The sequence below is a fragment of the Pinus tabuliformis genome, chromosome 2_2 (assembly GCF_031772625.1).
Source record: "Pinus tabuliformis cultivar Carrire ecotype Pingquan chromosome 2_2, CPIR1, whole genome shotgun sequence".
Classification (NCBI taxonomy): Eukaryota; Viridiplantae; Streptophyta; class Pinopsida; order Pinales; family Pinaceae; genus Pinus; species Pinus tabuliformis.
In genome coordinates this window covers 46,818,476-46,890,564 of record NC_142300.1, presented here as the reverse complement: position 1 = coordinate 46,890,564, position 72,089 = coordinate 46,818,476, and the positions used below count along the sequence as shown (strand labels likewise).

At 39.0% G+C, this 72,089-nt stretch overlaps 1 pseudogene; it reads right to left on the bottom strand.

The window, feature by feature from the left end:
• Nucleotides 1–12,153: 12,153 nt before the first annotated feature.
• Nucleotides 12,154–49,657, bottom strand: LOC149191414 (eukaryotic translation initiation factor 6-2 pseudogene; annotated as a pseudogene).
• Between the last annotated feature and the right edge of the window lie 22,432 nt (nt 49,658–72,089).

The following is a 72,089-nucleotide window of genomic DNA, read 5'->3' as shown; positions in this document are numbered from 1 at the left end:
CCACCGCTCCTCTTGAGGACTTCTCCTTGGCCTCCTTGAGTGGACAATTTGTAGAAAAGTGTCTCATCTTATGACAATGAAAGCATTTAACTTTCGTCATATCTTTCTTCTTACCTCCATGATAAGAATCTAATTTGGAATGGAAAGCTTTACCTTTCCCCTTCCTCGCCTTAATTTCTAAGGCAAAATGCTCTTCATCATTAGTGTTTGATGAAGAGCCATCCCTGGTGTTCCCCCTGATCTCTTCCTGCATCAAATCCGACCACAGTCATTCCCAATCTGGCAGTTTCTCCCGACAATTGATAGAGTCGTGATAACTATGCCAACTCTTTGGGAGTCGTAGAAGAGAAAGACTCACCATATCCTCCTTGGAAACCATGATTCCAACACTTCCAATTTGATCACGATATTGAGTGAACATTGTCAAGTATTTGGAAATAGTCTCGCCTTTCTACATTTTGATTTTTTGAAGTTTTTCCTTCATTGCCAATTTCCTTTGGTCGCTACTGTTTTGATACAAATATGTTAATGTTTTCCACATAGCATGCAGATTTTCCTTTCCATGGAGAATCGAGACAATGTGGTCTTGAACTCACTCAAGGATTATCCGCCTTTCTTTCACCACACACTTCATCCACTCATCCAAGTTTTGTGCATCCGTATCTACTGGATTGGGGACACCTTGATCAATGAATTTCTTCAAGCCACTATATTCTAGCGCAGTCTCCATCCTATCCCTCTAGGCTATAAAATTTGAGTTGCCTTCAAAGGCATACTTGAGCCACAAACCGTAGAACGCCATCTGCTGATCCTAAAGTATGAAATGCAAATTCGAATTTCACTTGTAACCCTGAACTCAAAAACTTCGAAATCTCCTCTATTATATTGTTCTCAGCTCTAATACCATGTAGAAAATCCTGTAGATTCACAAGCTCATGCAATGTACTAAAGCAAGAGACATGTATCTACTTCTACTCTTTACAACGGAAGCACATAAAGATCGATCAAAACAATAATTGATAGAGGAAGAAAATCAAATACACATAACATAATAAATATTCAGGGAAAGCCACAAATCAAAACCCCACTATCTGTATTGTATATATCGAAAAATCAAGATGAGATTACAATTCTTGTTCTCTCAAGAACAATCCCAGCACTCAGTAAAATCAATCTCCAACTCACAAGCAAGCACTAGGCCAATACTTAGCCAATTCACCATCTCTCCAAGTCCCTATTTCCTTGCACAATTCCTATGGCTGATTAACCCATCTTAAAGGGAAATCAATGCACTCAAAAATGTGCAATCCCTTAAAGGATTAGTTCTTGATTGCATGCACTATCAGTGCAACTTAGAAAAATCTAAAACAAATAGTACACTATCCCTGCACTCTAGTCTCAACCGGGTCTTTCTCAAAATCGTCATGCATGAGTGTCTGATGAGGGACTCTTCAGTTAACTGGAGTAGCACTAGTTGAGTGCACTAATGCATCAACTGACCATTAACTCACTATTAGTTCCTTAAACAGTTTGGAACTAATTTAATTGGACTTAAGTCAATAAAACGAGTTAACTAATTACCACTCATACTTAACTCACCATAGATCCATATAATATAGGGAGAACATATACATGACTTTAGAAAGACTTCCAACTCAAAATTCCTTAGCTAATTAAGTTTAATAAACTTAATAAACTATTTACATGTTGCTACGAGAATAAAATTTGATTTTAATTCACAGTTTAATTCAAGGACAAAGTAAACTGGAATTTCTTGTTGCCATTTCTCAACATTTTATGTGCTTGATGAATAGTGTGTTGCTTCCTTATCTAGACAAGTTTGTTATTGTATTAAATGGTGACATACTAGTATATTCCAAGAATGGGGAAGAACATGACAAACACTTAGCAACAATATTGAGATTGCTAAGAGAGCATTAGTTGTATGCCAAGCTTAGAAAATGTAGTTTCTTTCAGACATAGGTACACTTTTTGGGGCATGTGGTTTCCAAGGAAGGCATAACAATGGATACAAAATGGTAGATTACAGTTCAGGAGACTCTCCTTATGGATCAGATGAGTAGCATGGTGTTGGGAACTCTTCTAACATAGCAAACACATTGAGAAGTTTGAAGGTAGAAATAAGGAGTTGCAAAGTAGATAATGATAGCATCAGGTAGGCATAGGAGAAGAAAGCATAAGTTAATGGAGTTATCCTTCAGAGTTTGTCAGACTTACAAAGATAGGGACCACTTCGGATTAGGCATGGCTAGGAGGATAGCACTAATGGGGCATATGGTAGTAGGTCAGATAGTGGGCACAGGTCAGATAGAGATGACACGGTCAGAGATGACATATTATTGAATACATCTGATAGATGAGACCATGGACATGGGAATTATTCTAGTTTTGGTTCAGACAGGTATCATGGTCATCATCGTTATCATCCTTACAGGAGGAGTGACGAGATATTTTTCGAATGAGTTCAAGAAAGAAAATCCACCTACATTTGATGGGGAAATGAGGAAGTCATAAGATGCTGAAGCATGGTTTCTTGGGGTGATTAAGTTCTTCAGGTTGCATGACTACTCAACAAACATGAAGGCTAGAATATATACATTCAACCTTAAAGGTAAAGCATATATTTGGTGGGAAGATGTAAATAATATTAGAGGTATTCTTGAAGAGGAGTTGTCTTGGAGTGAGTTTGAGAGACTATTAAGGAAGAATTATCTATCAGAGAGATACTATGATGATAGGGAAAAATAATTATATGAGCAAAAGATGGGATCTATGGTCGACGAGGAGTACACTAATAGATTTTTGGAGTATTGAGGTATGTGCCTTATCTGAAGGAGGAGAAAGTGATGATTCAGAGATTCATTAGTGGGTTGCAAGTAGAATTCAAAGAAAGGATGGAGTTTGATGAGCCTATATCATTGGAGGAGGCCATTCGGAAGCGAAAGTATTGTTATGAGCAATAAAAGCACAGATCTGAGACTAAGAAGGATCAGAGAGGTAATGTAAAGAAAAAAAGGAAAATGGGATAAGAAGTGAACAAGGCCTGAGGATACAAGTAACAAAGAAAATGTAGCATCGCGTAAGAAGTTTAGTGCATCTGACATAGGAAAGGAATTTCATTATGAGGAGCAGAACAAGGGTGCAGGCTCAAAGCCTTTAAAGTGTTGGACTTGTGGCAAGGATCATCGTTGGAGAGATTGTACACAACATCAGGGTGGTAGAATGCATATTTACAGTGCTTAGGAAGCATAGATAGTGGGGGATGTTGCACAGAGTGTTTATGAGATTTATGCAGCGTTGGATAATAGGCAGGCATATCACCAAGAGGTTATTATTGAGATGGACGGTAAGCTTTGTGATTAAGCTGTTTCTATTTTGATTGACCCTAGATCTAATTATAGTTATGTTAATCCTGACATGGTGGATAAGTGTGGTTTGAATAAAGAAGCGCATGTTGAATCTTGGTTAGTGCAGTTGGCTACAGGTACAAATAAGAGAGTTCATCATAGGGTAAGATCTTATGCAATTGAGTTGAATGGTATGTCTACATCAACACATTTGAATGTATTGTCATTGGGATCATATAATATGATTTTGGGTATGGATTGATTGTACCTTCATAGAACCAAGGTGGATTATTATGACAAGGCTATTTAGTGCCTGGATGACAACGAGGAACAAAGAGTCTTGCAGTGTAAGAAGAAGGCAACATCAGTTAGAATGGTGACAACTATGCAGGCCAAGCGTAGTTGCAGAAAATGGTGTGTGTTATTTGCAGTGCATATTTCCAGTGACAAAGATGAGGAAGTTGAGGATGTGGATGTATTGAGAAGGTACCCGATTTACAACAGTTTTAGGATGTGTTTCCAGTACAGATTTCAAAGTTAATGCCTCATAGAGAAGTGGAATTTTCCATTGAGTTGGTACCAGGGGTAACACCAGCTTCAAAGGCACCATACAGGATGAGCACACCAGAGTTAGTATAGTTGAAGTTGCAGTTGAAGGAAATGCTAGACAAGTGATACATTAGGCAAAGTGTGTCACCTTGGGGTGCACCAATATTGTTTGCTAAGAAGAAGGATGGTACTCTTAGGTTATGCATTGATTACAAGCAGTTTAACAAGGTGACCATCAAGAACATGTATCTGTTACCGAGGATTGATGACTTGTTCGATTAGTTGAAGGGAGCAGTCTTGTTATTGAAGATTGATATAAGATGAGGATACCATCAGATACGCATTAAAGAAGAGGACATCTACAAGACTTCTTTCCAGACTAGGTATGGGCATTATGAGTTTGTTGTAGTTCCTTTTGGTCTAACTAATGCTCTAGCTATTTTTATGTAGAAAATTCTGTAGATTCACAAGCTCATGTTATGTACTAAAGAAAGAGACAAGAATCTACTTCTACTCTTTACAACAGAAGAACATAAAGATCGAACAAAACAATAATTGTTGTAGTGTTTTCTTCTCAAATATGTACGAAAAGAACCCACTTAAGACTGTGAATGACAAACAGTCTCAACAATATAAATGGTTGCTAAACATTGTAGATATGCAACAATTGATAGAAACAAAACCCGCCAAAGCCCTGATCTATGCCACAACCATATTTAAACAGCAAGAATAAATAGTAATAACTCCAATCATCCAATGGAAACCAAATATACAAAGAATATTTTTTATTATAACACCTGTGAAGGGAAAAAATAAATGTTACCGTCCCCCTCTATGGGAAGGGTTCTTGGCTATCCTCAAATGTCTTCAGCTTGTGTAGAGTCTCTCTCCTCTATAATGTGTAAACCTAACAAAAATATGGTGTGTGGCAATGAAAATAATCAGAGTTACAATAGTGAGTGCAACAATGAAAATAATCAAAAGTGAATAATGAATGGAAAATCCTTCTATTTATAAAAAAAATTGAGTTATCCTCGAATAATGAGCAATAATAAAATATTATTAACCCCATTCTTGGAATAACCACTTGGAATATTTTATTATATTTGGTTAGGAGGGAAAAAATATTTAAACTTTTATTTAGAAATAATAAATAAATAATTGATTTATTTATCATCTCAAGAAATTGGTTAAGGAATAATAAACAAATAATGATTTATTTAATTATTCCCAAGGGATTTAGTCAAATTTGACAAAGAAAAATAATTAATTATTCTTAGAGAAAAATAAGAAAATTAATGATTTATCTATTGATTTTTCATAATTGGGTCAAATATGACAAGGAATAATAATTGAACAATGGTTTAATTAATTATTCTTAGAATAAAATCAAATAAGTTGTGATTTATTTAATTATTCTTCATGGGTTTAACTATAAATTACTTAACAAAGGTGGTTTATTAAGTAATTTCTCATAGTGAAAGCAATTTTACTATGGTAAAATTGGCTTTACATGGTGTACTTCGATCCATCTAGTAAATTAGGCTAGATGATCAATTTTTTGGTGATAACAGATTGGCCCCCAACATACGAGTGTTAGGAGAAAAACGTATGACCAAAGTACGTTGTAAAGACACAATCACTAGACAACACATGGGAGTCAGAGAGAGAGAGAGAGAGAGAGAGAGAGAGAGACCAATAAAGCTGAAGTGAAAGAGGATAGGGACAGAGGGGGCGAGACTAATGCAAGTCTCCTTTTATGTTGTGGTACCAGACCTCAATGAGGTGGGGGAGGCATACCCATACCCGCCGAGATAACTTAGTACAAAAATAATGGTGCGCCCAGAAACATAAAACTGAGCAATGAAGTACATGCTAAATGATACATGACATGATGGCATAACAGAGCCATAAAATAATACAATGTGTCCCATATACATAATGCACCTGGAAAAACATGAGCAAGGACTGAATACAATATTATCTGAGTACATGAGATATAATGGCCCTTCCCCCAAAAAAATGTGTGGGAGGGAGGGTAAAACAACCGAAGAAACCCTGCTAAATAGGGAAGGGCTCTGCAAAACTAAATGGATCATTTGAAGGAGACGTGCATGCTATGAACCCTGCAATTGGTAGGAACCAAACCCATCAAATCTGTAGAACTGCATTTGAGGCTGTAGCATAATAGGAATGAATCTGTGCATGTGGGGGGCTACCTAAGGGGCCACCCCCTCATGAGGTCTGAAACATCTCACACACACCTGGGAATTACTGGTACAATCTGTTGTGTGACTAGACCATCAAGTGTATGGATCATGAACATGAAACAATCAAGTCAAAGGGAAATAATGAGTCCCTTTGCTTGATCCGAGGTGCTGAACAAGAATGGAAGTTGGAACCAAGATACGCTGTCCTCTAGGCCGTTTTTCTGGAATAAATGAGCTAATGTCGACAGAATAAGACCCGCTATAGGTGAGGCAATGAGGATCCTCAACTAAGGCATGAGGGAAAATAGTAATGTGACTGATGGACTGATATCAAGGATAATGGGAAAAGTGGTATTGAGGGACAAACAAATGACTTCCCTTGTCAGAGCATAAAGTGCATGGTTGAACTGACAGTGACTGACTCAACTCCGGAGGGGATGGGGACAATATGACTGGAGGTCAAAATGGGTAACACATGATGAATGATATGAAAATATGGATGGAATACTCTGACATGATAGAATGGGATGTGAAACAGACTCCATGGATGCAAGGGAGACTCATCATGGATGCTTTGAATAAGGGTGAGTCAATGACATTGCCACACAGAATAGGCCCGGTGGGGACCATGAAAAGATGAGTAAAATATGGTTAATCATGACGAAAATTGACACATGAGATGACAAGTGCCAAGGGAAGGTGGTCACAAAAGTACAAGTGTCACATATGAAGAATTTCGATTTCGAGAGGCGATGAAGTGACCCTTCTTGGAAAAATGATTTCCTGGTGAAGTATCAAATCATCAAAAACTGAGAAATACCCATTATAGTACTCAAGGAGAGATTTCCAATAGTGCTGATGGTTCATCAAATTGAGCTCCGATTTGGTCAAATGTGCGATAGAAAAACTGTGGGTTTTCCTATAAAAGGGTGTTTTCCCTACAATTTTAGGGGAGGAGAATGCCCAAAATCTTGTGGAGATCATAACGGAAAAACTGACCATCAGAATTAGGATCTGCGACTTTCAGGCAAGTGGCCTTACTTGTCTAAAGATGGCCTTAATGCTTCTTGGAACGATGGTTCCTGGTGAAGAATTAAGGGAAGAGGAAAACAAGAATGAACTACTAGAGGAGGTCTAGAATCATCCTCACCCACTAAGTCAAACATGGGGACTATGTGGACATAGAGTATAATATTTGAAGATATGGTATCAAACGTCTATGATATGCGATGTGCATATGGCTCGCCGGAGAGGTCGGTAGGACAAACTATCCAAGGAATGGGAGGATAATCGACCATACCTAGATCCAGTGGGATCTAGGCCGAGACTTATGTTAATCAATTGAGAAGATGGCCAGGGGAAAACCATCATGCCCCTAAGCATGGGATACTACCCACAAACATATGTGATGGAGGGGACTGATCTAGTATGCAAAGGTGGGAATGATGCCCCCTAGCAAGAGGAGTTTGTGGAGCACCATTGTGTTCTGAGTGCTCGAAAAAGGGATTCAAGCATCTCAGCCCAACTTGGCACGAGATCCTCCAAAGGATGATAAGGAGATGTAGGGGCCTATGTGACCCCCCAGTATGCTATGGGCGTACTGGATGTATTTAGAGCTATGGGCTCCAAACACTTGTATGTTTTATGTGATACATAATATGATTATGCATTTTTATATGATGATGATGGTTCGCCATGTGTTGTGTTTTATGGTTGTCTTCTATGGTATACATGTGATAAATGAAAATAGAGGATGTTATTTGCAATGGTATCTACATAGTTATTTTGGGCTCTAGGAACATGACTGAAAGTAATGGTTTCAAATTCACGTACTAACAACTTAACTCATAGATATTTTCTAAATAGGACTTATTTATGCACATGATACACACCATTCAATTGCATGACAAGTAGCAAGGAATCTAAACGAACATGAAGATGAAGGATGCGATGAGCAAGGGAATCATCTAACAAACCTATCACTCCATCATATTCAGCTTGATTATTGGTGGCAAATCCAATTCACAAGTCGTTCAAAAGGACTAACGTATGTAAGGGGGTAAAATTGACCTAGGCTACCGAGGCTAGGTTCCAGAAGAAGTGACTCGCACCGTCGGTGTGACCGATATAAGGCGTGGATCATGGATCCATTTGAAAGGTGCAAAAGACAATGAATGAGATGATGCAATCTACCTAACTTCATAGCAGAAATAAAGACATGCTATTGAAAAAAGAAATTAACTCAAAGAGATTACAGGAAAACACATATAAAAACCAGAGACAAAATATTGGCAGAAAAAGGCTGAAGCCTCATGCTTCTCTCTCACTACACATTTTAAAATAATTGAATATAGTGTTACAAATAAATAGATGAGAGACAATGTTCTCAAGATAGTGCGTGCTATCTTAGACACTTTTGGTTGAGATAATTTCTCCTTTGGTTGAGATAATTTCTCACCAGACACACACCAATATAGGAGTTACCTAAACTAACTCCTATCTTAGAGGAACAACCCAAGAGTTAGGCACAAATTCCTAACTTGGAATATTTAATTAATTAATTTATTTTTGGATTTATTATTGTTTTATGAGAGAGGCTAACATTCCCCCCTTCAATGATAAATCCAAAATAAGAACGAGGAACCATCTTCCAAGTTCTCATGTTGATCCTCAAAAACATTGTCTGAAAAAACCGCTAAATCTGGATGCTGAAGAAATTACAATATGAAGAGACTGAGTCAGCTGCATGACTGATTCATCTTGGAAGGACACTTGACAATTCCATCATGTGCCAAGCCACAAAAGGATCCAACTGTCCTTTGCTTGAAAACAGCATCTAGTGTCCACTGACACAATGCCCACTGGCGTATTTGCTGATGATGATCGCCCATTGGCTGAAGATGTCGAAAAACAACTCAATGTTTCTTTTGCTATGATGAAAGCTGCTCACTGCTGCTTTCGCTGTCGATCGCCCATTGGCGAATTTGCTGATGCTCACTGCTGATGACAAATGCCCACTGGCTAATGAAGATGCCCACTGGCTGCTTCGCTGATGTTGTCGAGACTTTCAATCTGACAACCACTTGTCAATTTCATTGACATTTTCCCCCCTTTGTCAGTTTAAAGGAGAGACAATCTTCTCCAAAAGATATTTGAACTCCCCCCCTTCAAGTGTAGGAGAGTTTCACTGTTGTACTCCCTCATTCAACTGCATGAGAGTACCATCATCTATCCACTGCTGGCTGCACTATGTGTGATTGTAGTCGGTTGTAGAACTAAGACAATCGTTTGACTGTGGATGACCATTCCCAAGGATCAATCCATTCATAATGTATCTTCAATCTGGCTGATTTTTGTTGGTTGCGACATTTTTCTGAGGAATGATTGGGCTTGCCACAATGGCAACACGGATGGAGATCAAAACATTGATCTTCCATATGACCGGCTCTTTGACAATGAGAGCATTTCGGTTGGACATGAACTTCAGGTTGCATGCAATTCTGTTTGTCTGCAATTTTCTCAGAACCTTCTGAGATGAGTTGTTCAAGAAATCCTACACTCACAAACTTAATTGGCTTGGAATAATATGGGATATGTAAGTTGGTGCCATTAGTGACATATCTTAAGCCTTGTCGATTCTTGTTATTTTGAATTTCTTCCCAGGGCTTGATGATGGATTTGGAAGAAATTTGAATTTGATCATGAACAACTTCGACACTTGAAGTTGTTTGGATGAGTGATTTGGAATCAACATCTTTATCTTCATCTGTATGGTTGAATGACCTAGAAGAAGCACTTTTCTGTTGCAACTCATCTCTTTGTAGTTGCGATTCTAGTTGAAGAAACTCAATGGTTTCATGTGTTTGTTGTAGATGCCGTGAAATATCAGCAAGAGTTTCTTTGCTGATGTGCACCATGTCTTCATCACTGGAGATGATCAAATTGTGAAGAATGTTTAACAACTGAATATGTTGCGCCATCTGAACTTGCTCACTTGAAATCAGGCTCTCTTGTCGTAGATGTCGTGCTTTGAACTGTTTCACTTGATTTTGTTACTTGAATGACAAGCTCGTTTGTTATGGGACTTGAATGGCATGCTCGCTTGATTTGTTGCTTATTGTACTTGCTGAGAACACTTGCTAGAGTTGTAGAACTTTCTTGCTTAAACTCTGGAATTCACACTCGCTTGATGACGATTGTGTTTGTGTGAATGCTCACTTGCCTTACTTGATGACTTCACGCTCACTTGAAGGAATAGCTACGCTCGCTTGATGTCGATCTCAACTTGCTTGATTGGTGTTAGAGTGGAACTTGCTTGGTTGCTTTGATGATCTTCACTCTGGCTCGGTTGAAGGTTTGAACTTTGTACTATTTTGACACAAATTGCTTGAATGAATACTCATGCTCGCTTGCAGGAGATGTGAACTTGTTGCTTGTTTGCGTTAGAGTTAAAACTCATGGACTCATTTGATTGTGCTTTAAAAGAAGGGTGTCGAACACTGTCGAAAATGCACCCAAAAAAGCTTACAATAATTTCAATGACTCACTACAATGAATTCAATTTGACTCAATTCAAGGCTTGGGTGTCGTTTTCAACCGAGAATGCACCCTTACAATTCAATGTAATTTGAGTTTGATTACAAGTTCAACAATGTTGATGTAGACTGTGCTTTGAAACGTTGAAGTTTACAGATTCATTAACTTGATTGTAGTGATGTAGACATTGCTTTGAAATGCTGGAGTCTGCAGATTCATGAACTTGATTGTATTGAGTGAATTTGTTTGTTGAGGTAGAATGCCGATGTTGAAAACTTTGATTATTTGTTGTAGTGATGCAATGCATATGTTGAGCTTAATTATCCTTCCTTGAAGCTATTTTGTTACAAGTGTTGTGCTTGCTTGCATTGAACATTATGTGTGTTAAATGAGATCATTTATGTGTCAAAACTAGACACAAATCATAAGCAACAACATGAAGCCATAAAAACACTCGCCATCACAAATACACATGGTGTACCTAAGATCCCCTTATTCAATTTCGGGCGGATCTTGGACACAATCACCACAAATAATATGTCTTTATTGAGTATTGAGATCATCAACCTTTCATCTTTTACAACATTGCCATGAAAGCTTTCTCAAACAATGAGAATTTGACACTCACAAATTTGGAAGAAAATGCGTTCAAAAACCTGACTCAACCTCCTATATCAATGAGCTTTCTTTTGAAAAACCGATCACTTCAAACTTACAGAGAAAGAAAACTCAATCCTTATCACTCCATTACAGGGAAATAATCCCTTACTTTATAAAAGAATCTCACTTGTCACTCCACACTTAAAAAAATGCACACTTATTGCTCCAAAATTACAAAATAAGATTTACCTTATCTCTCCATTAAAAATAAATAATTTTATTCACTCCTTATTTCTCCTAAAAATCATACATTATCACCTTATTACTCCCAAACATAAAAAATAATTTATCACATGTTGAAATATCACTTAACCATATTCCACGCTGGCTAAATGCACAAACAAACGCTCAGGACACTACAATAGCCACACCAAGAGCAGAACTCGGCCAAGAAACTTACCCATAAATATGTCAAGCTCAACCTTCAGTTATAAAGAGAAGAATCAGGCGTATAAATGATAAACTTGCCTTCTTCAGAAAAGGAATTCGGTCCTCCAAAGATGAAGATCTCAACTGTTAACCAACAGGTGTAATATTCAGCCACCAAAATAATCAATTGCTGGTCCAGAATTAACAATTTCTGTCTTTAAACTTGTGAGAATAATCCAGGTTTGTAGATGATGAAATTTTCCCCTTTAAGAATAATTCAGTCCTCATAGAATTGCATGGATGGAATGTGTAACAAACACAAACCGAATTCAAATAATAGGAATTGCAATAGCGATGAGGGATGAGAGAAGAGGATGAAATATTGTTACTGTATATTTTAAGAGTCGCAACCATAATCCAAAATATAATAAAGTGCTAAACAAGCTTCAAAGCCGTATCAGTCACCAGTCCAATGTGATAGATCTAGAACATAAATATTTAAAGCACCAAGCTTTACCGCTAGAGTTATCGGCTTTACCAAATTTGACTGGACAATCACCAATTAACCCAGAATATAAACTAGGTTGTGATTCTCTCAACTTGAAAACACTTTCGATAACAGACAATTCAATTGCAGTTGTGTCCAGACCACAAAAAATTGTCCAATCATTTACAATCATTCCAGCGCCTATTACTTCACTTCCACGATTGACAGTGCCTGCCACAAGAGGTACTTGAAGAAGAGTTGATAATTCATCCAGATCTTCTATTGAAGTGTGTGGATGGACCAGACCACCCTTATTGGAGAAAACACTATAACTCCCAACAAGAATATTTCCCGCAATAGTTTTCCTGAAAACCTCAACTCCTAGAACGTCTGCTATTAATTCTTCTGTCTCCCTGTCCAGGTCGGTATGAATGAGAGCAACATGATCATTGCACACCACACAATTGCCAAGCACAGATAGTCGTTCTTCAACACGTTGCACCACAACTTCATCAGGCAAACTATTCCTCAGGTGTTGAAGCTCTTGGTCGGTAGTTGTATTTGGCAGCAAAAGACCATTTTTGTTCCCAGCACAAAGACGGCCAACAATCCTGGTGCCTCCTATAGATGTCTTCACAACAGGAATAACATCTGCCAACTCTGCCTCAAATGTGCTGTAAAAATGCTCTGATACCACATATTGAAAAAAGAAATTAACTCAAAGAGATTACAGGAAAACACATATAAAAACCAGAGACAAAATATTGGCGGAAAAAGGCTGAAGCCTCATGCTTCTCTCTCACTACACATTTTAAAATAATTGAATATAGTGTTACAAATAAATAGATGAGAGACAGTGTTCTCAAGATAGTGCGTGCTATCTTAGACACTTTTGGTTGAGATAATTTCTCCTTTGGTTGAGATAATTTCTCACTAGACACACACCAATATAGGAGTTACCTAAACTAACTCCTATCTTAGAGGAACAACCCAAGAGTTAGGCACAAATTCCTAACTTGGAATATTTAATTAATTAATTTATTTTTGGATTTATTATTGTTTTATGAGAGAGGCTAACACATGCAAATCAAAGGGATGTGCTATGAGTGACATTTCTTGAGATAGAGTGCATTGGGAGAATTAGGAAGGAAATGGCCTTTAGAATTACCTAGAAATATGCCCTCTTGCCTAAGTGCAAGGGTAATAAGGGGTAGACATAGCTTCGATGATGTCTTCATCAGAATGGAAGATGGGAGGACGGGAGGAAGACTGACTACATGGTGCAACGACGGTACCTGGTGCATCAACCTGAGAAATAAGGTTCACATACACATATTCTTGAATGGTAGATGACGAGCTAGTAGATGGAGGATCTACGGATATTGAGACCTGGGATTATGTCGAAATAGGTTTGAGAGAAGCGTGTACAGAAACCTCATAAAGGTTTGGCTTCAAGGAACTGAAGGATGACGATAGGTAAAGGATATGGCCCGTGGTGTCCATCATCTCAACATCGGGGGGGGGGATCATGATGGTGGGACTAGAGTCCCCCTATTCAAGTTGACTAGTGGTACCAGAATTCACGGGTAGAGGAGTAGATGGTCCACTACGAGTGTCCTTGTATTTGCAAAGTGCCTCAAGGGAATCGCGAAATTCATCGAGACGAGGGAAACAATGGGAATAGTGACCATGATGATCACATAGGGCACAAGGTTGATTTGTGCGCAACATTCTGAGTTTCTTGAGTGGACTCAGTAAGTTAACCTAGACCTTAGGGATATTTGACTTAGGGAACGTTTCATGAACCAAAGGTTTGAGATGGGGAAGCTCGGGACATTTATTGGTGGCATGCCAAACAACTTTACACAAAGCACACGGAGGTGATGACTTTAGGCCTTAGGGGCTGGAGGAGCTTGGGGAGCCTTGTCCTTAGGTTCTTTCCTCTTAGATTTTCCCTCCTATTTGGATGATTTCACAATAGGAGTGGGTTCATGTTGAGGTTGTGATGGAACTGAAGCATCGACATGGGCCGTAGGGACTGGTTGAATCAGGGTCAATGCATGATAAGGTCTTAGTTGACTAGGCAGAATTCTTGTAGGGGGATCGATGTACCATATTGGGATCCCCAAAGTCATGTTAGGAAGGACCAGCAAAGCCATGATAGGGACATAAAATAATCCCATAGGGGGAAATTAAAAAGGTATCTGACCTGCAGGGTAATGTCCCTACGGAATAGCTCTTGGATGGTTGAGACCTGGAGGAACAGTGCCTGGTGGAAACATAGGAGAGGCACCCACAAACAGAGGAGGTCCTGGTGGGGTGGATCCGGAGGGCTCAGCTGGGATGGAAACTGTAGGGTACTGAGGAGTTGGCTGTTAATCAGATGTACCAGACTACTTGAGAGCAGCTCGCGATGCTTGTAACATGCAAACACTCAAGGAGTTAGGCTCTGAGATGAGAGGGGGAGGACTAGGGAAAGCACCCAACAATGAGCAATCTTTATAGACTCCAGGTGAAACACCGATGAGAGGAGTTGAGGATTGCTATCTGACATTGACGAGATAATGGACTCGGGGGAGGTCACGTATGCTGGCTAGTAGTAAGTCGACTAATCAATACTAACGATCTTCCCTTCATGGGGGAAGCACATCTTGTGGAAAACCACATATGTTATGGTTGAAATGGCATATGTGTAACTACGACCCAAGAGAATGTTGTAATCCAAAAGGGCATCAAGAACCTCAATGTCAACATGAACAGTCTTTCCCACAAGGGTCACTAGACAGTTGTGGTACATGCTAAGGGGTTGGGAGGAGTGTCTGTCCCAAGCACGCAAAAGTGATGGTGGATTGGACAACTTAGGTGACTTAAGTTGTTTCCAAACGACAAAGGACATCACACAGGTGGATGCACCTTTGTCAATAATGCATTGGGAGATGATGGCATTACAGGCTCTAACTGGTATCTGGAAAGCAACAGATGAAGGCAATGGCAGATGTTCTGATGTATCAATAGCGAAGACAATCAAACGATCGTTAGAAGGATCTGCTGCACCCAAGGCAGTTAATAGAGCTTTCTTTTGAGACAGGCACGATTGGAGTACTTCCAGTGTCGACATGGCGGCAGGTGATTGCACCAAGTTGTCTACTATACTTTATGTATGGGCAACTCGGTTGGAAGTCATGTTACGACGTAATGGTCCCTTTCGGATCTTGGGAATGGCCTCAATTTTAGGTTGAGGGATTTGTAACGGACCATTTTGTGTCGTAAGAGGCTCAACAGATGCTTTGGTTTTGGACTCAGTGGCATACGAAGTCGATGTCTTGTCATATTGACGCGATCAAGTTTGCAGGTTGATATTAGAGGGGTTAACCTCATCAGAATTCATCATAAGGATCTGGTAGTCACCAAGACCAAAAGGTTGGGGGGGATGGGATGCTTGACCTGGCTGAGGTTGAGCAGTGACAAATCCTTGCTGAGGGAAAGGATTTGTAAGCACTGCTGGTTGAGATGACGTAGGATTCTGAGGCTATTGTTGACCTTTAGAAACTGCTTGAGCTTCCCACATTTGGCGCATCTGGGGTAAGAGATGACACTCATGTGTATAATGGCCATGTACACCACAACATGCGCAAGGCTTGTTCGTATGAATAACCTTGTTCTGCTTGGGCTGATTGCCCTATTGCTGGTTTTTGGTGTTAGGCTGGTTCCCCTGGGGTTCACTAGGTTGGTTACCTTGATTACCCTGGTTACCCTTGTTACCTTTTCCCTTATTATTTTTCTTTGAATTTTTGGGATTGATCGTAGTCTACTATGCAAACACTTGACCCTGAGGGGGCGGTGGGTTTTGGGGCAGAGGATGCATGGGAGGCTACAATGTTAATGCTTGAGGGGTTGGAGCGATCGAATGTGCATAAGGAGGAGAAACCATTTGGTAGACAGGTTGGGGTCCTGAAAACATGTTGCTAGCAGGTGGGGCATTAGTGTTAGAGGAACTGGTGCCCCCCTGCAAATAGTCATAACTTTGTTGAGTATATGGTGAAGGATGTGAAAGGGTTCCAAAGATACCTCAACGGCGTGAGATGTCCCAGGTGCATTGGCACTTCTAGGACGAGGGAGGTCTAGAATGACAATATAGACATAACCAGATTGCACTTAAATCATGTCATATCTTAGAGCGGTTTGGAGAGATTCTTCATTGGTCCGAGGAAAATGGGACACGACATCTTTTCGAATGGGTGCTAAAAGAATCCTAAGAAACCAATCTAGATAGACATAGTCTTTGAAGGGTGGCGCATGACATGTGCTCCTCCTTTGACGCCACTCTTGAATATGGTTGGAAAGGCGAGTGGCGGAGGACTGACGGAATGAGGTCAATAGCTCCATACTAGTGTCGTACTGGAGAGGTAACTGGAAATATGAAAGAAACGCTTTAGCAAGCGTCATGAAAATGGAATGAGATGTGACAGGATGGTCTACATACCATTTTGCAGTGTCTCCAGTGAGCATTTGTTGGAAAAGCCGAAGATGAATGGAGTCATCGGTAATGGAGTTGGATGAACACCACATGTGGAAGGATCAGACATGGTTGGTAGGATCTTCTCCAGCATTACCCTCAAACTTTGGGATGTCTGAGGGAAGCTTAGTCGGCATAGAAGGTGATCTGGATTTAAATAGGAATGCAACAAATTACATATATGACCATAAATATAGAGATGCAATAGAAATAGTACTTCATTTCATTGATGTAAAATATTGAAATACGCTTACAAACAAAAATGGAAATAAACTAGATTGGGCAATGGTAGCTTATCTCTAAGAAGAGATGTGGCAGCTACATGCCTCTTAACTATCTTAGAATGAGGCTCAAAGGCCTATTTATTGTTGAGAAACAATGGAAAACCCTAAACATCCAAAAACCTAACCCTAGGAGATGAAGCGCCAAACTATGTGCCCCGTCTTGGGTAAATTGGTACATCAACTTCCCGGGGTCGTAACTTTGGCATACGATCTCCGTTTGACGCGCAAAATACCTCGTTAGAAAGATCTATCTGAGAACTACAACTTTGGGATGAGAAGAATTGGACTATGGACCAATGTTTCTCCTATATTTACCCAAAAAATGTCGTTTAGGGCCTCAAAACGGCTCCGGAAGTTCAAGACCCGAAAAACTACCAAAAATAGTAAATTGTTCTACAAATAAGGAAACTGAAAAAATGAAAGAAACAATGGTGGAGGTCCAAGTGGAATAGGTGCGTTGCCACCAATATCTACCTGGATCATTCCTCACCCCTTAGGAAGCAATGGTCCCCATTGTGTTGAGTTCCTCCATGAGATGAGGAAACTTCTGCTGAACTTGGACCCTGGTAAGCCACTTGCCTTGGTGAAGGAGTTGGCTGGCTTGGACAACTCGATATAGTTGGATCCTTTGCTGTCGGGTGTTCTTGCTCTGTGTGTCCATGATCTGATTAGTTGTGGCCTGTTCCATGCAATCTGGATTTAACTCTGTAAGTGTGAGTTGTTCTGCAATGTCTGATGTGTCTAGCAATGGTGGGAAGTATGGTTGAAGGTGGTCCACATTGAACACTAGGTGTAGGCCAAGGAATGGGGGAATGCTGAGCTCAAATGCATTGTCTCCCACAACCTTGGTGATGGTGTACGGACCATATCAGAGTGGTATAAGTTTCCGATAGGCTCCGGTAAGGCGTTCCTTTTGCAAATGCAACCAGACTTTGTCGCCCACCTGAAACTTGTGTGGCAACCGATGTTGATCATGTCGTTGATTTTATTTGGCATTTGATTTCTCCAAAATGTCATGTACCTACTGGTGAATATGTTGGATGTGCTCAATAAAATTGTTTGCCTTATTGGTTTCAGACTGGACATGAGCCGAATCTACCTCAGTAGCTGCAAATGGCATGGCCACATCAATGGGACATAGTGGCTGGAATCCCAAGCCCACCTAAAAGGAGCTAGGGCCAGTCAGGCTGTGGAGAGCCCGGTCATAGCTGTGCTAGAAATAGGGGAGGTTCTCATCCCATGTGCATGGATTATTTGAGTTGTACATGTGCAAAATGTGTACGATCATCCTATTGACGACCTTTGTCTGGCGATCAGTTTGGGGATGGAAAGTTGTGGACTTAATAAGATTGGCGTCCAGCATTGACCAGAGACTGGACCAAAATGCACTAAGAAACCTGTTGTCTCGATCGGAGATGATAGGTTGTGGGATCCCAAAGTGTACCCACACTCATTCAAAGAAGAGTTTAGCAGTGGCTTCTGCTGTGATATTCTTCTTGCAGGTTGCCATAATGGCCATCTTCGAGAATCTATCGACGACCACAAAAACACAGTCATTGCCATGTTTAGTAGAAGGAAGGACCGACATGTAATCCATGGAGATGGATTCCCAAGGTCGACTAGATGTAGGCAACAGAGTATAGAGGCCTTGCTTCTTGATAGTTGGTTTTGAAATGGTGTAGGCAGTGCAGGATCTGATTTACTTCCCGATGTCCCATCGAAGATTCGACTAATAGAAATACTTCTATAGTACAGCCACCATTTTCTCGACCCTGAAATGCCCAGCAACCTGACTATAGTGTGCTTCCCAAATCATCTTGGCACACTCACTTGAAGGAACACAAAGGTGACCCAGGTGGCATAACAGGGCATCCTGGAGGTGAAAATCTAGAACATGCTGACCTTCCAAGAGCGTCTGGTATGTGTGGCCGAATTCTGGGTTGCTTTTGTAGATAAGTGGCCAATCAGAAGTCTCATGACCATAAGAGTTGAGCACGGTGGTTAATGCCATGATCGGTGGTCGGTTGAGGTAATCTACAACATTATTGGTGCTTCCCTTCTTACACTTGATATTCAAATGGAACTGTTGCAGGTATGTGGACCACTTCTGATGGTGATCATTCTGCAACTTCCCTTGCATCTGTATGAATTGTAGGGACCAGTGGTTTGTGTGGATGACCGTTTCCTTCCCCAAAATGTAATGCTTCCATTGTCGGTAGGCCTGGACAATGGAATACATCTCTTTGTCATAAGTGGGATACTTTCGGATTGTGTCTGAAAGTGTCTGACTATAATATGCCACTGGATGCTCATGTTGAGTAAGGACTGCCCCAATAGCATAGTCAGAGGCATTTGTCTCGACCTCAAATGGCTATTGCAAGTCTCGTAATGCGAGCATTGGTGGCGACAAAGGCAATGTTTAAACTCTGTGAATGCCTTCTGTTGAGATTCAGACCAAAAGAAATTTTCTTTTGCTCCTCCCTTGGTGACTTGACTCAAGGGCCAAGTGATATGAGAGAATCCAAACACAAACCTGCGGTAGAAATTGGTAAGACCCAAAAAGCTGTGGAGCTCTGTCAGAGTGGTTGGAGCTGGCCAATCCCAAATGACTTGGATCTTGGCTAGATCCACATGCACCCCCCTTTCATCAATAATGTATCCCAGATACTGAACTTGGGTCATGCCAAAAGTGCATTTCTCCAAATTGGCAGATAGGTTGTGTTGCCGTAGTGTTTGGAGAACCTATCAGGTGTGATGGAGGTGCTCTTCCCAACTTTGGATGAAGATCAGGATGTCATCCAAGTATACCCCTACAAATGAGTTGGTGAATGGCCACAAGATTTCATCCATCAAACTCATGAATGTTGTAGGAGCATTCGTCAACCCGAAAGGCATAACCAACCATTCGAAAAGGCCTTCCTTGGCTTTGAAGGCAGTATTCCACACATTGGAGGGTTCGATTGGTACCTGGTGATATCCTGAATTCAAGTCGATCTTGCTGAAATATTTTGCCCCCTTCATTTGGTCCAAAATGTCATAAATTCATGGGATCGGGCACCTATTCTGGATAGTGATCTTGTTTAGCGCCCGATAGTCAATACAGAGTCTCCAACTTCCATCCTTCTTCTGTACCAACATGATCGGGTTGCCACAGGGTGATGAACTATGTCGGATGTGAGTTTTCTGCAGTAATTCCTAAATCTACCTCTTGATTTTGTCATTCTCCAGAACAGAGCACCGATAGATTGGTCCATTAGGCAGTGGTGCACCTGGGGTCAGATCGATGGAGTGCTTGACCTAGCAGTGGAGAGGCACCCCTGCGGGGGAGGTGAAGATGTCCTCATACTCCTCATGACCTTGTTCATCTGTTGTTGTTGTGTAGAGGGGCCCTGTCCGGAGGTCGTGGCCACTATATTCTTCTTTTCTTGAGGGCGTATCATCAGGAAAACAAATTTTCCGGTTATGGAAATGAGCTTACTGCATTGTTTTGCAGTAACCAAAGAGATGGCAGTAGGCAGTGCTACCTTCAGTATCCTGTATAACTTATTTCCCAAAGTAACAATAACAACATGAGCCCTTGACTCATACATAACATGTTGCTTTGATCTAGGTGGATATTGGTGGCCACTCACCTATTCCACTTGGACCTCCACCATTGTTTCTTTTAGTTTTTCAGTTTCCTTATTTGTAGCACAATTTACTATTTTTGGCAGTCTTTTGGGGCCTGAACTTTCAAAGCCGTTTTGAGGCCCTAAACAACATTTTTTTTGGAAAACTGGGAGCAACATGGTTCCATGGATTGATGTTGTTCATCCCAAAGTTGTATTCCCCAGATAGATCTTTCTAATGCGGTATTTTGTGTGTCAAACAAAGATCGTATGCCAAAGTTAAGACCCCGGGAAGTTGATGTACCAATTTACCCAAAACGGGGCCCATAGTTTGGCGCTTCAGCTCCTAGGGTTAGGTTTTTGGATGTTTAGGGTTTTCCATTGTTTATCAATAATAAATAGGCATTTGAGCCTCATTGTAAGACAGTTCAGAGGCATGTAGCCACCACATCTCTTCTCAGAGATAAGCTACCATCGCCCGAGCTAGTTTATTTCCACTTCTGTTTGTAAGCGTATTTCAATATTTTACATCAATGAAATAAAGTATTATTTTTGTTGCATCTTTGTATTTATGGTCATATCTATAATTTGTTGCATTCTTGTTTAAATCTGGATCAGAAGGCCAACCAACATCGTGGTGTATGGGGTCGTTTATCAATTGGCTAAAATCCGGTAGACTTAACCCAACCATAAAAGGGAGCATGAGGGTTGCCAGAAAGGTTCTTGAGACTATTCCGCTTGATGTGACCACCGAGATAGAACCAGAGCCAACACCAGGTTGGGTTCCTGCACCAGCTGTGGGTTCAGACATGGTGACGATATGCGGGGAAGGAGGCTCGGAATCAGATGAACCAGGAGAAGAGTTGGTATGGGGACTCAGAGGGCTATGAAATCGAACTCGATGGGGAGAGGTAATATGCCCAAGTAGGAACGAGGGGTGAAGGCCTAATAGTCTCTGTGGTAAACACCTTGGTGGCACAATGGTGGTAAGACACACGTGACACATAAATGATGAAGGGAGATCAACAATATGCCTTTGTCTCGATGAGGGGAGATAAATTTATTATGTTAGGTCTTGGCTTGGTGGTTTAAACCGAGTGCCCTTCGCTTAAGGTGTGCTTGTGTGTGCAAGTGTATTTATTGACTAAGCCCAGATCATGTTTGTAAAAAAATAACAAATCTTACTGAAAATAAACTGAAATTAACAAACATAAAATGAACAGAAAAACAATTAACTAAACCCCACCCAAACTGGGTTTGAAAACACTGTGCTGGTTGGTGGCTAAATCAATGGAAAACACACTAAAAATGTTAAGTGATCTAATTGTCAGTGTGACTAGGATCAAATGGAACTAGGCTACTAGAAAGTGGTGCAGCAACAACAAAAAATCAGAGAGGAAGATCACAGCAAAAAGATAGGGAGATGGGTGAAATACCTAGGGCAACTGATGGGAACCTAAGGCCAATGAACAAACAAGGTTTAATATGAAACTTTGGAGGTGACAACATATCTTTATAGATCTGAAACAAAAGGGTAGAAATTCCGAAAATATGGCTGAAAGTGTTACAAAAACTCAGACTACTCACTCAGCGAAACTCCTCCTATAAAGGTGGAAGCATACTAGAAGCCCTAGGGGGGCCTAAATTCCACTCCGACGAGTAAACCAGAGTAGATCAAGGCCTAAGAGGGACGAGACTGAGGTTAAACAACCCAGCAGACAACGCTCAACAAAACCGAGAAACAGATTTGATAAAAACCCGGAAACCTTAAAATCGCAGGTACTGACCTGTTTTCAGGTGAGAGCACAATTTTTAGGCTGAAACATGCGCTTTGGACTCCAAATCGCACTTTTTGGGCTAAAAAGTGTGATTTATGCTCCTTGATTCTTGGTCGAAAAATATTGAAAAAAATGTTGTCTCTGTCGCAGCTCGTCCCTGTGAATTGCAAAAAAGACCAGAAAGCTTGTGGAAGTCAGAAATTTAATAGATCTAGGGTTAAAAAGCTAGTAAAAAACATTAAGAGACTGAAAAAAGAAGAAACACTAAGCTGAAAACTGAAGGTCACCCAGGTTTCTAGATTTGAAGTAAAAAACTAGCGGAGTTGCCAATTTTGTTGTAGTGTTTTCTTCTCAAAGATGTATGAAAAGAACCCACTTAAGGTTGTGGATGACAAACAATCTCAACAATATAAATGGCTGCTAAACATTGTATATCTGTAGCAACTAATAGAAATAAAACTTGCCAAAGCCCTGATCTATGCCACAATCATAGCTAAACAAGAAAATAAAATAGTAATAACTCCAATCATCCAATGAAAACCAGATATACAAAGAATAGTTTTTATTATAACACTTGTGAAGGGAAAAAATAAATGTTACTAGTCCCCCTCTGTAGGATGGGTTCTTGGCTATCCTCAAACGTCTTCATCTTGTGTAGAGTCTCTCTCCTCTATAATGTGTAAACCCATCAAAAATATAGTGTGCGACAATGAAAATAATCAGAGTTACAACAGTGAATGCAACAATGAAAATAATCAAAAGTGAATAATGAATGGAAAACCCTTCTATTTATAACAAAATATTGAGTTATCCTCTAATAATAAGCAATAATAAAATATTATTAACCCCATTCTTGGAATAACCCCTTGGAATATTTTATTATATTTGGTTAGGAGGGAAAAATTATTTAAACTTTTATTTAGAAATAATAAATAAATAAATGATTTATTTATCATCTCAAGGAACTGGTTAAGGAATAATAAACAAATAATGATTTATTTAATTATTCCTAAGGGATTTAGTCAAATTTGACAAAAAATAATAATTAATTAGTGATTAATTAATTATTCTTAGAGAAAAATAAGATAATTAATGATTTGTTTGTTGATTTTTCATAATTGGGTCAAATATGACAAGGAATAATAATTGAATAATGGTTTAAATAATTATTCCTAGAAGAAAATAAAATGAATAGTGATTTATTTAATTATTCTTCATGGGTTTAACTATAAATTACTTAACAAAGGTGGTTTATTAAGTAATTTCTCACAGTGAAAGCAATTTTACTATGGTAAAATTGACTTTACATGGTGTACTTCGATCCATCTAGTAAATTAGCTAGATGATCAATTTTTTAGTGATAACAATAATAGATAGAGGAAGAGAATAAAATACACATAGCACAATAAATATATGGGGAAATCCACAGCTCAAAACTCCACTATCTGTATTGTATATATTGGAAAATCAAGATGAGATTAAAATTCTTGTTCTCTCAAGAACAATCCCAACACTTAGTAAAATAAATCTCCAACTCACAAGCAAGCACTAGGCCAATACTTAGCCAATTCACCACCTCTCCAAGTCCCTATTTCCTTGCGTAATTCCTATGGTTGATTAACCCATCTTAAAGGGAAATCAATGCACTCAAAATGATGCAGGAGTATCAATGACCCAAGTTAAAATCGAATTCTGGAACCTTCCAAAGGAGAATGAGTGGCACGAGGAAGAGATTTCCTCCAAATCTGATTGAGTTTGTTTGTAATTTGTTATTTTACGTAGATTTTGAGGGATGTGAGCGAAGATAGGGATTGATTGGATCTCACTTGATCAGATCCATTATGTTACTCTATTTAACTGAAAGTGTGAGTGTGTAAAAGAGGAGACGCAGGATTGATGTAAGACTTGGTAGAGGGCCACCACTCCATGGGGCATATGTAATAGTTTTTTGTAATTTCCATTTTGTTGAATAATTGATTGAAGTGTGGTGTGGACGCATTGTTTTGGTGTAGAAATTCATTTGTATCTATTTATCAGCGTTCTAGACCCTAATCAGGTATTAATTTCTGTTTATGTGTTTTATAGATAATCACAGTTGATTAAGGTTGAAGGCTTAAATCGAGATTAAGCGCTAACACTTTATTAAGCCAAGTTTCTTTAAGTTCCGTATTGAGCATGTGGGTGGTATTCAACAAGTGGTAAGCGGTATCTCGCGTGCCCTAAAGGCTGGAAATGGTATTTCTAAAATTCATGCGATTAACCTTAGCGGTCGACATTTAGCATGAGAAAACCACTTTTCTCGCGTGCTCTTGACTTGTTATTTATCATTTTTAATTTCACACGAGATTGCGCGATAGCCGTTGGATCGAGCGGGACAGATCGATGGTGGGGATCAGCCAAGCTAGTTGGCGAGTGGACGACACGATAACCATTCGATGGAAGAAGATCCATGGTGATCGCGTGGGAACTTGCAAGCACGTTACCTTGGCTAGCGGACTCGATAAATTCATTAAATAGAGTTTAAGGTTCAGGGTGATCGGACCTTCCATGTACTGGTAATTGGAGACATATCGCTTCTGAAAGTATGCGCAGGTTAATTTAATTTTTGGACGCGATAAGGTTTTATACAACGGGATTAAAACTTCGTTGAGTTCTGGACATCAATACCGTTGGTTGGTTGATTGATCGGATGATAATCGCGCATGAACATGTGCATGGGTAACGGACCTGTCGGACCTGATATTTTATTAAGGAGGATTAAATTTTATTTGGGTTCCAGTCATAAATGTCAAAGAAATCGTGCTCATTTTGGTTGTGATAAATAAATAATAAAATGTTGTGGGCCCATAACCCACAGGTCCGCGAATTGTGTAAAGATGCAGCTTTGCTGTCATCATTTTGGTATCAGAGCAGAAGAAGATTTTGCGTGCAATTGAAAGAGGTGCAAATATGTTGAGGATTGGAGGGTTTGTGGTCTTTATATTGTCATACAGATAGTGACAGAAGAAAGTGAGAAGATTTGCAACAACCTAGAGCCAAGAGTGCTCAAATGGTTCCAAAGAAGAGAGAACCAGAGAGATGCTGAAAGACTGAGCTCAAAGGAGATAAGCTTTGTGAGGTATCGTGTAGAAGGGAGGACTTGTTACTGCAAAGGTTTTGTTGTAGCTCACGGAAAGATCATAAAGGCAATTCCACAGAGGATGTGGGTAGAATTGCTAAGGGATGAAGAAGGCATATGACCAGGATGTCATAAATTTTTTGTACCTCGGGAGTTTGATGCAGGAGCATCAACGACCCAAGTTAAAATCGAATTTTGGAACCTTCCAAAGGAGAAAGCGTGGCATGAGGACGAGATTTCCTTCAAACCTGATTGAGTTTGTTTGAAATTTTTTATTTTACGTAGATTTCGAGGGATGTGAGCAAAGATAGGGATTAATCAGATCTCACTTGATCTGATCCGTATTGTGTTACTCTATTTAACTGTAAGTGTGAGTGCATAGAAGAGGAGGCCCAGGATCGATGTAAGACCTGGTAGAGGGCTGCCACTCCATGGGGCATATGTAATAGTTTTCTGTAATTTCAATTTTGTTGAATAATTGATTGAAGTGTGGTGTGGACGCACTATTTTGGTGCAGAAATTCATTTTTATCTATGTATTGGTGTTCTGGACCCTAATCGGGTATTAATTTTTATTTATGTGTTTTATTGATAATCACAGTCGATTAGCGTTGAAGGCTTAATTGAGATTAAGCGCTAACCCTTTATTAAGCCAAGTTTCTTTAAGTTCTGTATTGAGCATGTGGGTGGTATTCGGCAAGTGGTAAGCAGTATCTCGTGCACCCTAAAGGCTGGAAATGGTATTTCTAAAATTCACGCAATTAACCTTAGCGGTCGACACGTAGCATGAGAAAACCACTTTTCTCGAGCGCTCTTGACTTGTTATGCATCGTGATTAATTTCATGCGAGATTGTGCGATAGCCGTTGGATCAAGTGGGACAGATCGACGTTGGGGATCGGCCAAGCTAGTTGGCGAGCAGATGATGGGATAACCGTCCGATGGAAGCAGATCCAAGATGATCGCGTGGGAACTTGCAAGCAAGTTACATCGGCTAGCGGACCCGATAAATTCATTAAAAATAGTTTTAATTTCAGAGTGATTGGACCGTACGTTTAATGGTGATTGGACGCATATTGCTTCTGAAAGTATGCATAGGTTAATTTAAGTTTTGGATGCGATAAGGTTTTATACAATGGGATTAAAACCTTGTTGAGTTCCGACCATCAAGACCGTTCATTGGTTGATTGATCGGAAAATAATCGCGCATGAACATGTGCGTGGGTTAATGGACCTATCAGACTTGATATGTTATTAAAGAGGATTAAATTTTATTTGGGTTCCGGTCATAAACGTCAAAGAAATCGTGCTCATTCAGGCTGTGATATATAAATAATAAAATGTTGTGGGACCATAATCCACAGGTCCACGAATTGTGTAAAGATGCAGCTTTGCTGTCATCACAAAACTACGCAATCCCTTCAAGGACTAGTTCTTGATTGCATGTACTATCAGTGAAACTTAGAAAAATATAAAACAAATACTACACTATCGCTGCACTCTAGTATCAACTGGGTCTTTCTCAGAATCGACATGCATGAGTTTCTGATGAGGGAATCTTCAGTTAACTATAATAACACTAGTTGAGTGCACTAATGCATCAACTGACTGTTAGCTCACTATTAGTTCCTCAAATAGTTTGGAACTAATTTAACTGGACTTAACTCAATAAACTGAGTTAACTAATTACCACTCATCCTGGACCCCTATAATATAGGGAGAACATATACATGACTTCAGAAAGACTTCAAACTCGAAATTCCTAAGCTAATTAAGTTTAATAAACTTAATTAACTATTTACAAGTTGCTATGAGAATATAATTTGATTTTAATTCACAGTTTAATTCAAGGACAAATTAAACTGGAATTTCTTGTTGCCATTTCTCAAAATTTTATGTGCTTGATGAATAGTGTGTCGCATCCTTATCTGGACAAGTTTTTTATTATATTAATTGATGACATACTAGTATATTCCGAGAATGGGGAAGAACATGCCAAACACTTAGCAACAATATTGAGATTGTTAAGAGAGAATTAGTTATATTCTAAGATTAGAAAATGCAGTTTCTTTCAGATAGAGGTACACTTCTTGGGGCATGTGGTTTCCAAGGAAGGCATAACACTGGATACAAAATAGATAAGGGCTATCATGGAATGGGCAGCTCTTAGAAATGTGGATGAGGTAAGATCATTCATGGGGTTAGCAGGTTATTATAGGAGGTTCACCAAGAACTTCTCTCGGATTGCCTGTCCCATTACATCATTGCAAAGGAAAGGTAAGAAGTTTGAATGGGCAGAAGAATGTGACACAAGTTTTGAACAATTTAAGTAGTTGTTGACGAATGCTCCAGTTTTAAAGATTGCGAATCTGGAAAAAGAGTTTGTGGTATGTACACATGCTTGCAAAAGAGGACTTGGTGGAGTCTTGATGTAGGAAGGACAAGTGGTATGTTATGAATCAAGGAAATTGAATGTGCATGAGCAAAATTATCTGATACATGATCTTGATTTGGTAGCGATCATTCATGCATTGAAGATGTGGAGGAACTACCTTCTTGGCAGGAGGTTTGTATTGATGAGCAATCACAGTGGATTGAGATACCTATTTGACCAATCGAACCTGAATGTCAGGAAAGCTAGATGGTTAGCTGCGATCAATGAGTTTGAATTTGAGATCAGGTGAATCATATAGCGACTATGAGTTTGTACGAGACAAATTTACACGATCAGATCTTATGGGGAGGAAAACAAGATGACAGGTACATGGAGCTTATGCATAGGTTAGAGGAGGGTACATGTGATCAGGATGAGGATTATCGTCTCACAACATATGGTTTGGTCATATTTAGGGATAGGATATATGTATGGACAACAATGAGCTCAAGAAGATTATCATGAGGGAATTTTAGCTAAGCCATATTCAAGTCACTCAAGATATCAGAAGACATTGACAGTGGTGAAGAAATTCCACTATTATCTGAACTTGAAGAAAGAAGTGCCAAAGTTTGTGGCTAGATGTTTGGATTGTTAGTAGGTGAAATTAGAATGTAAGCATCGATGTGGACTACTACAGCCAATTCCAATTTGAGAATGAAAATGGGAGGTCATTTCCATGGATTTCCTTACATGCTTTTTGAGGACATCTAAACAACATCATTCTATTATGGTTTTGGTGGACAAGTTGAAAAAGGTAACACACTTCTTTCTAGTGAAGTCTACTTATTCAACTAATGATGTAGCACATGTATTCATCAGAGATGTAGTGAGGTTTCATGGTGTACCGAGGAATATTGTGTCAAACAGGGATGCTAAGTTCACTTCCAAGTTTTGAAAGGAGTAGTTTGTAGGTTTGGGGATAGAGTTGTCCTTTAGTACAACTTATCATCCACAGACATATGGACACACAGAGAGGGTCAACAAGATATTGGAGGACATGTTGAGGATGTATGTGATGCATTAACAAAAGAGATGGGAGGAGTTCCTTCCGTTGGTTGAGTATGCTTATAATAATGGTTATCAGGAGTCACCAAGGATGGGTTTGTTTGAGGCACTATATGGGTGGAGTTGTAATACTCCCATCAGTTGGAGTGATCCAAGGAACAAGGTGTTGATAGGACCTGACATGTTAGAAGAGATGGAACGAGAAATACAGGGAATTAAGAAGTGTTGACACCTAATCATCAGGATTGGGTGAATAAGTGTAACTGGTGTAAATAAATAATAAGTAATATGAATAGTCATCGGGAGATGAAGTGAACAATCTCTCCCTCATGTATATAATAAAGACCAACCTGAATGAAGAAAAACGAATTGATTTGGAGGAGTTACTACCTAGTCTGACATGGTATCAGAGCCAACCCTATTTTTAGCATTCCTGCCCTTGTAACTCCCTTTTCTGCATATTTGCCTATTCTGCCCATATTGTAGAACTGACATCATTGACATGGTAGTATGGTGCGATGAGTGCATATTTGGTGATATTGGATAAGTTAATTGGCCTCTGGCATAATGTTCCATTGCAATTTGTTTGTAGCACGCTTCATACGTTGCTCTCTGGCATAATGTATGGCCTACATTGAACGTTGAATAACTGCTGCACTATGTGAACTTTGTCATACAATGCTCCCTCTCACCTTTACTTTCATATGCTTCCATAGGCATTGTATGAATGTTGCTATACGCTCCATACGCTCTCCCCCATCCACGCAGTATGCAAGATCAAAATTGACTGGTCTTCTCAGCTTGAGCAGAAGCTGGCTTTACAAGTCTTGATTTGGGAACAACGCAGAAGAAGCTCGTGGAATCCATCAAGAAGACGAGCATCTGAGGGAGGATTTAAAGGAGGGCCTGAGTCCCAAGGACAAAATTTCGTTTCTGCCTATCATGTCACAGATGAAAGAGGTGTTCATTGGCTGTTCGAGACCTACGTTTTCATCGCCACTAGGTACGAATGCTGGAGTTCATTCTCTATGAGATTCGAACGAGTGACTAACTCTCTGGTTGTGTGCGTATATTGTCTGTGCATTATTAGAAGTTTGCTGGTCTAACCTCTGGTTCGTATTTCTGTTTTTCCCATCTCGATTTTATTTTCTTTCAATATGAGCTGAGTGTGCTTGCTTACGTTGGCCGATCATACCTAACTCTTATTCGAGGGGTTTATGTGTTGAAAACATCGAGGCAGCAGAATAAAAATAAATGAGTCACTGAGCTATTGGCCAGAAGGATTCATGGTGAAAGGGCCTAAGCTTCCGTTCTCTGAAATATGTGCGCCATTTAAGATCACCATTTTTTTGATATATAATTGCCTCCTATGTACTTATTAGACTGCTACTTTGAATATGCACTGATTTGTTATGTGAGTTATGCAACTCTGATTTCTGGTCGCAGTACATTCTAAATGAACCAGCATATTGCGTATTTCCTTGGTGATGAAACTTCATATGGTGGATTTAAGACTGTTGGTTTTAATACACTGCTGTTTTAATTATCCCTCATATTTTTTTTCAAAGTTAAACAGAGTTTTCCACCAGAAGTACAATTTTTTACAGAATATTGCCAGAAGTTTTTTTTTTTTTTTTTTTTTTTTTTCACAGTACACAGATTTCATAATGCATTCAATCATATCCATTGTGGGAATAGTTCTCACTGGCAAGGAGAACTATCCTGAGTGGTCCCAGATGATAAAACACACCCTCATTTTCAATGAGTTGTGGAAAGGAGTGTGTGTTGGAGACGGAGACAAAGACCCAGAACAACCTACCTCAGACAAAGAGTTCGCCATTTGGGAAAATAAGAACATCAAAGCCTATGCATTAATTGCAACATCTATAAGTGAAGAGGTGAGTTGCCACATTTTTCCATTTTCAACTGCTTTCGAAGCCTTACAAAAGCTGAAAGAACTCTATGACTCATATTCTGCACTTGAAGTTGTTCAACTCATGATTAAACTCTTCACTCTTGAATTACAAAATAATGATCCTCTTGCTCTTGCATCTGAAGAAAAATCTATAATGCATGATATCAAAGCCACTACGGTTGATTGGATATTCCTCTTATCACTTTTCTCAAGGCACTTTATCCTACTTACTCCAATTATCTTGAGTCATTGCAAGCAAATGGAAATCTCAAAGATATTACCTTTGACTCTCTTGCGAAAAAAATTGCTGAAAGAGAGAAAGCTTTTGGAAAGAAAACAACCCCTGAATCTTCTAAAGAGGCTGTGTGCCTTGCTCATAAAGACAAGAATCTTGCCCAGTATTCTTCTAGAGGAAAAGGTGGTTGAAGAGGAAGAGGAAGACATTTCAGAGGCAGGGGGCAGACACTCTCAGGGAGAAAAGTCAGATTTGCATTGCATACGCTGCAAAAGAAATGGATCACATGATGCCTCTACATGCAAGTTACCTTGGGACAAAATTGAGCAACAAAGAAACCAACCCAAAGGTAAAACTAATGACACAGACAAAGGTAAATCACCTGAATCCACTCATTATGTTGTGGCACAATGTAATATCAGAGGAAATGAAGATTTATTTAATGCTTCACTTGCTTCTTGGAAAAATGATTGGTTGCTTGATTCAGGAGAAACTTGCCACATGACTCATAGAAAAGATTTTTTTGAAGAATTTACTGACAATCTTGATGGATTAGTATACTTTGCAAACCAATCAAAACTCAAGCCATCAGGGCTTGGCACAATCAGGCTCAAATTGCCTGGTCTTCCAGACTTTCTTCTGCATCATGTTCTATATCTCCGACAACTGAAGAGAAACTTGCTGTCCTTGGTCCACATCAGCCAGCAAGGTCACTACATTCATATGTTTGCTGGCAAGCTTGAGGTGAGAAAAGCATCTGACCACTCACTTGTCATGAGGGGGATAGAAGAAGAAAGGCTTCTCAAGCTGCAGGGTACCTCTGCTCATGCACAAAATTTCTCATACAACTCTCATTATGAAGAAGGTACACTTCCATAAAGTTTATTATGGCATGCTAGATTTGGACATTTGAACTATGACAGCCTCCTCTTGTTGAAGAAAAATGGTGTTGCTGGTTTGCCTACAATTCCTAGGAAACATAAGCAATGTGATGCTTGCATTCTAGGAAAGCATAGAAAACAGTCTTTTCATGATTCACATTCAAGAGCACATAGAAAACTTGAATTCATTCATTCAGATTTATGTGGTCCAATGCCTATTCCTTCTGCAAATGGAAATAAATATATGATGACATTTATTGATGACTACACCAGAATGTGTTGGGTTTATTTATTGAAGAACAAATCTGATGCTTTTCAAACATTCAAGAACTTTCATACATGGATTGAAAATGATGCACAATCTCATATTGGCTCTATTCACACTGATAATGGAAAAGAATACACTTCAAATGAATTTGAAAACTATCTTCGCCAAAATGGGATCAAATATCAAACAACTGTGCCTTATAATCCCCAACAGAATGGTGTAGCTGAAAGAATGAATAGGACAATATTAAATATGGTGCGCTCCATGATGTTTTTCAAAAATGTAAAGTTGATGTTTTGGGTTGATGCAGTTCTATGTGGTGTATATATAAAGAATAGATGTCCATCTAATGCTATTAGAAATAAGACTCCATATGAAATGTGGTATGGGCACATTCCTTCGGTAAAGCATCTTAGGGTCTTTGGTTCCACCTATTATGCCTTGTTACCAAAGGTACATAGAAATAAACTTGGTGCAAGAAGTCATAAGTGTATCTTCCTAGGTATTCAAACACCTCCATAGCATACCGTCTCTATGATGAAGTCAATAAAAAGTTTGTTGTATCTAGAGATGTAATCTTTCTTGAATCATCCAAAACTGACAATGTTGTTGAGCGGCAACTTGATCGCTTGGATAGATTCACAAATGAAAAATCATTTCAAGAATTTGATAATTAGATTCCACATCTTGAAGGGGGGATCCCTATACTAGATCAACATGTGGAATCTTCTTCTGAAGAACTCTCTCCCCCACATGAAACTCCAACAACGGATGATACTTTAAGTGAAGTGATTGATAGAATTGGGAGACTCAATCTTGATTTAGTCCCAACTCAATCAACAGAGCAGCCTGAACCATCTGAGAAAGGTCCCCCAAAGTGGCTAACAGAGACACTTGAAAGTGTTCATCCTGATGAGGTTGGAAAGACAGGAACTAGAAATTCAAACCGACAAAATGGAGGTGATGTAGATGAGTATGATTCACCTATTGATATGGATGTTTCTTATGATTGTGAATTGAATTTGTCTATAGATTTCGAACCAACTTCCTTCAAAGAAGTTGCTTCTCATGATGAATGGAAAGAAGTGATGCAAAAGGAGTATGATGCCCTGATAAAGAATGGCACTTGGAAGCTGGTTGATCCTCCATTAGGAACCAAACCAATTGGCTGCAAGTGGGTCTACAAGAACAAGTATAAAGCAGATGGCTCACTTGACAAGCACAAAGCCAGGCTTGTGGAAAAAGGTTTTGCACAGAAGGAAGGGGTCAATTATGAGGAGACTTTTGCCCCCACAACAAAATGGGCTACCATCCGGACACTCTTTGCTCGGTTGGAAAGTCCATCAAATGGATGTAAAAACTACTTTATTGAATGGAGATCTAAAAGAGAATGTTTTTATGTCCCAGCCTGAAGGAATTACAGTGAAAGGACATGAACATAAAGTATGCAAACTTGTGAAATCCTTGTATGGCCTCAAACAAGCACCACGAGCTTGGTATGAAAAACTAACTGAGCATCTTCTGAACCTCAATTTCAAACATTATGATCTTGATGATGCAACTTTATTTGTCAAGAAAGTTGGCAAAAAAGTTGTATATCTTGTGGTATATGTAGATGATCTTTTGATGACAGGGAAAAATGAAAGCTACATTGCATCCTTAAAGAAGGAATTGAGGAAATGTTTTGAAATGACTAATTTGGGCTATGTTCATTACTATCTTGGTATTGAAGTAACTCAACATCCAAATTCCATATTCCTTTCTCAAAAGAAGTACATTGGAGATCTGTTGAATAGGTTTGGCATGAAAAAATGCAATCCTGTTACTACTCCAATGGAACAAAACATAAAGCTCACATCCATTGAAGGAAAAGAATTTTAGGATGCAACAAAGTATAGACAGCTTGTAGGAAGTCTCAACTACCTAACTACTACCAGACTAGACATTTTGTTTGCTGTTGGAATCCTCTCCAGGCTTATGCAAAAGCCTTGTGAGGGACATTGGTTTGCCGAAAAAAGAGTTCTAAGGTACTTGAAGGGAACTCAAGACTTTGGAATCAAGTATACATAGGTGGACGACTTCAGCTTGATTGAATACTCTGATTTAGACTTCGATGGAGACAAAGAAACCGGGGTATCTACTTCAGGTTATGGTATGAGTCTTGGATCAGGAGTTGTCTCCTGGATATCACACAAACAATCAGTTCTAGCAGATTCCACAACATAACCAAAATATGTGGCAGCAGCTGAGGCAACAAAAGAAATTGTGTGGTTCAGGAAAATTCTTGAAGATTTGTAGGTAAAACAAGAACAATTGACTCCACTCATGATTGACAATACCTCGGTAATAAAGTTGGCCAAGAACTGAAAGTTCCATGATCGAACGAAGCACATCAATACTAAATATCATCTGATTCGACATCATGTTGAGGCCAAAACAATCCATCTCCGCCATTTTTCCACTAATGAGAAAATTGCAGACATCTTCACCAAAGTGCTTGGAAGAGAAAAGCTTGAACGATTCAGAATGATGCTTGGACTCACCAACATCCCTTCAGATTTAGGGGGGGAATGTTGACACCTAATAATCAAGATTGGGTGAATAAGTGTAATTGATGTAAATAAATAATAAGGAATATGAATAGTCACCGAGAGATGAAGTAAATAGTCTCTCCCTCATGTATATAATAAAGGCCAACATGAATGAATAAAAACGAATTGATTTGGAGGAGTTACTGCCTGTTCTGACAAGAAGAATCTAAAGGAAACATAGGATAGACATAAGAATTATGCAGATTAGAATAGGATTTTAAGGATTTTCAAGTTTGGGAACACGTGTACTTGTGTATCAAGCCCAAGAATATCTCCTTGAGGATTGGATAATGTGCCAAGTTGACACCTCAGTTTTGTGGACGTTTCAATATTCACGAGATGATTGGGACAATATCCTATCGACTTGCATTGCCTCCGACAGTGAAAGTCCATGATGTTTTCCATGTGTAATTGATTAAAAAGTATGTTAAAGATGTTGATAATGTGATTAATTGGTCTGGATTGCAGGTAAACCCAGAAGGAAAATTCCATCCAGAACCTCAGTGTATATTTTAGAGAAAGATGATCATGCTCCGGAACCGAGAAATTGAGTAGGTTAAAGTGAAATGGAAGAAATTTGGGCCCGATGAAGCTACATGGGAGATGGTTGATTAGATGCGAGCTATGTATCCTTCTTTCTTCGCTAGTTGAGAGATGTTTTTGGTATACGTTTTGGTGTGGTGTTTCGATATATGTATGTGGATGTGAATACTGCCATGAGCTATGTTATAAAGCTCCAATAAGAGGTATGGGTGTTATGTCATTATGGTTGTCATGTTGTTATGTTTTTAATGTTGGTTTTCTTTTCAGCAGGTTGATCACTGTAAATACTGCAACAAGCTATGTTATAAAGCTCCATGGGCAGTATGTTTTTCTTTCAGTAGTCTTATTGGTTGTAGGTGTCATTAAACACTGAGGACAGTGTTCCCCCAAGGGGGAGGGTTTTGTAACAACCTTGGTAAAAAATCCATGTAATAAAGTTAATAAAGGCAAGATAATAACCATGGTCATGGGACACATATTCTAAGATGAATGTTGGGCAAAAACATAGTGATAGGGATCACTTGTGATTAATTAATGATTATGGAAATTTGTAAAGGAAATGGCAAAGAATTTGGAAAGGAAAAGTGGAATTAATTGGCATTTTGTTTATGAAAATAATGGAAATTAGGAGAAAAGGAAGGTTAAAGGTCACAGGTTGCCTGTGAGGAGGAAAATGAAGGAAAATAATGGAAAATGAAGAAAATAGAGGCCTCATTAATAAAAAGGCTTATGAGGATCAACTTGTAGCTTTATGTCAGTTCTATTTTGGAGCTCTCATTTTCTACTCTCTCTCTCTCATACTATTGGACACTTATATTTTTCTTGGACCACTCTTGGAGGAGTTTGGCATGCATGGGATTCAGAGCAAGAAGGAAAATAAAGAGTAGGAAAGTGCAAGAGGACATCAAGATAAACAACTACAATGGGTTTTGCTTGAAGGTACTGAGTTTCATGTATGATTTCCTTGCTAGTTTCGACATGCATGAAACATTCTTGTGGTTTCTTGGTTATGATCTGTCATTGGCATGAAGGATTGCCTAGATTGACGGTGGATTTTCCTAGCCTTTCCATTTCCTGGATATCCATGGTGTTGTAGGTGTATTTCCTTTTGTCTTTTGGATGGTTATCATGTTCCTTATGGTTGTGGGTTGAGTTACTAGTTCATGGAAGCCTTGGTTGGATAAACACTCTGGAAGCCCAGTAACAACTTGGGTTGAGTTACTAGTTCTAGAAGCCTTGGTTGGAAAAATGCTTTGGAAGCCCTTGGTGGGTTGAGCTACTAGTCTTGGAAGCCATGGGTTGATAAACACTCTAGAAGTCCAACAACAAATGTGTGTTGAGTTACTAGTACTAGAAGCCATGGTTGGAAGAAACACTCTGGATCCTTGGACAACTTGGGTAGAGACCGTTCTAGTGATGGTTAGTGATGTACGACCATGAGGTGGAATCATTAGTTGAGGGTTGAGGTAGTTTGGCATCTAGAATCCTTGGTTTGGTTTAGGTTGATTTGTTTCATGCTTGGAATATGGAATGGGGGTGCTTGGCTGAAAGAAATATATTTTTCAGCCAATCTATGGTCGGGTGGTTCATGGAACAACCAAACTAGGTTGGGTTATACTCATTAATAAGAGTTCCTTCTCTTTGGTATTTCATGTGTAAATGTGCTTGTTCATATATGATTCTTATGGTTGTTATATCCTTGTTATTTCTGTTGGTTATATTGGGTTGTGTTATATTCTTTCCACGATTAGCCCACATGCGGGGGGTTACAGGGGGGGTGGTAGGCCCTCTTGTATGTTGCACCAGGGGTTCACAGGGGGACAACAACTTCGCTGCATGGGGTCTAGGGCATCACCTTGGGAAATGTTTTTGGACCCTATATTAGGTGGGTGGACCTACCTATGGCTTTGTGCATGGATTTCACACATGGTTTTGGGCATGATGGTTTTTGGTCCATGATATTTTGTAGATCTGATCAAGGGAACTACGATTATGTTCTAATCCAGGGTTAATGAATTGGGGTTTATGGATGCTTCAGCATGTATATATATGTATTGTAACATTGAAAGGAACATAATGAAAAATCAATCTGGTAGTTCCATTTTTGGGATCCAACAGAAAATCTCTGTGTATATTTGTTTTATGAGTTATGCTCTTGCCATTGTTTATTTTCTGTTTTTAGAATTCATATGCAGATAATTTCTGTATGGGGTTAAAACCTATAGGTTACATGTTGGTTATGAATATCTTTTATGACAGACTTGATGTATGGCTCTCATCATGTTTAAATTACCAAAAGAATGAACTATGAATATATGACCTAATAGATGATAATGCATCTATTGTGATAAGGCATCAATGCTCCCTTATGAATATCAGATAAGTATGAGACCCCTATGCTCAGGTATGTTGTTATGACCTGTAGATTACATATTTGTGGTATGTTTGACGAAATTCATGTCATGGTTAGTAGGGATCCAGTTAAGTCATTGATCACATTTTTGCATTAGTAATCTTGTTCGAATGTTATTTATCATTTCTGAAGTTTTCATGAAGTTCTGGGCAGTGCCATAAGTCCTGGCACTGAAAAAGTGGCACAAAATCTGAGGTCACGAGCTTAGAACTAGCTGAAAAATTACACAGTCATTGGCATGCCTTATTGTGGGAGTGAATGGAAGGCCCCAGTCACATGCATGGGTTGTCATGGGAGTGACTAAGGGTCTAGATTAGTCAAAGGCCAAGTTGTCTAAGGGGTTGGTCACTTGGAAGGGTTGGTTGGCTCCTTAAGGTTTAGTAGCATGTGTGGAGGGTCAGATTGGTTATGTTTTGTGGGTTCCACTTCCTTAACTATACATGTGGATTTGATTCACATCATAGTAGCCTCTTGTCACATGTTTACCACATCAGACTGGTTAACTTGGGTAAATGTGGGAGAAGGGTGTTACAATAAGGATGGAGGTTTGTCATTGGAAATTTTAGAGGTATGTGCTTAAGGAAATTTCTATGGTTAAAGACTTGGAAGTGGTGGAGTTGATTCGGTTTCCTCCCAGTGGGCATGAAGGAGGCATGGTCTTTGAATATGGGGCAATCCTTTTTCATGTGAGCATAAGTCAGGTGGCGAAACATAGGATTCTAGGGGGATGAAAATATACATGGAGAGTATGGGGATATGTTGTTGTGGACTATTGGTAGGGGTAGGGCTCTTGCACTAACAATTAGAGGGTGTTTGCACTAGCTCTATGATTCATAAGAATTGATATCTTAGTGAGCGCTCTGATATGTATAATTCTAGTGACCATGATTTTATTTGTTAATTTATCTGATTGTAAGTCACATGGCCTTGAATATTTGATTTCTTCTACTCTAGTTTATCCATTTTTTGGGTGGGTGTTGTATTGGTTTGGCATGCTATGATGTTTTTGTAGTCGACTTGTGTAAGAAAGTTATCCTACCTTTGTTCTTATGTTATGTAAATTATAGGAGTAGGATTGGTTGTGGTGGTATGTATCTTAATAATCTGGCATGGTTTTGGGACCCTAGGGGATGGTGTGCTTTCAAAATTTTTGTATTGCATCTAGTTTGTAGGGGAGTATCCTCTCTTCTGGTTATCCCTTCTCTAGTTCAAGCCTTGTATTCCAGTGTTGGTGTCCAACAGTTCTTTATAGGTCTTACTTTGGCTATTTAATATACTATATTTATGATTCTATTTTTCTTAGTAAATATCCTTAGCAAGTGACCCCTCTATGCGACATGCCAAGGAAACATATGTGTAGTCGTGTAACAACCCCAGGTTAAAAGTTCTTATAATAAAGTTAATAAGGGAAAAATAAGACCAAGGTCATGGGACACATATTCCAAGTTGAATGTTGGACAAAACATCCTAGTGGGTGTTCATTTGGTTTAGTATGGCTAAGGGAATTTACGAAGGCAATGAAAAAGGCTTTGAAAAGGAAAAGAGGCATTATTTGACATTTTATCTATGAAAATAATGGAAAATAGGAGAAAAGGAAGGTGAAAGCTCACAATTTGTATGTGAGGAGGAAATTGAAGGAATAATATAGGAAATTGAAGAAAATAGAGGCCTCAATGATAAAAAGGCTTCTGAGGACCAGTTCACAACTTTTTGACAACTTTGGGTTGGATCTCTCTCTCTCATACTCTTGCACACTTAGAGCATTCTTGGAGCACTCTAGCATTGGAGAAAGGAAGGCAAATGAAGGGAAAGAAAACAAAGGAAATAAAATATCAAACAAAGAAGAGTTGGATCAAGCAACTACAACGAGATTACTTGCAGGTATCAAGTTGCATGTATGATTTCCTTGCTAGTTTTGGCATGCGTGGTACATGCATGTGTGTATTTGGTTCTCCTACTGTCATTGACATGGGTTTTTCCAAGTGTGACAATGGTTTCAGCTTTGCCTTTCCATTTCCAGATATCCATGGTGTGATGGGGTTCTTTCATTTAGTTGAGCTTTAGATTGTCAGATAGTTTTGGAACCGGGTGGGGTGGCCTCAGGAAATTCACAAGGGCCTAGGAATCGCTTGACTGGTTTTGGCAGGATTGCGGTAAAGCCCAAGGGTGGAGAGAGGAAAATTCATCAAGGTATTGGTGAAGAAATCTGGAGGCATCCAAGCTTGTTTAGGGCTTAGTGATCCCTTGAATGTTTTTGAAGGGATTGCGGTAAAGCCTAGTAGTGTATGTTTTTTGTTTAGGCCTAGGAATCCCTTGATCGGTAATGGCGATATTACAGAAAAACATGGTTGTGTAGGTGCTTGTTTCGAGCCTAGGAATCCCTTGACTGATTTTTGTGGGATTGTGGTAAAGAATGAGGAAGCCTAGTTGTTTTATTCTGAGTCCCACATTTATGCTTAGAATATAGCATGAGGTAGATGAAAGAAATATTTGGTTCAACCCAATCTTTGGTCGGGTTGTATGTGGAAGTCCCTAACTTGGTTGGATTTTGCATGTGTTAATAAGAACTCTTTTCCTCTTGTATTTTATGTTTAAATGGACTTGCTATTATGCGACTTTGATAGTTGCTATATCATTGTTATTATTATGGTTATATTTTGGTTATAAACATGATTTTATGATAGATTCTAGTTATGGCTCTTATTGTAACAACCCTGGTTAAAAATCCATGTAATAAAGTTAATAAAGGAAAAATAATGACCAAGGTCATGGGACATAGTGATGGACATCACTTGTGATTAATTAATGGTTATGGAAATTGGAAAAGGCAATCGCAAAGGCTTTGGAAAGGCAAAGTTGCATTAATTGGCATTTTATGAAAATAATGGAAATTAGGAGAAAAGGAAGGTGAAAGGTCACATGTTGCATGTGAGGAGGAAAATGAAGGAAAATAATGGAAAATGAAGAAAATAGAGGCCTCATTAATAAAAAGGCTTTTGAGGATTAGTTTGTAGGTTTTTGTTAGTTTAGGTTTCGAGCTCTCATTTTCTACTCTCTCTCTCATACTCTTGGACACTTGGAGTTTTCTTGGAGCACTCTTAGAGGAGTTTGGCATACTTGGGATTTGGAGCAAGAAGGAAAAGGAAGAACAATAAATCACAAGAGGACATCGATACCAGCAGCTACAATGAGTTTTGCTTGCAGGTCCCAAGTTGCATGCGTGATTTCCTTGCTAGTTTTGACATGCATGGCACATGCATTTTGTTTCTTGGTTATAATATGTCATTGGCATGGAGGATTGCCTAGATTGACGATGGATTTGCCTAGCCTTTCCATTTCCTGGTTGTCCATGGTGTTGTGGGTGTCTTTCCTTTTGTTTTCTAGTTAGTTCTCATGTTCCTTATAGTTTTGGGTTGAGTTAGTATTTCCTGGAAGCCTTGGTTGGAAAAATGCTCTGAAAGCCCTGTAACAATTTGGGTTAAGTTACTAGTCCTAGAAGCATTGGTTGGAAAAATTATCTAGAAGCCCTTGGCGGGTTGAGTTACTAGTCCTAAAAGCCTTGGTTGGACAAACACTCTGGAAGCCCAACAACAATTTTAGGTTGAGTTACTAGTCTTTGAAGCCCTGGTTGGAACAAATGCTCTAGAGCCCTGTACAAATTGGGTAGAGTTCGATCTGGTGATGGTTAGTGATGTCTGACTATGAGGTGGAATCATTGGTTGAGGGTTGAAGTAGTTTGGCATATAGAAGCCTTGGTTTGGTTTTGGTTGATTTGTTTCATGAGATCCCACATTCATGCTTGGAATATGGCACATGGGTGATTGGTTGAAAGAAAGATTTGGTTCAACCAATCTATGGTCAGGTGGTTCGTGGAAGTCCCAAACCTGGTTGGCTTATGCATTCATTAATAAGAGTTCATTCTCTTTGGCATTTCATTTGTAAATGAGCTTGTTCAGATATGATTCTTATGGATTTTATATCCTTGTTATTTATGTTGGTTATGAATATGTTTTATAATAAAATTTGATGTATGAATCTCATCATGTTTTGATTAGAAAAAGAATGAAAAATGAATATATGACCTAATGGATGATAATGCAACGTGATAAGGCATCAATGCTTCCTTACAAATCTCAAATAAGTATGAGACCCCTATGCTCAGATCTGTTGATATGACCTGTAGATTACATATTTGTGATATGTTTGACGAAATGCATATCATGGCTAGTAGGGGTCTAGTCAAGTCATTGATAAAATGTTTGTATTAGTAATCTTGTTCTGATGTTATTAATCATTTTTGATGTTTTAATTAAGTTCTTGGAAGTGGCTTGAGTCCTAGCCCTGAAAAGGTGGCACAAAATCCAGTGTTGTTGGCTTAAAACTAGATGAAAAAGTCCACAATCGCTGGCATGCATTGCTATGGGAGTGAATGGAAGGCCTCAGTCACATGTATGGCTTGTCATGGGAGCGGTTGAGGGCCCAAGTCAGTAAAAGGTCAATTTGTCTCAGGGGTTGGTCACTTGGAAGGGTTGGCTGGCTCCTGAAGGTTCTGTAGCATGTGTGGAGGGTCAAATTGGTTGTGTTTAGTTAGTTCCACTACCTTAACTGTACATGGCAAGTTGAATCACATCATAGTATCCTCTCATCACATGTTTACCCCAACGGACTAGTTAACTTGGCTAAATGTGGGAGGAGGGTGTTACAGAGTGGTATCAGAGCGTGGTTTCCATTCTCCTTGGGTGATGTTTGGTTTATATTATCCTCGGATTAATGTGTTCTCATATGTTTTTGTCAGTTGCATATAGATCCTTGTGCTTGTGGTTTGTTTGCTTGTTGTGTATGCATGATGGTGTTGTTGTCAAAATCTATTCATCATGAATGCATGTTAGTGTTTGTATGTATCGTGTATGCATGTGTGTCGTACATATGTTGTCATGCATGCATTGCGTCTACTTGGCGTGTGGTTGTGGAATTATGTATGAGAACTGGATGGCGATCAAGATGATGTCTATATACTGCGATGATTGTGATTATATATGTATTGTGCTAATCTGGTTGACCTTGTAGACAAGATATCCTCCCCAAACTAAACTGAGGTATGTTAGTTTGTTTATGATTTGATTTAGATAACATGATATACCTTGCAAGAGGAGAAGATAAAATGTGACTAGAAAAATGGTAGAGTACAGTTCACGAGACTCTCCCTATGGATCAAATGATGAACATGGTGTTGGGTACTCTTTTGACACAACAGACACATTGAGAAGTTTGAAGGAAAAAAATAAGGAGTTGCAAAGCAGATAATTATAGGATTGTGTAGGCACAAGAGAAGCAATCATAAGTTAATGCAATTATCCTTTAGAGTTTGTCAAACTTGCAAAGACATGGACCAATTCAGATCAGCCATGGGCAGGAGGATAAGACTAATGGGGTATATGGTAGCAGGTCACATGGTGGGCATAGGTCAGATAGAGATGACATTATCAGAGATGGCATATTCTTGGATACACCTGATAGACAAGGTAGTGGACATGGGCATTATTCTAGTTATGGTTTAGACAGGTATCATCATCATTATCATCCTTACAGGAGGGGCGAGAGGGGATATTTTCTAGATGAGTTCAAGAAAGCAAAGCCACCTACATTTGATGGGTAAATGAAGAAGTCACCGGATTCTAAAGCATGGTTTCTTGGTATGAATAAGTTCTTCAGGATGCATGACTACTCAACGAACATGAAGGAAATAGCTACATTCAGTCTTAAAGGTAAAGCAAATATTTTTTGGGAAGATGTAAAGAATGTCAGAGGTATTCATGAAGAGGAGCAGGGAAAATTTTAATGATGGAAAATTATCTTGAAGTTTAAAAAGATTGGCGAATATCACTGGTCCCTAATATGCAAACTATATAATGTTTATTGATGTATTTGTAAAATTATTAAAATTTATAATGATTTTATATATACTCTCTATATAATGTTGGCGATTTTTAAGGAAAAATAGTTTTATATTGTAAAATTTTGGTGATTCATTTAAAAAAAATGGAAATTGGCGAATCTTTTTTTTGGAAAAATCATGGAAAATTAGCCCACTTGGAAATATTAGCCCCTAAAATTTGCCATGAAGAGGAGTTGAATTGGAGTGAGTTCGAGAGACTATTCAGGAAGAAGTATCTATCAAAGAGATATTATGATGACAGGGCAAAAAGAATTCTATGAGCTGAAGATGGGATCTATGACTGATGAGTACACTAGCATATTTTTAGAGTTATTGAGGTATGTGCCTTATCTGAAGGAGGAGAAAGCGAAGATTCAAAGGTTCATTTGTGGGTTTCCGGTAGCATTCAAATACATGATTGAGTTTGATGAGCCTAAATCATTAGAGGAGGCCATCTAGAAGTTAAAGCATTGTTATGAGAAATCAAAGTGCATATTTGAAACTAATCAGTACTGGAGAGGCAATGCAAAGAATAAAGGAAAATGGGATAATAAGTGAACAAGGCCTCGGGACACAGGTAACGAAGAGAATGTAGCACCAAACAAAAAGTTCAGTGCATCTAACAGAGGACAAAAATTTCAGTTTTAGGAGAAGAACAAGGGTGTAGGATGGAAGCCTTTACATTGTTGGATTTGTGGCAAGGATCGTCGGAGAGAGTGTCCACAACATCAAGGTGGTAGACCGCATATTTACAGTGCCCAGGAAGCATAGACAGTGGGGGATGTTGGATAGAGTGTTCCTTGGATTTATGTAGCGTTGGATAATAGGAAAGTAAATCACCAGGCGTCTATTATCGAGATGGATAGTAAGCTTTATGATCAAGTTGTTTCTATTTTGATTGACCATGGATCTAATAATAGTTGTGTTAATCCTGACTTGTATAATAAGTGTGGTTTGAATAAGGAAGTGCATGTAGAATCTTGGTTAGTGAAGTTTGCTATAGGTACAAAGAAGAGAGTTCACCACTAAGTAAGAGCTTGTGCATTTGAGTTGAATGGTATGCCTACATCAACACATTTGAATGTATTGTCGTTGGGATCATATAATATGATTTTGGGTTTTTACAAAATTTTTTTTTCATTGTCCCTGTACTCCCCGTCCACGATCTTGGAGGACCTCTATAGTGTACTCGACATGCTTTCCTATCATGAAGAAACTCCCATTGTGTCCCTATTCATGAGTAGAACAATTCCCTTTTGCATCATTTCCCAAAAATATTATGTTTATCCCAATTTACAAGACCGATGCTAATTACCCGTGTCCTCCTCATGCTGATATGCAGGGATTACAACTGTCCCTAGCGCCGATCGGATCGACTGACCCCTTTCTCAGTCGCACTGAACCTCTTTTGGAATTTTTTTTAAAGATGGAGCCGAAGCTTCCAGCTCTAGAAGCTTCGTAACAGAAGTCTGGTAAATGGTTAGGTTGGATGGAGTCGAGGAGGTCAATTTGGGCTCCTTTCCCCTATTAGGATGGAACTAATCCAAGAGATAAGGCCTTCTCCCATGAGAAGAGGAACCATATCCCCTCCATCCAAGCTATATAAACCTCTCTTTTTCCCAAGCACAAGCTAGATTTTAGTCCTAATTAAGTTATGGCTGAAGTTTTGATTTTGGAGTAGTCAGCAAGTTACCCATAGTTTGTAGCTTTCTAGTTTGTGTTTAAGGGAGAATTGTGAGTTTGGTTTGTTTTGAAGACTAAAGGGAAGATCCTTGAGACTACCTTTGTTGGGGCTATCCATGAGATGCTGGCAGAAGTGTGTGGGAACCTGAATATGCCAGAGGAGAACAACAACATCAAGACATTGGTTGTAATCTCTTCTTGAACTAATATAGATGCAACTATCGATTTATTTCCTACATGAAATGTCATCTAACATGTTTATGGCTTAATGTTTCTTGACTTGTTAAGTAGGATGAATGCAATTTGTATGTTATCATGTTTGTTGTTTTCTGTTGTTTACTTGTTTCAGGTATTCGAAGGAAGGAAATAGAAGATAGTTGGAGTGAGGAAGCAAGATCATCACCAAGCGGAATAACGTACTAAGAGGTAGGCCATGTTATTTGATTCTAGCTTAAGGAGATCTTCCATAGATTGTTTGTTTGTGGCTAGACCCGCTCTCTCAGGCCAAAGGAATTTTTTGTGTCCGCACTTAGAATTTACCTACACCACAAATTGGCTACTTCGCTGGGGAGCCAATCCTTCTGTTGGTTTGTTTGTGATTCCATGGTTTTGTGTGAACTTTTCTAGTATCACCATTTCCCTTTATTCTTGTATTCTTTGCCTGTTTTATTGCTCTGGGTCTGAAATTTACAGTAGCAAGTCTGGTCTCAGCATTAGAAATTTTTTATTTTTTCCTTGCATCCTCGGTCAACGTGTTTATTTTCTTAACAACCGTGCTGATCAGCACAAATTTCTCAGAAACAGTTGTGCCGACCCCCTTCTAGTGCTTGTTGTTAGTTAGGTCGTCGCATCGATGCCTGTAGGTAAAGATTAGAGTTTTCCCTAGAACTCGACCAGTGTGTCTTGCTCTCTTGATTTCTGCCTCTAAGCTTGTTTAGACTGTTTTCTCCCTGACTAGAAAGCTTCATTTGGTTTGGTTTATGTGTTTGTTGATTTGCCTTCTTTTTACTTGATTTCTTGAGTCCTTGGATGGTTGGTGGCCCTAGGGCATCTAGGTTGTCATCCATTCAGCTGATTGTGAACTCAGTGAGTCAAGTGATTGGTGAATTTACTCCTTGCATTTCATTTGTAGTCCTCTTGTTGCTTTGATCTCCATCACACAAGTTTGAAAGGTTTCATTTGCTTAAGCGTCTCTTTTCCAACATAGATCACAGTGCTTGTCTTGTTTTTGATAGAGTCATTGTGTCATTGGTTTAGAAGAAAATCTCTTTTGTGTCTTTTCATTTGCTTGAGGATTGATTGTCTCGAAATTTTTTTCCTTGAAGTGTTTTATGAAAGATTCATTTTGTCATTTCATGAAAAGTACATAATTCTAGTTTGTTGCATCAATGCGTTATGTTAGTTAGCCTCATTGATGACTAGAGTTGCATTTTCATTTGAAAAGAAAAAGGAATTCTCTTTACTTGTGAAATGACTGCTTGAAGTGCATTTATTAGGAAAACAGGAATTGGAAAGAAGTTTTCATTAGTTTATTTTAAAAAAGTAAAGTGGTGAAAAAATCATTTTGATTTCGATTGCTTGATTGTTTACATTTTATTGTGTTTTCTACTCTCTCTAGTGTAAATAATTCATCGAATTGAAAGAGTCTTGTCCCATTTAGCTGCATATAGGATCTTTCGAGTCACATCGCTAAGGCTTGAAAAACCGAGACATAATTCAATATAAACTTTAAAATTAACTCAATTAACCTAAGGCGCATTTGCAACCTAATGATCAAATCTAGAAGGTCTAGGCTAGAGACATGTTCTAGCATCTTTAAACTTAGCAGCTGTCGTTAGCTTTGGCACTAGACAATGCTAGTACGGACTTGTGCTCCCTGTACCATCGTGTATATAAAGGGAGACCCCATTAGGTTGCAATCCTTTATCCATAGGAAGCCGAGTCTACCGCCTTGTAAACGTGATACACCGAACACAACATTCGAGGAGATTACCTGCCCGTACTTCTCGGTTCATCGGGAGGTATTTTGCAGTTCATGGTTACCTGGTAATCCTTTTTACCTAGATCATCCTGAGTAGTCATTTGATCTTTTTGACTCATTAAACTTAAAATATCATCCGAGCACTTGTCCTTTTGAGCTCGTTTCAAATCGAAAGTGATAGAGTCATCTTTGTTTCTTTCTCGACTCTTAAAACATGAAAGAGCACCAATTTGTTTATGCGTCTTAAAAAATTGTTGCCCACGATCTCATAACATCCTTGTTAGTCTTTTCTAGACAAAAACATGAGTATTCCTTGTTATCACTTAGAATTTTCCTTAAAAGTTATCAGAAGAAGGGAAAGACTGAGGCAACCACAAACCAATCTTTTAAGTATAGGCTCTAGCCAACCTATGACTTAGAGAGGGCTCTCTCTATATGATTTAGCTTTGTTTGCTGGGATTTTAGGCTAGTTCTTAAAGTTCAGGGGGTTTTGAATTTGTATTGAATGTTGGATGGTTAAATCCTTAAAACAGATGGATAGAATGAAGTCTCCGGACCATTGGGCTATGGAGTCAAGGAAGGGCAGTAGAACTGGAATTAACTCATTAAAGGGAGTGTTCAAAGGGCAAGCTAGCAGAGTGAAATACATGTATTTAGGTCGAATGGGTGAAAAGATCTTACCCAAGGTGAGAGGGCACTTAAGAATCCTCAAACCGGGATCAAAATGAGGAAAAAAGGATAATCATGAGCAAAGGGCAATTAAGAATCCTTTACTATAGATTAGAGGAAAACTACCTAGACTAAGGAGCAACTAAGAATTCCTTAATTTAGATAATTTGCAGAAAACATTAAAATGCATAATAGTTATAACAAAGTGCAATGAAGCAAATTCTGAGATATCATTCCCTATTATAGCATTCAGATTTCAGATACATTAAATATTATGGAAAACTTTAAAAGAAAGATAATAATCACAAGGGAAAATACTTGTCTGTACTTCGCACTACACATGAATCCAGTGAAATGTCTTGACTTTATTCATTAATCCAGCTTGCTGGTCCAAACAGTGATACAATAGCTTATAGTCTTCGATCAAGAAAGTCTATAGAAATGTCTAATAATCCACCCCACATACTTCGATTTGTAAAGTATTTATACAAAAATTATTACAAAATATCTCAAAACAACTTGAGACTTAATCTAGGAAATACAAATATCTTTTTGCAAGAAGATAGAGATAACTATTGAACTATTTCATGCCATCCCTTTTATTATGGTTGTGCTGGCCTTTATCGTTGGAGTGTAACCTTTTATGTTGGCTTGTTGTTGTAGTGTTTCACGATGGAGTCTTCTTTAACTTTTACCTTTCAGCTAATACTCTTTGACCTGATGTGCTGTTTTCACCTGTTTACCTGGTTGTTCTATTTTTACTGTGAAATGAATGTTTTCTTGTAAATTTTCTCACAGTAAATCAGTCATTGTCTCCCACCATTCTGCATCAGGTAACTTTACATTCGTCATTCTTCTATAGATTTTGTTAGCTTCAGTATACTTGGCAAAATTAGGCTTGGTGAGGAATAAATGTTTTATCTCATGCTCAAGGAAAAATAAGTTCTCAAATATGTTGTACATAACTTTTCCTATTGGCAGGGCTTTTATGGATGAAGTTCTTGCTTGTTCCTTTGCCAAATGTCTGAGTCTATTATCATAGTCCAACTGTGTCATGAGTTTGTCATTGATAACCATAGGACTGGGTAGACCTTTCTCCCTCAAAATCTGGAATTTAGCCATGAACCTATCAATGGCTACCTGCATATTGTGGCACTTTTCTTCTAAATTAAGCATAAGGTTCCTTTTGGAAAGGACCTTCCTTATTTCTAAAATGGTCGCAGTCCTATCTTCTATATTTAGCTCATGGAGCTCATATCTATTCTTGCTGTTGAGGAAGTGAATGAGTCTTTTGGCATCCTCTGGCTTATCTCCTAACTCCTCCTTCACTTTCTGGATAGCTTCTGTAGTTGTCTTTACTAACTCTGTTTGTTCAAAAATAACTTGAATTGAGGGCCAAATATCCTTGACAGAGTCAATGATATTGGCCCACAACGTTTCCTTGGTTTACCCTAGGGGTTTCTCCAGTGTCAAGCCTTTCTCTAGGATTTGAATCCTTTCACTCATTCTTTGGGCCTTTTGTGCTTCTTCCCTTTGTTTAAGTTGGGCAAGTTTGTAGTTTGTTTCCAAACTTGCCACCTTTTCTCTTAATCTGCTCATTTCTGTGGCCTGGATAGACATCTCTTCCATGGATTTGACTAATTTTGCTGCTTTCTCTCCTGATGCACTTACTGCTGTTACTGGAAATGCTATGGCAGGTGGAACTATAGGTGCCAACGAAGCTGCCAGTGTAGAAGGGACTGCTATGGATACTGTATGGATGACATATTTGGAAGTTGTGGCCATGTCGCTTTGCTTCAATTGAATTAAAGCATCCAACTACTTTTCTGTTTCCTTTATTTGATCATTCAACTTTAAGACTAAGTCCATGAGTTCTTCATGCCCCTACTGGGCTTCTAGGACTTTCAATGTTTGTGGATGCTGCAGCTGAGGTATTTTTAGCTGTTTATTCAATGCAACTATATCATCGTTCTTCTTTTTAATAAGTTGGTATGTGGCTTTTATATCCTTGGGATCGTGTCCCAATTCAATCACTAAGTCCTCTAAGGACTTGATCCTAGTATCCTTGGTCTGTGAGGAGGCCTTCTCTAACTGAAATTGTGCTTGAAATGTTGTTTAAAGAATTTTGTAGCTGATGAGAAGCTATGGCTTTACCTATCAGGGTGGAGTATATCGTCTCTCCAGCCTATTTGTGCATTTCAATCTGGTCTACGAGATGAATGTCCTTGACCAACACTTCAAAATCTATCTTTTTGAAATCAGATGCTATCTTTGGATGCTGAGCTATAGGTTTGATGAATGAAATTTGCAGCTTCCCCTCTTTAATGTCAAAAGTTGACATTAGCCTTGTTTGATTGGTGGGAGTCAACTTCAAGTACTAAGCATAAGTTTGGGCCTTAAGCCTCTCATTTCTTTCTTTGATTTCCTTGTATCTTTCCTTGATGTCCTGGTCCCTGTTAGCAGGCCTGCTGAATGAAGAGACTTCCACACTAAGCTGCCTTTCCAACATATGAGTTTGTGATGTGGAAGGCTCTTGCATGCCTTCAGATGGAGTGGTAGGCCTGCTTCTGTTTCCTTCTGTGTTTGTGACCTCAACTGAGCCCTCTATATCCTCCTGTTCAAGGGTAGGATTCATTTTCTGCCTTTTTGCTTGGCTTATTTCTGGCTGAGCATATGAGGTTTCTCTTGCTGATGTAGTGGCCTCCTCCCTACTTCTCTTTAGGTTCTTCTCCTCATTTTGAGGAGTTTGCATAATTGGAGGGGTACTCATGGTTGTCTCTGGTTGGTCTGATTTCTCTGATACCTGCAGGAAAGAACCCTCGTCAAGTTGTCTTTCTAGATCAATGAGAGTATTCTCTATGTCTACCTTGGTGCTGTCTTGGTCCATTAGGGTACCTTCTACCCATTTTATTTGGTTGGCATAGGCTTCTATTTCAGGTATGGGATGGAGAATGAAAGGTCCTAGCTTGACCTTTTGTCTCTTCTTGGTAATGAATTCCAAAGGGTCATATCTCCAAATAAAACTCCTTTGGAACGTCATTCTCTACAGAATTAGGTTTGCCTCTTTCCCTGCCTCTTTGGAATTGCATATGAAGGGACCTAATTGATCTTTGATTTTGAAATAGGCCTTCTTGTTGGCATTGACGAAGTTGAATTAATTTGCATTGATGATTTGTCTGTAATACTCTAAGGCAAACAACCTCATTGGGAAGTATCTTGGAAACTTGTCTGGTGCAAGCATGCAACCATTTATTCTGATTTCTGTATGGTTGTGATAAAGGTACCAGTAACCCACTTTGGTCTGCTTGGAAAGTTGGAGGACTCTCTTTATTTCTGGACTGATTCTAGGGGGAGGGCTTCTAGTCAACATTGATATGACTGGGTGTACAACTAAATCAATAAAATCAGAATAAGAGTATGGATACTGAGATTGGTGGACCAATGGGGTCCAAACAATGACTGACCTGGGCTGACCCTTGGTGTCCAACTTCTGAAGGGTGAATGGGAACTTATTAGGTTTATAATACAAGAACATATTATATAAGACTGAGGAATACTTGAAAACTCTTTCATTTCTCGTTCTAAGAAATTGTTCATGCATCCTATCAGCTATAAATTGGGCATAGTCATAAATGACAGTAGTAGGCTGTCCCAGAGTGTAGATGGACATGAAGGCAAGGATTAACTCATCAATGTATTCACTAGTGGTGTACCCCAAAACACATGATATCATCGCTACAATGTTCTGGCCCCATGGGGAAAAAATAGCAGCTACATATGGAGGGGAATCCTTAGGGATGTGTTTTTCTTCTTTGATGAAGGTTTGGAACAATTGGGCCAATTTTGTAGAACTAAGCTTGGGATACTGGTCCAACAAGTCTCCAATTGAGAGGGGATTTAGGTTTGGCCTTGTTTGGAGCTACAACATTTCATTAATGGTCTTAGTAGTGATGGTGAAAAGTATGGTTTGTTTTGGGGACATGACTACTCTCTAACTAGGGATGTAATTGGTATGACAATAGTGGACAATCTCTGGGAAAATATGGACTTGGGGGAACTGGTATTTGGGCAAATTTGACTTCCAAAGGCCAATATCATTAGCATGGTTGAGGCATCTGTACTTACTTTGGCAATGTACTTTGAGCAGGGGCTTTATGGTAGTGGTGTCTTTTATTTGGAAATCTTTATCAACTAAAGGAAGGTGGTCCAGGTCTAAGTGAGGTGTAGATATGGGTCTTACATCCATTGCAATTGGGGCAGCCATACTCAGTTCTTGTGGTTTTGAGTGTGGGGGGTAATTCAGAGTTTTTAGGGCAACGACGGTTTTGCAGATGGTTATGGCTCAGAGTGTAAAAATCAAAGTAAATTTGGTATTTTTCAATTAATTAACAATGTTACGAGGGTGAATTTACTTGGAATTTGACAATGGAGTTGGTTTTTGACAGTTAAATACCTATAATTGGGCGAAATTGACTGTAAATGGTGGTTGATGGAGGCTACAGAGGTTCGTACGGTTCTGGTATGGAGTGATGAGCGAGCTGGGCTGTCTGCAGTGTCTGTGGAGCAATGGTGGAGGTCTGTGAGCAAATTTGCTGTTTGCAGGGGTCACAATGACTTTCTGAGTTCTCAAATGGAAAATGAGCGAAAAGAGTGAAAGAGGGGTAATTGGGCTTATATACGAAAATAGTTGATTTTGGCGGGTTCATTAATTGATGAACAATGGGCTATTTTTTTCGTTTTACAAGAAGGTGGTCTAATGGGGGCATCACACCACTTTTAAGAGGGAAGTGGCTTTCAGGAGAGGTCGCCCGATTCCTTTCATAATTTGACATGTAGCAACGGGGGTTGGGAGGAAAACCACCTTATCAGGTGGGTAAAGGGCAGACATCGGGCTGGGCCGATATGGACTTGGGGCGTTGGATGTGGGGAAAGGACGATCAATGGTGGTCGGGCGATGGAGCTGCGCGGTGATTTACACAAGAAGTTTTTGGGGGACCCATGGGTCTAATCACCGGTAGTATAGGATTAAATTAGAGATTAATCTTATCGGAATCGCTTAATATGGGATTAAGGACCGTGGCCGGGGTTTTAATATTTTTTTGGGATATGGGATAGTTATATAGTTTATAAATAAACTAAGGGGTGGGATTATCAACATAAAGGAATTAAATATATATGGGCTACTGGGTTTTCGGGAATTTTATATATTTAATTAAAAAGTTAATATGAGGTGAAATGAGCGGAAGGGGCATAGTACTTAGGTATATGAAGATTATGTGCCTTCCATACACTTAGTACTTAGGATAAATGCATTTGATGGGTTTTTTGCATAAAATATGTTTATCGTGGGGTTTTCCTAGGAAAAAAGAATTGAACCTTAGGAAAATGGGGTTTGTGTGGGGGATGAATGAAATGCAAGGGAATTTAACACCTTTCCTTCTTAAGTCAAAAAGCCGAGGGTCAGGCCCCACCAGAAGTCATAGAAATGCTCTAAGCCTCTTTGACTTAAAGAACTATAGGTATTAATATTTTTATTATGAAAGGGAAATTAGTGAGTGTTATAGGGGTTAAAATGAATGATGGGGGTGTTAAATAAACCATATTGTGAACCATTGTTTTTCTTTGTCCACTACTTATGCATTTTTGAAAATTGCATTTAAGATAATGACATAAGTGTTTTTGCATAATCACATGATATTTCTGCAACCTTTCTACTACTTACCCACTTACTCATCCTACCATTTTTTCTTCACTTTATTAGGGTGCATTTAGGCTAGCAAACCCTTATCAATCTTTTTCTTTTCTTTTACAAAGAAAACTATCTAATTCTAACTTTATATCATCCAAGGGCTCAGATTAAGCTGATGAGCTCCTTTTATTCACTCTACCTATCTAATGATCTGCCAAGATTACACTGTTTGGTCAGATTTTATTCACTAACTATAAACATAAAATCCAAAGTATAGTATAATCAAGATTAAACAGTTTGATTACCATGGATAGTGGCATGAGTGACAAGCTGCACACAATCATTATTATGCATAAAAGTAAATAGCAGTGGAATTTTAACTTACACACTTTCATGGTCTCTTTTTGTCCTTTGGGGTTCATATATTTTTCATTTTTGACCTTTTTCATTCTTTTTGTCCTTTTATTATTGTTTTAGGGCATACCCTCTTTACATTTTTTATTAATTTTTTTTTTTTTAATATGGAAAACATTTGTAGAAAGCAAAGGTATGTACAATATTACAAGGTTTCACCAGAGTTATTCAAAATTATGACTCCTATTGGTATAGGAACCTATAGTGGCTCCACTTTGGGATGGAATTTTCCAGTGAAATGTCAAGAACTTTGTAGATCAGTAGCCCCTGAATTGTTGTTGATGTTACCTTGTAAAATTTTCCTCTGTGCTTCTGCATTATTAATACTTATGACAACAAATCCTTAAAGCTTAGGGCCTTCTCTTCGGTTTTCATTTTCAAAAATCACCATCCAATCCAATCTAGACTTTTGAAAATATAATATGTACAAATGGGAAATGAGAAATTAGTAATTAGGTTCAAAATAGTGTTTGAGCATTCGACCATTCACTGGTTCACCTTCTGCTTATGTACCATCAAGTTCTCTCAAGAAGAAATCATTATTACCTCTGAAAGCATAAATGACATATGGGCCTTTCCATAGGAAATCAAATTTCCCATGTTTACTTTATCTTCCCTCCTTGAATCCCACTTTAGCACTTTGTCACCAAGGTAGAAATCTTAGGCCTTGGTTCTTTTATCAAAAATATTTTTAACTCTTTCCTGCACAATTTGAGACCTGATATAGACTTCTTCCCTGGTTTGTTGAAGACTAATTGTTTGGTTGATTCTCCTCTAGATGCTCTTTGGTTCAACCATGCATTTCTTGAAGCAACTTCATGACTGGTGTTCCCAAGGAAGATGTAAAAACAACTTCCATACTATAAACTAGTTGATAGGGAGAAGTACCAATTGATTTCTTAGTGGTTAGTCTGTCTGCCCATAGGGCATTGACTAGCTTCTTGTTCCATGCTTTCTTATTGTCCTCTAACAACTTTTTGATGATGTTTACCAGGCTTTTGTTTGAGGATTCTGCCAATCGATTTCCCTGAGGATAATAGGCTGTGGAATGGCCAAAGGTTATATGATACTTATTGCAGAAATCTATCATTCTTTTGGATTTAAAGGCTGCTGCATTATTAGTAATGAGCTTAGTTGGACATCCAAATCTTGATAGAATGTTGGTTTCAAGGAAAGTTATGATAACATCGTCTTTGGCTTGCCTTGAAGGTATGGCCTCTATCCATTTCGTGAAGTAGTCTGTGGCAGTAAGGATCCATTTGTGTTGGGCAGAGGAGGGTGTGTGAATTTCACCAATGAAGTCTAAAACCCATTGTTGAAAAGGTATTTTAGCAAAGATTGGCTTGAGGGCTAAAGGTAAAATCTTTTTCTTTCCCTCAAAAATTTGACATTTGTGACAGGAAGTCACATATTTCTTGACATCAGAAAACAAAGTAGGCCAGTAGAAACCAACTCTAAGGATCTTATCTACAGTGGTCTTCCAGTAAAGGTGTCCTCCACAGTCACCTACATGAAACTCTTGCAATACTCTGTCAGATTCATCTTTTAATAGGAAATTAAGAAGAATACCTTCATGATCTCTCCAAAACAAAGCATTGTCTAATATACAAAATTTTAAGGATTTCATCTTTAAAAAACTGCTTTTAGTTCTAGATAATTCGGGAGGAGCTTGTAAGTTCTGTAAAACATAAATAATATCGGCATATCAAGGTGATTCAATAAAGGCCTGGCTGATTAGTGAAGTCGCCATCTCCTCTCCATCGTCTATTGCTGCAATAAAGTTTATATCCAAGGCCTGACAGTTCAATTCAGCCATGAGTTTGGATAAACCTTGGCCCTTGATTAACTTAGTAGGTTTGATTTCTATGTAATATTCTAAAATAGTAGCAATCCACTTTCCCCTCTTTCCATCTGGACCTTCTTGAGTTAGGATGCCTTTGACTACTGAATTTGGAACGTAGGCCCTAATATGAGAATATAAGATGTACCCTGAAATCCTTGATGGCTTTGACCAAAGCAAAGGCTTGTTTTTCCATTATATTATATTTCAAAGGGGCATCTCTTAGGGCTTTTCTAAAGAAAGCAATGGGTTGTTCATAGCTCTGGTCCTTTTTCTGCAGTAGGATTGCAACAATTGTGTGCTCAGAAGCAAAGGAAAATAAGATGAAATCTCTGTCAAATTTTGGACTGATTAACACAGGTGTTTTAGTTAAGGCCAGTTTAATGTATTCAAAGGATTGCTTGGCCTCAACAGTCCATTTTATGGTCGAATCCTTTTTCAGCATATTGTTCAGTGATCTAATTAATTCTGCTAAATTAGAAATAAATCTTCTAAGAAAGTTAATTTTCCCTGAGAAAGCTTGCAATTCTCTAATGTTCCTGGAATGTTGTATCTGTAAGATGGCTTCTATTCTTGCAGGGTCTATTCAGATACCATCTTTTGAAATTATATGACCTAATAACTTTCCTTCTTTTAGCCCAAACAAAGACTTCTTGGGGTTTAAGGAAATTCCATATTTCCTGCATTTAATTAAGACTTGTCTTAGATGATCCAGATGTTGATTGTTAGATTTTGAAAATACAGTAATGTCATCTAGATATATCACAAGGAAATCATGCATTTCTTTTGCAAAGGCTATATCCATAGCCATCTAGAAAGTGGCTCCTGCATTCATTAGTCCAAAGGGCATTTTCACATACATGAATGTGCCCCAAGGAGTAGTGAAGGTAGTCTTGGGTTGGTCATTTCGATGAACTAAGATATGATTGTAACCAGAAAACCCATCCAATAATGAGATTCTGGTTGATCCAACTACCCTTTGTAAAATGTGATCCATTTTGGGGAGAGGGTAATTGCCTTTTAGTGACACTTTGTTGAGGTTTTTGAGATCCACACAGAGTTTGATCTCACCAATTTTCTTCCTTGTTGGCACCAAGTTTGAAACCCAATTAGAGAACCTGATTGGTGCAATTATTTTATCATCATACATCCTCTGAATTACTTTTTCAATTGAAGGTAATAAGATAGGATTAATCCTTCTAAGTTTTTGTCTAATAGGATTTTGATTTTCTTTAATAGGAATGGTGTGTTGTATGATGTTGGTGTCATAGGATTTGAGGTCCTCATAACTCCAAGCGAAGACATCTTGAAATTCTTTTAATAATTCAATGTATTTCACTTTTTCAGTGGGAGGTAATGATTTCGAAAGTTTGATCAATTTTGGATTTTCATCAATGCCTATATTACATTCCTCTATATCAGACCTTACTGGTTCCATTTTAGGTTTCCTAGGAACATCATTTGAATCAAATAAATCTTCCAAAGGGGTTAATCCCTTAGGTAAGAAATTATCTTTGAGATTAATTACTTCAGTGTCTTTGTTAATTATTTCATCAATCTCAACTTGCTCTAGGTTTTCTACATCTGATTTAGTAAATTTAGTTGGGTTAAATCTATCTAGTTCATCACCTTCTATCTCATTAATTTCTAACTCATCCTTAATGTTAGGATCTATGGATGTATCAGTGTCTATGTTGTGATTTGCAAACTCTTCTTCTAAATTTAAAAAGTTATTTATCTGTTTATCATTAGAAAATACTTGCCAATTCTTCAAATTATCTGGAATTGCAGGTTTGTGCCTAACTTCAGCAATGTATTGATGGTTAGGTTGGAAGGGTAACTTGCAAGTGTTGGCAAACATTGCTAAACTATGGGCTTGCATATTGTGTTTTCTGGGGATTACTGCAAGCTTGGTTTCTAAGAAAGTGTTAAGTATTTCTACAATAGTTCCTCTATAACAACTTAATCTAGGGTCCTTTGTCATATATATAGCATCAATCTGTTTTATAACTAGTTCAGAGTCTCCCATGACAGAAACTCTTTTAGCTCCTAGATTCCTAACTAATTTAAGACCTAAAATTAGTGCTTCATACTCGACCATATTGTTAGTACATTTAAAATTCAGTCTGTATGCATGCCCTTCCGAGTGATTGTTCTCCAAATTATATATCCATACTCCTGCTCCTGCTCCAAACTTATTGACTGACCCATCAAATTCAAGATGCCATAATATCTCATGCTCATAATTTTCATCATCTGGTGTACCGACTTCTCCTCATTTAAAGCAATTTGGCCACCTTGTTTATTGGAAAGTTCTAAAGTTTGGTTAGTTTTATTTTGAATAGAAACTGAAATTTATTTTGTTTCTATATCAATACTGTCTAAAAGAGTCTCTTGTGTTTGATCAACATTATACAAAATGAATGAATCAATGTCTGAATGTACGGAGTAGATAGGAAAGTTTTGAGGCCGATCCTGGCTACTTACCATGTATTTCATTAAAGTTTCTCGGTACAACTTCTTAGGTTGTCCAAAAACAGAGATTGTTGCATATGACATATCAAGTTGTAAAGATCCCTAAAGTTTGGCTCCCCATGATCTGGATAACATCATACCATACGTCAGTGGGATGTTAACAACCACAATATCCATAAGGATTCTTTTAGCAGGATATTGAACTAAGGTAACACACATGTCTTTAATCAATCCTAGACACTTTACTTGACTTGAGTCAAATGAGAATAAGTCCTTGTAAGGCCTTGTAATGTCTAGGTTTAATTTCTCCATTACTGATTTGGGCATTAAATTATGGGAGGCCCTAGAATCCAACATTTCATTGTGTAGGATTTTGTCATGGATGCTAAGGCTAATGTAGAAAGGTGATACTCCTCCTTCTAGTGGTTTGCCATTAACATTTGGACCAAATATAAGTTCTGGTTGGTCATCAAACAGGTTGACTGAATCCTCATTTTTAGCAATGTTTAAGGTTTGGTTTATCTGTGATTTGTAAGTTTTGTTCTTGATCAGTTCTGTTAAAGGGATTGAAATTTTTAGCTTAGCTACCTCTACTCCTAGATTGAATGGCAAAGAGGCTTTCTCTATTTGAGGGTTTTGAATTTTCACAGCAGGGATTTGAGTAGGATGGTCTTCTTTTCCTTTATCGAGGACCTCTTTATGTAGGTTTTCAGCTCTGGAATTTTGAGGTTTTTCCACTGGTTCTTTAGAGGGAATTGAAGTGGATGGCTGATCATCAGAATTTTGATTAGGGGTTATATCTACAATGGTGGGGCCAGAAGGATTCTGGTTTTGTCTGGGGAGAATCTAGAGGATTTTAGAAACCGGGGCTTCTTTGATTTTCTTGTGTTGATTTGGAACTGTTTTCTTGGTTTGGTCAGGGATATCAGAGTTCTTTTTACTCCTTAGGTTATACTATTTATGCACTTCAAATATGGCAGAATCATAACCTTGCTTATAATCAAATGACTCTCCAGACTGGATTTGCAATTGCTGCAACATATGCAATTCCTGATCATCTTGGGTTAGGAAAACATCATCCTCATCATCTAATCCCATCAGGTTAATCTGTGTGTCTTGCTCTGGGTCTTCAGGATGGGATGTTTCTGCATAATTTTCTTGAAAAGGAGGCCTAATATTCTGATCAGGTCCATTTTTTCTAGTGTTTTGGTTTTGGTTTTTCCTAAAGTTCGGGTTTCTAACTGGAGGTGCTTGTTGATTATCCCATTGGGGTTTTCTTTCTATGTTATCTATTCTATCCATTAGTCTCTCCATACTTTTAGCTAAACTATCTATTTTGATGTCAGATGGTGAAGCTTCATCTTTAGCAGTTCCTCTCTTTTCATTTCTAACTCTAGCTCTTTTAGCTAACAAATTAGCTTCAACACTAACAGCTACACTTTGCATTTCTTCTAATGTTGGGGGGTTTCTTTCCCTAAGTTGGAATGCCATATCTGTGTCAAATCCATCAGGGAACTTTATTAAGGCTAAGTCAGGTGGGGGTCTAAGATTAACTGGGATTGCATTATATATACTGTTAAATCTAGTGCAGTAATCTTGAACAGTTTCATTAGGTCCCCTTCTAATATTTTCATATTCTGAAAGGATTTGTAGGGGATTTTTCTTCTTTTCCCATCTATTCAAAAATTGCTAATGAAATACTTCTAAACTATCAATACTATTATTAGGCAATGCTCTAAACCATTTCCTAACATCACCAGCTAAAGTCTGAGAAAATAGTCTCATTTGAACATCCACAATATCAATTTCATGTAGTTCAAAGTAATTTGTCATCTTATTGACATGGTCCTGTGCAGTGTAGTGTCTTGTGCCATCAAATTGAACAATTTTGCTCTAGTAGTTTGCTGGCATAGCAACAAGTGGGGAAAGTAAAACAAGAGGAGCATATCTATTTTCCGTGGCTGTAGGCTGGGTGGGGTTAAGATGTGGATGAAGAATGGATGAATAACCAGGACTAGTAGGTGGTAAATGGGATATAATAGGTTGGTGAGGGAGTGAAGGTATAAATGGTGGTGGAGAATGGAATTTAGAAGTTGAAGGGAACAATGGTGAATTGAAAGTGGTGGAAAATTGTTCAGAAAGCTCAGGGATCTTAGCAGTACTCAGGGATGATTGTGGAGAATTCAGAATGTAATCATCAATTGACTGGTTGACTTTTTGGACTTCAAGGTCTGCAATGAAATTAGGGTCTAGAACAGTATCATATATTTCACTTTCAAACTTTAATTTAAATAATAACAAATCAAATTGCTCATCAAAGGGAAGATCTTCTAAAAATAACCACTCATCAGGACATGAATTAGCTTTAATCAATGGTGTGTGACTAGCTGAGCTTTCTTCTTTTTTGGATTTTCTTGAAATCAGGTTAGGACTATCAAATACTAGGGTAGGGTTTCGATCTGGGTTAGCCCTAGTATAATGAGTTCTCCTTGAAGCCAAAATTTCAAAAATTTTCTAATTGTTTTCTTTTGTGAGATTTTCAAAATAACTTCTGATAAATTACTTTAAGAGGCTCAAAATACAGATTCAAAATTTCTTAAAGAATTATTAGAATTGAGGGTTTGAGTTCCCCAGTATGGTCACCACTATGTCATCACTCAGAATTTTCTTTCAAAGTTATCAGAAGAAGGGAAAGACCGAGGTAACCACAAACCAATATTTTAAGTATAGGCTCTAGCTAACTATGACTCAGAGAGGGCTCTCTCTATGTGATTTAGCTTTGTTTGCTAGGATTTTAGGCTAGTTCTTAAAGTTCAGGGGGTTTTGGATTTGTATTGAATGTTGGATGGTGGAATCCTTAAAACAGATGGATAGAATGAAGTCTCTGGACCATTGGGCTATGGAGTCAAGGAAGGGCAGTAGAACTGGAATTAACTCATTAAAGGGAGTGTTCAAAGGGCAAGCTAGCAGAGTGAAGTACAGGTCTTTAGGTTGAATGGGTGAAATGATCTTAACCAAGGTGAGAGGGCACTTAAGAATCCTCAAACCGGGATCAAAATGAGGAACAAAGGATAATCATGAGCAAAGGGAAATTAAGAATCCTTTACTATAGATCAAAGGAAAACTACCTAGACTAAGGAGCAACTAAGAATTCCTTAATTTAGATAATTTGCAGAAAACATTAAAATGCATAATAGTTATAACAGAGTGCAATGAAGCAAATTATGAGATATCATTCCATATTATAGCATTCAGATTTCAGATACATTAAAGATTATGGAAAACTTTAAAAGAAAGATAACAATCACAAGGGAAAATACTTGTCTGTACTTCGCACTACACATGAATCCAGTGAAATGTCTTGACTTTATTCATTAATCTAGCTTGCTGGTCCAAACAGTGATACAATAGCTTACAGTCTTCAATCAAGAAAGTATATAGAAATGTCTAAGAATCCACCCCACATACTTCGATTTGTGAAGTATTTATACAAAAATTATTACAAAATATCTCAAAACAACTTGAGATTTAATCTAGGAAATACAAATATCTTATTGAAAGAAGATAGAGACAATTATTGAACTATTTCATGCTATCCCTTTTATTATGGTTGTGCTGGCCTTTATCGTTGGAGTGTAACCTTTTATGCTGGCTTGTTGTTGTAGTGTTTCACGCTGGAGTCTTCTTTAACTTTTACCTTTCAGATGATACTCTTTGACCCTGATACTCTTTGACCCTAATGTGCTATTTTCACATGTTTACCTGGCTGTTCTGTTTTTATTGTGCAGTGAATTTTTGCTTGTAAATTTTATCACAGTAAATTAGTGATTGTCTCCCACCATTCTACGTCAGGTAACTTTACATTCATCATTCTTCTATAGATTTCATCAGCTTCAGTTTACTTGGCAAAATTAGGCTTGGTGAGGAATAAATGCTTTATCTCATGCTCAAGGAAAAATAAGTTCTCAAATGTGTTGTACAGAACTTTTCCTGTTGGTAGGGCTTTTATGGATGAAGTGCTTGCTTGTTCCTTTGCCAAATGTCTGAGTCTATTATCATAGTCCAACTGTGTCATGAGTTTTTCATTGATAACCATATGAATGGGAAGACTTTTCTCCCTCAAAATCTGGAATTTAGCCATGAACCTATCAATGGCTACCTGCATATTGTGGCTCTTTTCTTCTAAACTAAGCATAAGGTTCCTTTTGGAAAGGACCTTCCTTATTTCTAAAATGGTTGCAGTCCTATCTTCTATATTTAGCTCATGGAGCTCATATCTGTAGAAATTTTGAATAATTTAACACATATTCAACAGAGATTATCCTGATCATGTACTATTGCGGAATACATACACAATACATAAGCTCCTCTACATTGATCATCAATATAGTAGCATCAATAACAATAAAACATCAAGAGCATTCACACATTAACACAGTATGTAACCCGGGGAAAGCATCTCGCTAAAAACCCCACACTATCTGTATATTAATGATTGAGACCATGTAACATTACAAAGTACAATGCTTATCACAAGCAATCTAGTACCAGCTCCACCTGTTACACACAATATAGCTCAGATCTGATCTCCAAATCTATTCCACTGCTTGCCTGCCTCCACTGCTCAATACCTGCTCAAGAATGAATGAGAATGGTCTACCAAACTCGTATTTCACCTCCAAAGAATCACTCACAATGTGTAAGACGTGAGCAGAAGCTACAAACTGGGCAAATACATGAGCAAACTCATTGGCATACTCAATCCCTTGATTGTGCAAGATCTGATGCACAACTATAGTCACAACTGATAGCAATCTGATTCTCTAACACCTGTCCCTGCTGAACTGAACATGCACTGACATGCAATTGAGTTAACTTATGTATTCTATAGTTGTATTATGAGTTAATAATTAGTTTAACAACTCATCATTAGTCTATTTGCAGTTAGACTAACTACAACTAGTTTAACCAAGTCAAACTGAACACAACTCCATCAACTCCACAATCAACTCCACCAAACTCAACTGATTGAGTTCTAACTGAAGTCATGCATGCAAAAACTCAACTGACTCATAAGAAAAGCGTACTTCCTTCTGACAGCTGCATGGGCCACATCTGTAGCTCAAACTGAAGTGCTCCAAGAGAATAAGATCAAGTTTATAGTCCAAATATTATTATGAGACAATAATATTTGACTTTTCTATTTTTGACAGCCAGTCTAAAAATAGACTTTGATCACTCACACTGTGGTCACCCACACTTTGGTCACCCACATTGTGATCACTCACACTATGATAAAAAATAGAACTTGCGCCATAATTTGCCTGCGGGCCCACTTAGTGAAGGAGACTCTTTTCACTAAGCTCCATCATCTTGTTGCAATCTCAACAATATCTATTCTTACCGTTGAGGAAGTGGATGAGTTTATTGGCATTCTCTGGCTTATCACCTAACTCCTCCTTCACTTTCTAGATAGCTTCTGTAGCTATCTTTACTAACTCTGTTTGTTAAAAAATAACTTGATTTGAGGGCCAAATATCCTTGGCGGAGTTAATGATATTGGCCCACAACATTTCCTTGGTTTGCCCTAGGGGTTTCTCCAGTGTCAAGTCTTTCTCTAGGATTTTAATCCTTTCACTCATTCTTTGGGTCTTTCGTGCTTCTTCCTTTTGTTTAGGTTGGGAAAGTTTGTAGTCTGTTTCCAAACTTGGCACCTTTTCTCTTAATCTATTTGTTTATGTGCCCTAGATAGACATCTCTTCCATGGCTTTGACTAATTCTGTTTCTTTCTCTCCTGATGCACTTATTACTGTTGTAGATTCTGTTGTTACTAGCAATGTTGTGGCAAGTGGAACTGTAGGTGCCAACAAAGCTGCCACTGTAGAAGGGATTGCTGTGGATACTGTAGGGATGACATATTTGGAAGTTGTGGCCATGTCGCTTTGCTTCAATTGAATTAAAGCGTCCAACTCCTTTTCTGTTTCCTTTAGTTGATCATTCAGCTTTAAGACTAAGTCCATGAGTTCTTCATGCCCCTGCTAGGCTTCTAGGACTTCTAATGTTTGTGGATGCTATAGCTGAGGTATTTTTAGTTGTTTCTTCAATGCAGCTATATCATCATTCTTCTTTTTAATAAGCTGCTATGTGGCTTTTATATACTTGGGATCGTGTCCCAATTCTATCACTAAGTCCTCTAAGGACTTGATCCTGGTATCCTTGGCCTATGAGGAGGCCTTCTATAACTGAAATTGTGCTGAAATGTTGTTTAAAGAATTTTTCAGCTGATGAGTAGCTATGGCTTTACCTGTTAGGGTGGAGTATATCATCTCTCTAGCCTGTTTGTGTAGTTCAATCTGGTCTATGGGATGAATGTCCCTAGGCAACACTTCAAAATCTACCTTTTTGAAATCAGATGTTGTCTTTGGCTGTTGAGCTGTAGGTTTGATGAATGACATTTGCAGCTTCCCCTCTTTAATGTCAAAGGCTGACATTAGCCTTGTTTGATTGGTGGGAGTCAACTTCAGGTACTGAGCATAAGTTTGGGCCTTAAGCCTCTCATTTCTTGCTTTGATTTCCTTGTATCTTTCCTTGATGTCCTAGTCCCTGTCAGCAGGCCTGTTGAATGAAGAGACTTCCACACTAAGCTGCCTTTCCAAAATCTGAGTTTGTGATGTGGAATGCTCTTGCATGTCTTTAGATGGAGTGGTAGGCCTGCTTCTGTTTCCTTCTATGTTTGTGACCTCAGCTGAGCCCTCTATATCCTCTTGTTCAGAGACATGATTCATTTTCTGCCTTTTTTCTTGGCTTGTTTCTGGCTGAGCATATGAGGTTTCTCTTGCTGATGTAGTGGCCTCCTCCCTACTTCTCTTTAGGTTATTCTCCTCATTTTGAGGAGTTTGCATAACTGGAGGGGTACTCATGGTTGTCTCTGGTTGGTCTGATTGCTCTGATACCTGCAGGAAAGAACCCTCATCAAGTTGTCTTTCTAGATCAATGAGAGTATTCTCTATGTCTACCCTGGTGCTGTCTTGGTCCACTAGGGTACCTTCCACCCATTCTGTTTGGTTGGCATAGGCTTCTATTTCAGGTATGGGATGGTGAATGAAAGGTCCTAGCTTGACCTTTTGTCTCTTCTTGGTAATGAATTCCAAAGGGTCATATCTCCAAACAAAACTCCTTTGGAACTTCATTCTTTGCAGAATTAGGTCTGCCTCTTTCCCTACCTCTCTAGAATTGCATATGAAGGGACCTAATTGATCTTTGATTTTGAAATAGGCCTTCTTCTTGGCATTGACGAAGTTGACTTCATCTACATTGATGATTTGTCTGTAATACTCCAAGGCAAACAACCTCATAGGGAGGTATCTTGGCAACTCGTATGGTGCAAGCATACTGTTAGATACCTATACCAATAGGTTTCATATTTCATGATTGGAAAAGGAAGTTCCAAATATGCTCTGCTTTGGTGATGCAAAGATCCCATATTTTCAAGAGAAGGTAATATGTGTACATAGCCTGATATTGACTCAATTTTGGATGGGTGATCCAACAGCTTAATCTGGATCATGCCATGTTTCAATTTCTTGTTGTAGAATAGAGAAAGAAGTCTGTCCAAACTGTTCAATCTTGGCAGACCAGTAGTTAGGTAGAGAATTAAGGTTCCCAACTGTTTAATCTAGGACCTTGGAAGCAATAAGGGTAGTTCTAGATAGAAAATCAAAAGAAAAAGCCAAAAGAAAAGAAAAGGCACAAAAGGGTTTGCAAGTCTAAGTGCACCCTCCTAGAAGTAACAAAAAATGCTAGGCAATACAATGGGTAGGTAGTTGGGGTTGCAGAAAGCATGGTTTATGGCATTTCACCGGCCCAAGCAAAGGCAAAACATGGTGCCAGTGCAGGTCTCTTATTCAGCAGTTTTGCAGCAATACAATGAAGCATGTCTAACTTCCTGATTACCCCCCATCACATTCATCACTAACATCCCAGTACTACCCATGTGCATGAAAGAAAGTCAAAGTCTTCTGTTGGTTCTTATTTCTTTAAGAGCCACATTTCTTGTCTAAAATTCTTTTCATTTTGATCTACTTCCTAAACTAAGTTGATTCCATATAAAACTTAGTGTTTCCACTCCTCAATCCACCTCTTCCACTCATGTTAACCCCTAACTTCTTACTATGTAACTCCCTATACCCCCTATTCCCCTTATTACTATGTAAATTATGCAAAAAACCCCAAAATACCTATGTATCCCCTTCCCCGCGCATTATAGCTCTAAGTTTGGTTTTAAATGGTTTAAGCGCTAAACCTTTGAGCGCGACCCACAGAGCGCCAAAAATTAATCCAGGGATTAATCCAAGATCAGCTTGGATTAATAACCTTAATCCGGCTTTGTCAATAAACCCGCGCATAACCATTTTGCCCGTAACACAGTCAAAAACCCACTTTTCTAAAGTTTCCGCCGGGCGCGCATTTCGCAAAAATATTATTTTATTCTCCCGCCGCTGCCGTATCGCCCTGACAAATTGATGACCCGTCAACCGTCAGATCTGGGAATCTTCATCCGACGGCCCATATTCATATCGGGTCGGTCCCGACGTACTGCCTTTATCTCCCGAGAAACTGTCAGAGGGTGACGTCAGGCCTCCGCCACGCGTCACCCCCAAATTCTCTCGGGTCGCCCTCTGACAAATCCACGACCGTATCAATAGCGGTCCGAGAAATACCATTTACCATTTCTGGTTTACCGCTGGTCCCGCCGCGCCTACGCCATTGCTGCGTCATGCCCACGTTAGGCCACCTCACCGCCGCATCAGCGCCCCCGCCCGCCAGCACTCCGACATGTCCACCAGCTACGCATCCCCGTGGACCACTCACAGCTTGCCACCTCACCCGATGACGTCATACTGACGTCACCCGACCCTGACCCCACCTGATGACATCATGCTGACGTCATCCAAAAAAAGCGCCAATGTTCCAAAAATCCATATTTTCGCCAAAAAAACCGTGTTTTTCTCACTTTTTGCAAAAACAACTATTGCTCCCCTGCATGCATTTTACGACCAAGCAAGAGCCAACATGCAGAAATCGCTACAGAGACCGTGGGCGCGTCCATTACACCTGCATTTGTAACCATTACTGGCAAAATGCAAGGTATTTATCCAAATCATTCCCTTTGAGCCTGGTTTTGTCCATAATTCTCCAAATATAGCTTAAAATGAGTGAAGAACACTATACCTACCAGCAAACTCCAGCAACCTGTACCTATTTTCAACTGTTGGGTCACAATTCCGTTGTAGAACCTGCATTTAGCGAAATTTACCTCAATTCAGCTGGTTCGCGCATTCGTGAACTAAAGACCCGAGCTGCTCTAATTCACCATGAAGAGAGTTTCTTCAGGCCTGCCATTTGCTCTATCAGTCCTCTGTGCAGCATTTCAATTGCTGTCGCTGCCATTTTCCCTCTGTTCCTTTGCAATTCACCTCTCTGTTCCAGAAATACTCCTCTGTGTTGCTCTGTTTAGTAACACCAGTTCTAATACAAGTCATAGCACTACTTAACCATGGAAACACCAGTAGCCCTGAATATTCAACCTCTGAATGCCCCACAAAGAGAGTTAGAATGGAAGGCCCTAGGAGATATTGATTATCAGATGTTAGACTGGTTCCCAATAAATTCTAAGTATAATATTCATATGCTAAATGAATTGAAAGCTCAACACCTCAGTGGAGCTGATATTTTAGGGATTTGGGACTCCAACTTGCCCATTTACAACCTCCCTCAAGTCAATGCCCTTCCAGACTTGATCCATAGATGCTGTGAATGCTATGATCCATGTCAGAGAGTTGTTCTCAATCCCTCAGGTGCAGTCTTGTTCCATATCACCCCTGAGGCCATAAATCAAATGCTCAACTTTCATTCTGCAAGACCATTAACTCCTCTCTCCATGTTAGATTTACTAAAGAAGGGGGGGAACCTGTCCAGTGCCCAAATCATCAAAATTAATCAGTTATTTATTCAGCCAAGCTCTGAAGCTCTGACAACACCTCCTATTGGACATCCATATCTCAATGACTTGGGGAAGATGCTGGTGGATTTGATTAGCTATATCCTGGGCTACAAGGGAGTTGAAGATGTTGATGACACCATAATGGAAATGCTGTCCATATTTTCTCCTGGGAAGCCTCTTGCTGTGCACTATGACTATGCTGAATATATTGCAAACAAGATTCATGAGCAACTGATGAATCTAGAAAGGGAAAAGGTGTTCAGATACACCTCATACATCTATCATCTGTTCCTATTTTATCAACCAGACAGTTTCCCCGTTCCCCTCAAGAAACTTGATGCCCAGGGGAATCCAAGGTCTGTAGTATTTTGAACCTCAGTTTTTCATTGCACCTCCCGTTCACCATACACATACTGTGAATTCATAGACCTTTTCAGTCATCCAGCAATGACTTTGTTGTATGGTGTTCCTCATCCGAGATTAACCGAGGAAATGCAAAGAATTCTCCATCTCTCTAAGTCCTACAGCATTGGTGATTGGTATTTTTACCAACACCATACAGTGATCAGAGTATATGGCTGTGAGATGAGCCCTTATAGGCTGCCAAGATATGTCCCTATGAGACTATTTGCCTTGGAATATTTCAGACAGTTTGGAAATGCAGACCAAATTCATTTCCATAGTAAAAACAAGAAAGTGCAGCTAAAAGTCAGGAACCAGCTAGGCCCTTTCCTTTACAACATAAGGGAGGAGGGATGGAAGGAAGCAGATATGATCCTAGAGGGCTTCCGATTAGAAACTAGTTTCAAATGGGTACCTTATGACCCTAATCATTTCATTTCTCTCAGGAGGATAAATCATAAATTGGGTGGCTATGCTCACATTAAATTGCCTCATATTGAGAAATATGCCAATCTACTAAGTTGGGAAGAGGGCACCCTAGAAGAGCCAATGACTAGAGAGCAAATACTACAAAGAGAAGCAAAAAATATTGAGAAAGAGGCTGACTTGGAAACTTGTGGGCAGGTTTCCTCTTCATACCAAAGGCAGCTTGGAGCAGCTGCATCATCTTCAATAGCACATCAGCAAGAACAGCCACCTCCTATGGCAGAAAAGCAAGCAGAAAAATAGGTAGAACAACAAGAAGGAGGGCGGAAAGAGGGGCAGCAAGTGCAGCAGCAAGAACAAACAGCAGAGGCCCCAATATCCACTGAGCAACAGGCTCAAGAGAAGGTGCCCCCTAGGCAAGAAAGGACAGTGGAGGCCTCAGTACTATAGACTCCACAAAAAGAAGAAAAGGGAAAGAAGAGGGATAGAGAGCAGGAGACTCCCCTCACCACATCCACAAATCAAGGGGAGAAAAGGCACATAATGAATCCCCTCTCTGAGGAAGAAATGCCTATTGGGCAATCTTTGGGCATGGGCCCACCAAGCATGGAAGCATCTGCAAGTTCCTTTCAGCAGGAACAAGAAAGGACAGTTGGAGGAGAAGTTAGCTCCTCAAGCCACCAAAGGGGAGCCGAAACAGGCATCAAGCAACAGTTTATTGATATTAAAAAGAGGAATGAGCCAATAAGGATACAGCTGTACAACCACTTATTGAAAATGGCTCCTACAAATCAGCAGAGGTTGATGTCTGCATACGATGTGCAAGAGGGCAAAATGATAATGAGCCACTTCATGCCAACCATGCTGCAGCCACAGTCTGCAGCTGATTATATAAGGACCAACCTTGAGGTCCTTGCAAAAGACATCCACCCTATGGATCAGATTGAATTGCACAAGCAAACGGGTGAGATGGTATATGCCACCCTTGCAGACAAAACATTGGTGAATTATAGGTTGGAAAATAGCCTAAATAACATAGCTGCCCAACTTGAGTTGGAGAAAGCATCCTCCTAGGCAAAAGACAACCGAATCAAAGCGTTGGAGGATATCATCATAGAGCTTGGGCATGATCCCAAGGACATCAAGGCTGTACAAGCACTGTTGAAATTAAGAGATGCAGATATGGCAGCATTGAGAAAAATGATCAAGATTCCAGCAACTCTTCATCCTCAGACAGAAGAGGTTGCCCAGCTAAGGCATGACCAAGATGCAGCAACTATGCTGGTATCATTATACAGACAGCTGATCCAGACACAGGAGAAATTGGGAGAATCAGAGGTAGCACTGCAGGCAGCCCTACAACAGAGGGAAGTAGGCCAAACATCACAGCCCCCTCCACAAATAATCAACCTTGAGGAACCCCCTCAAACTAGTGCTCCTCCTACTGAACAAACAGCTCAGGCAGCACCATCTACATCAGCACCAGCACCAACAATAGAGCAGGCTCCAAGCCTTGATATGCAGAAGCTGAAGAATGAAATTCAGGCCCTAGAAGCCCAAATGGCAGAGTTAAATGAAGCCAGGGAGAATTTGGCTAAGCTCAATGAAAAATATGACAAGTCAAAGCAAAATGTGGCAGAAAAAGGGAGGGAAATAAAGGCCCTTAAGGAGAAGATAAAGGAGCTGGAGAAGGAGCTCACCCTTGACAAAGTGGTGGCTGAGCTTAAGACAGTTTTATGGGCCAACATTGGCCAATCAATCACAGATCAGTGGCAGTACATTGAGACTATTCATGAGCAAATGGAGCTCATAGGCAAGGCACACAGAGAAGTCCAGAGAGCAAGGGCATCTCTAGGCAACATGCCTGAGGTAGCCAATAGAATGATTAATGTGCTCAATAACCGTACAGGTCCTCAGCTGGCAGCAATGGGAATTCCCAACAGAACTGAAACCATTTTGCTGATAAAGAGGGTCCTTACATTAAGAAGCCTGGTACAAACACTGGAAAGAAGAAGCCAGGACATGCAGACAGAAGTAAACAGGTTCATGGACAAGTTTGCAGCACTACAAGGCAGAGGTCTTCCTGGCTTACTGAACAGCGCAGGTAGGCTACTTTCACATGAGAACTATGCAAAGAGGGTCAATACATTTGCTACCAATCAGATCACTGAAAGGCCAAGTACTTCAGAAGAAACAGGGCCAGCATCTGGGCAAAGTCTCTACAACAGAGTAGAGAACTTATTTTTCATTATGAATGAGATCAAACATTTGTTTGAAGTGCCTCCAAACTTCTACAAATATACAGAGGCAGATGAGACCTTAGATGCAATTTTGAGACATCAATTGCCCACACAGGAATGGTGGACCAAAATGATACAGTTAATACTGTGAACAAGAGCCTCTCATCAAGTTTTTTCATCAAAAAACATAAGTCATCATGAACAGGAAAATTTGATGCATCCAGCATGACTGAAGAAAGATGGACTGAGCCAACTCAGCAAACCAATTCGGCCACCAGAGCAGCACTGACAGTTACAGATGACAGGGCCGAGAAAGCTACAGCATGACAGAGCATAAAGACACATCATTCAGCATTTATTCAGGACGCTCAACCGACTCAGTGGCCTCCAAAGGTCAAAAAGTCTTCCGACAGAATTAAAAGGCATTCATTTTGTATTTAAGAGCAGCAATAACTTCCTTATCTGCTATTCTATAAAGTTGGTAAACATATTTACTTCTCAAGTGACTCAGCGGTTCAGATATTTTGTGTAACCGATTGTATATATTCCCCCTCGCACAAGCT